This window comes from Castanea sativa, chromosome 1 (assembly GCF_040712315.1).
Source record: "Castanea sativa cultivar Marrone di Chiusa Pesio chromosome 1, ASM4071231v1".
Classification (NCBI taxonomy): Eukaryota; Viridiplantae; Streptophyta; class Magnoliopsida; order Fagales; family Fagaceae; genus Castanea; species Castanea sativa.
In genome coordinates this window covers 91,656,209-91,727,920 of record NC_134013.1, presented here as the reverse complement: position 1 = coordinate 91,727,920, position 71,712 = coordinate 91,656,209, and the positions used below count along the sequence as shown (strand labels likewise).

General features: G+C 34.8%; 6 protein-coding genes and 1 pseudogene across 13 annotated transcripts; 5 read left to right on the top strand and 2 right to left on the bottom strand.

Annotated features, from left to right (window-relative positions):
* Window positions 1-1,328: 1,328 nt before the first annotated feature.
* On the top strand, window positions 1,329-6,224 carry LOC142620802 (glutathione S-transferase zeta class-like). Its single transcript, XM_075794113.1, has 11 exons — window positions 1,329-1,455; window positions 1,570-1,681; window positions 1,798-1,854; window positions 1,977-2,062; window positions 2,181-2,255; window positions 3,480-3,533; window positions 3,658-3,733; window positions 3,920-3,981; window positions 4,685-4,744; window positions 5,188-5,315; window positions 5,914-6,224. The coding sequence occupies exons 1-10, from the start codon at window positions 1,453-1,455 to the stop codon at window positions 5,296-5,298; spliced, it is 696 nt and encodes a 231-aa protein (XP_075650228.1). The 5' UTR covers window positions 1,329-1,452; the 3' UTR covers window positions 5,299-5,315; window positions 5,914-6,224.
* A 6,183-nt stretch (window positions 6,225-12,407) lies between these two features.
* LOC142620812 (glutathione S-transferase zeta class-like) lies at window positions 12,408-18,074 on the top strand. The gene is made up of 11 exons (XM_075794121.1): window positions 12,408-12,600; window positions 12,712-12,817; window positions 12,909-12,965; window positions 13,084-13,169; window positions 14,120-14,194; window positions 15,510-15,563; window positions 15,688-15,763; window positions 15,950-16,011; window positions 16,692-16,751; window positions 17,196-17,323; window positions 17,805-18,074. Exons 1-10 carry the CDS (start codon window positions 12,598-12,600, stop codon window positions 17,304-17,306), a joined length of 690 nt encoding a protein of 229 aa, XP_075650236.1. The 5' UTR covers window positions 12,408-12,597; the 3' UTR covers window positions 17,307-17,323; window positions 17,805-18,074.
* Window positions 18,075-22,302: 4,228 nt separating this feature from the next.
* Window positions 22,303-28,758, top strand: LOC142620772 (glutathione S-transferase zeta class-like). Of its 4 annotated transcripts, none has more exons than XR_012841646.1 (11): window positions 22,341-22,479; window positions 22,586-22,715; window positions 22,798-22,854; window positions 23,002-23,087; window positions 23,182-23,256; window positions 24,633-24,686; window positions 24,803-24,884; window positions 26,050-26,277; window positions 27,197-27,256; window positions 27,879-28,006; window positions 28,482-28,758. XR_012841646.1 is itself a non-coding variant. In XM_075794089.1 (11 exons), the coding sequence occupies exons 1-10, from the start codon at window positions 22,477-22,479 to the stop codon at window positions 27,987-27,989; spliced, it is 720 nt and encodes a 239-aa protein (XP_075650204.1). In that variant the 5' UTR covers window positions 22,341-22,476; the 3' UTR covers window positions 27,990-28,006; window positions 28,501-28,758. The 4 variants fall into 4 exon arrangements, 3 of the variants coding, with proteins under 3 accessions (XP_075650210.1, XP_075650204.1, XP_075650198.1); XM_075794089.1 differs by having other exon boundaries at window positions 26,050-26,111; window positions 28,501-28,758; XM_075794083.1 differs by having other exon boundaries at window positions 26,050-26,111.
* A 399-nt stretch (window positions 28,759-29,157) lies between these two features.
* Window positions 29,158-31,842, bottom strand: LOC142606750 (uncharacterized). Its single transcript, XM_075778087.1, has 4 exons — window positions 31,203-31,842; window positions 30,115-30,766; window positions 29,935-30,026; window positions 29,158-29,692 (listed from the first exon to the last, which is right to left on the bottom strand). The coding sequence occupies exons 1-4, from the start codon at window positions 31,658-31,660 to the stop codon at window positions 29,560-29,562; spliced, it is 1,335 nt and encodes a 444-aa protein (XP_075634202.1). The 5' UTR covers window positions 31,661-31,842; the 3' UTR covers window positions 29,158-29,559.
* A 6,653-nt stretch (window positions 31,843-38,495) lies between these two features.
* Window positions 38,496-47,841, top strand: LOC142620696 (leucine-rich repeat receptor protein kinase HPCA1-like; annotated as a pseudogene).
* Window positions 47,842-53,662: 5,821 nt separating this feature from the next.
* Window positions 53,663-53,980, bottom strand: LOC142637278 (uncharacterized). Its single transcript, XM_075811555.1, has one exon. It carries the CDS (start codon window positions 53,978-53,980, stop codon window positions 53,663-53,665), a length of 318 nt encoding a protein of 105 aa, XP_075667670.1.
* Window positions 53,981-55,450: 1,470 nt separating this feature from the next.
* On the top strand, window positions 55,451-65,766 carry LOC142643058 (leucine-rich repeat receptor protein kinase HPCA1-like). Of its 5 annotated transcripts, none has more exons than XM_075817620.1 (8): window positions 55,453-56,046; window positions 56,140-56,242; window positions 63,929-64,046; window positions 64,152-64,223; window positions 64,622-64,696; window positions 64,793-64,864; window positions 65,086-65,245; window positions 65,473-65,766. In XM_075817620.1, exons 2-8 carry the CDS (start codon window positions 56,161-56,163, stop codon window positions 65,479-65,481), a joined length of 588 nt encoding a protein of 195 aa, XP_075673735.1. In that variant the 5' UTR covers window positions 55,453-56,046; window positions 56,140-56,160; the 3' UTR covers window positions 65,482-65,766. The 5 variants fall into 5 exon arrangements, with proteins under 5 accessions (XP_075673742.1, XP_075673735.1, XP_075673726.1 ...); XM_075817611.1 differs by having other exon boundaries at window positions 65,337-65,766; XM_075817627.1 differs by having other exon boundaries at window positions 55,451-56,046; window positions 63,929-64,019; window positions 65,086-65,766.
* The last annotated feature ends 5,946 nt before the right edge of the window (window positions 65,767-71,712 follow it).

Below are 71,712 nucleotides of genomic sequence, written 5' to 3'. Positions count from 1 at the left end.
AATTATTTTAGTCTACCTCAGAAACAGGTAGATTCCTGCGCATAACACAGGTTAGCGATTAGTTTTTAATATTAATGTAGCGATAATGACAATATTAAATTTATATTAAAAAATATATATTAAATTAAAATAATAAAATTCATTTCAAAAAATAAAAATAAAAATAAAAAATGAAATGAAATAATCAAGTAATAAAACATTGTGATTTGTGATGTGATGTGATGCGATGTGATGCTAGCATATTCCCCTTCCTATTATTATTATTTGGCTATTCCTAGACATGACAAAACGGATCAGAATTTTCTAACTCGACCTGAACCCAATTTTTTTTAACTCGAAGCAAAAACGGGTTGACCTGTGACCTGACCTGATTTTTTTGTAGGTCAACCTGACCTGACTTGGATAACTCTTGACTTGACCGGTTAAAAAAAATTATCTAAAAAGATATTTAGACTACGTCCTGATACTAGGTGCAAAACACCAGAACCAAACTAATAGTCAATAAATTATAGATAAAAACTAAGACAGCATACAAGACATGACAATAGCTTCACATTCAATTTGACTATTTGAGCTTCACAATCAATAAAGTTTCACAGACATAAGAGAATGAGACAAGACAATACAAGACAACCATTAATAAAAAAAAAAAGAGAAAAAATCTCATTCAATTGACTAGCTTCACAATCAATCCGATTGACCCGCCCGTTTTGCCACGTGTACTTATTCCTACGGAGTACAAGAAAGACAAAAGGAATCTTTGTTTCTTAAGTTTTTGTGGGCTGGGCTGGGCCCCGATTTAATTGTAATTATCACACATATATTAATACATATTTCCTTTACTTGTTACTAGTCTCATCACACGCGCTTCACGCGTGCGATGAGACTTTTCTTTTTTAGTAGTCTTATTTTGTAGAAAAAAACTGTATTTAATTATTTTATATACATATATGATTTTTATCTTTTTTAGTGGTCTTATTTTGTAGGAAAAAACTGTATTTAATTATTTTATATACATATATGATTTTTATTTTAAAAAACTAATTTATAAGTGAATAAATCAATTTAAAAATTAATAGGAGAGTGGTCCTATTTTTTAGGCAATATTTTAGTGGGAGTTGGAGTTACATTTTTACCGGATTGTCCTTTAGTTTTGTCTCTACTTAAACATAAAACTGTAGGGGCATCTTTAAACTAAAAAATGAGTTTTTACCGGATTGTCTTTTAGTTTTGTCTCTATTTAAACATAAGACTGTAGGGGCATTTTTGAACTAAAAAAATAGGAATCCAAACAGGGGAAGCCTCTTAAATAGTAGTAAGTATAGATTATTAATAAATAATAGTATATATTAATCAGAATCAATCAGATGACAACAAAATCGCCGGCGGCTTCCCTCGTTAAGAATTAGAAGTGTTTTGTTCTACGAAAACCAAATCGGATCAAATTGAAATATGGTTGGTAGAACTCTATCTATCTATTTATCTGTATGGTTTGTTTGCTAAAATATATAGTATAACAAATGTAGTGTAATATTATTGAATTGAAATTGAAATGATTTTATGGGTTAGGCAAGCGGAAGCGGCGATAAGAAAGAGAGTGAATTGAAGCCGGAGCTGAAACTGTATTCATACTGGAGGAGCAGTTGTTCCTTCCGTGTTCGTATTGCCCTCAACTTGAAAGGTACTTTCTTTCTTTCTTACTTTCTTAGAATTGTATTATTATTTATTAATTCTTCAATCTATCTTAATTTTTTTACATTTATTTTTTTGATGATGATTGATTGATTGATTGATTAGGGCTGAAATATGAGTACAAAGCAGTTAACTTGTTGAAGGGAGAGCAATTCAGCCCCGGTGAGAAAGAGAATAGGATGACCTTTACTTTATTACTTTACTTTCTACTGCTACTAGTCTACTACTGTTGAATAATTATGTATGTATGCATGTATGTATGTATGTATGTATGGCGTAAAAAGAGTTTACGAAGCTCAATCCTATTGGTTATGTCCCTGTGCTTGTCGATGGGGACTTGGTGCTTTCCGACTCTTTGGCCATCTTACTGGTTCGTATCTCTATCTATCTCTTTCTTTTTTTCATCCTACTTTCCCTATTATTCTAATTATTTATCATCAATTCTTCTTACATTTTTAACTAACTAACTAACTAACTAACTTACACAGTATTTAGAAGAAAAGTACCCCCACCACCATCCTTTGTTACCTCAGGATCTTCGCAAAAAAGCCATCAATTTCCAGGTATCAACTGCATCTCATACTGCCTTTGACTTAATTTATTACACTCTTCTCATTTTTTTCCTTCTTTCTCGATTTTACACTTTTCTTCTTAATCATAACTATGTCTGTAATCTACAATTGATGCTCACACCATAAATAGCATCAACAGCCCTCCACAAATCCATCTTTCGATGTTTACCAAGAAGGACCTGCAATGCTGAAAATAGGTCAGTAACACTTTGTGGCATAACCCATAGAAGACCAAACTCAGAAGCAATGGGACAATGAGGAAGAAAATGATTCACTGATTCCCCACTCCTTTTACACATATAGCACCAATCCACAACTCTTACTCCCTTTTTCCGTAGAATATCAAGAATCAGAATCCTTCCTATGGTGGCAGTCCACGAGCAGAAAGCAACCCTGGGAGGGATCTTTGAGCCCCACACAGGTTTCCAAGGAAAAAAAGTATCAGGAGTTGAGTAAAGGGAGAAATAGTACTCACGACACGAGGCTGATGGCATATAATTGCACTTGGAACTACCTCTATCATTTTTTGCCACATTAATAACTTGAAAATTGTTTCTGCTTCAAATTCTATCTTGGTGAAACTTATGCAAATAACCACCTATAATTTACGTTGAAGAATGTATATAAAGCCTACTTCACTTGCTAAGCAAACTGAATTTGAAATAAACTAAATTATTTCTTGTGGATTGGTGCCCAGGATCAGGATCCTCTCCAATTTCTTTGAAAATGAGAGTTTCCATCTCATGTTTAAGATATAGTTTTCATAAATCTAAATATGTATATATATGGTGCAACATCATTTAAAATTCTCTTCCACCAAATAAGGAATGATGACCAATTTTAAATGAGGTGGCATCATGTTCACCCTTAGATTTCTTAAATACTAAATCTTCACTTTGAATTGGACACTCTCTATTTCAAAAGCAAATGGGGAGTATTATTTTCCAAACAACCTTGCAAGCATGCCTACAAGTAATTGTGTCTCACATGGTGAATAACACTAGTATTGTTCTTTTTTACATGTTGGATAATATGTTTGAAAATCCCTCTTTGGCTTTACTTTCGTTTCCAGCCTTGAGGATATGAGCTTCCTGATCTAATCAGGCATAATTCTTTGTTGTACCTTATCCATTTTTGCTAATATTCACACATGTTTTTGCAAGTATGTTTCAGATTCAGAAACTAATGGGGTTGCTTTTATGACTGGATATGTAGGCTGCCAATATTGTTTCCTCAAGCATACAGCCTCTTCAAAATCTAGCTACACTGGTATATATCTGAGTGAGACTGTTGTGGTTATATACCCCTCTGTTAAAATTTAGATGTCACTTTTCATGAAATTGTTAGAACATATATGATATAAAGTTTGTTTTTCTGCTTTTCCTATCTACAGAAATACATTGAGGAAAAAGTTAGTCCTGATAAGCAACTTGCTTTTGCTAAACATCATATTGAAAAAGGCTTTGCAGGTAAGCTTTGACTAATCTGGTTAAAGGATCGTACTCTTCGTTTATTTGGACAATCAGATTAATGTTCATGTCTCCAAATCTCCCTGGCAATTCCTGTCAAATGTGAACTTTATGTGCCACCATGCGATGATTTCTTCTCCTCAATGGGTTTGGGTCTAATTCGATTATTATTTTCATTTGTTTCAGCACTTGAAAGGCTTTTAAAAGACTATGCTGGAAGATTTGCAACTGGAGATGAAGTTTTCCTGGTTTGGTTTCCTGTTTTCATCTGTGTCTGTGCCTGTAAACTTGATTATAGTTTATGCTGCTTCTGTGTTAAGGATTCTTTTCTTCTTTTTCTCTATCCACATTGAATGTACAAAGTACCTAACCTTAAACACAATCATGCACCATAAATCTGTTGAATCTAAATATAAAATTGGCTGCAGCGCAGAGAAAATAGTAAAAGCATCTGCATCGCTCTGAATTTTCATTTTACTACCAAAATATTCCAATATTTCTAGGGATTTGCTACTGAAGTTGCCAAGCATCCTGAAGTTGTTCTAATATCTACAACCAAACAAGGATTTTCTTCTGCTTGCTTGTAATGTTATTTCAACCATAAGTATTGAGATCAACTGCCAACAGAACACAGTATAAAATATTTGAACACACTCCTCAATCTATAAGACTGCAATCGGAACATGGTTCTTCTCCCAAACCCAAACCATGGATTATGAGACATGATGGCACTAAACTCAATTCTAAGCATTACGTTTTTGACATAAGTATATGAATTTATATAATTGTACTAAAGTCAGTCGTATACTCAACATGTCTTAGTTCCACATTGCATGGCACAGTAGAATTTCACTTCCTAAAATGCTTGGAAGAATAGTTTGCATGGAATTAATTCATGAATTAAGGTTTTTTTTCTAAAATGTAATACAATGCATTGACAATTATTTACAGGCAGATTTGTTTCTAGCGCCTCAGATTCGTTCAGCGGTTGAAAGGTTCAAGATGGACATGGTAGTGCTTGCTCTATAATTACTGTGCCAGTACCATTTGTAGAAAAATATATTTAATTTAAATGTAATGTAATTTTTTTCATTATATATACTAATTTAATCTTCAATCTGCTTTAACACCAAATTCTTTTTTCACCTTGGGCCTCAGCAGTTTGTGGAATTACAGTTTTCAAAAGCCTTGTAGCTCAATTGGCATCTTCTTGTGTTTCCAACCATGATTCAAATCCCCTCACCCCTAACTATTGATGCATCAAAAAACGTTTGTGTGATTACAGTAGTAGGAAAAATCAGTATGGTTTTTCTGCTAGTGTAAATCTTGCTTCTGGTTTGAGATGTTTCAATTTCTTCATCCACACCTTTATTCAGTAATCTTGAAATTAGGGTGTGCTTTAAAGTCCATTTCTGTATCTGTATCTACTGACAAATATTTTTTTTCCCATGCAGACTCAATTCCCTGTCTTGTGCAGGTTGAATGAGGCATACAATGAGATACCAGCTTTTCAAGATGCTATGCCAGAAAAGCAGCTTGATTCTCCTCTGACAAGTGCTAGTTAAACCAATGGGTTGAGGAGGTATGGAGAAACATTGTTGAAATCAGAAATTACTAGCCCATTCTTGTCCATTAGATGTGTCTAGAATGTTTGTTATATATATATATATGAGTTAGGTTCAAATGTTGGATTATGTGACCTCCAAATGCCCATGAAGCTTACCCAATTGAGATGATTGGAAATTAAGAACTACCTCATCTAAAATATGGTCAAAATTATGGTAAATAAATGTTTTAGTGTATAGTAAATGATATTAGATTAATATGAAATTTAGCATGCATGATGATAAGCATATGGAGGACATGTAATACAATGATAGACTTGAAAAAATGTGAACCTAATTAAAAGTTATTAAGTGATGCAATATCACAAAAAGATACACCATTTGTAACTAAGACCACAAGAACAAGAACAAGAATAACAACAACAGACACTATGTATATATATATGTGTGTGCGTTGCATAATAGAGGGCTAACATATATTGTTTCAATTGGTCTTTTGCATAATAGTGCTGGTTATAAAAAAGAAAAATATCTGAATTTGATTGACGTTGTCATTCCTGTTGAACTGAAACTTTATTTTCTATTAAAATTATGCTTTCAATCTCAAAATTGCAGCATAAAGTGCCACATGATCAAGCTTTGAGATAGAGCTTTTCGAAGCATATTTGTATGAAGGTGTTGTGATGAAGGTTGTCACCTAATGGAACACAGTCGGATAATGTTAATAATAATGGATGGTGACCTGATACATACAATAAATGGTTTGGTTACCTGTTTGAAGTCCTTGAAGTTCAGTTTGCTTTTGTATCCACTAAAATTATAGTTTTGTTTGCTTTTGTATCATATTTCTAGCAGAAATGTGTTAGGACTTCCTTAGAAACTCTTTTACAATTCATTAATAACCAAATAAAAATCTGCAGTAACAAGTTTAGATGTGGATCTTGTCCTTGGAAAGGATGAGACATACCAGTTGGCTAGAAAGACTGGTAAATTAAGAAAGATTGAGGAGTTTTTTTTTTTTGGGTAATAATTTGTGAGGGGCTTATTTAACTATCTACATTTGTGAAGGAAATTCATCAACTTGCATTTGACAAACAATCTATAGAGAGTAGTGAGTTGAAAGCTTTGCATAAACCCCCTTTTCTTTTTTGGTCTGAAAATGGCTTTATATTAAAATGAAAAGAAGATTTGCAAAACAGAAGCTTGAGTTTACAGAAGATTGTATACAACATTAAGAAGTGAGGTGGCAAAACCCGATGAAAGTATAGGATCATGCACATTGCTTGTGCATGACAAAGGGCATGACTTTCTGATTCAATGCAAGTTTTAATCAGAGTAGTATTTAATTTTCTTCAAATTTTGGTAATAGTGCTTACCGTCAAAGTATTCTATATATGTTAATAGTTTTATCTACTAGGAAAAGGGGTATTACGCGTCCTTGTGATTTGGCACAATTGCAATTTAGTTCACAAACTTTTAATTGCTAAATTTAAATTTTAAGGTTTGAACTAAAATGAAATTGTTTGGGGTTCCACTCAAAGCACTAATCACGATTTCATTTTTGTCCATGCCACCTCAGAGTGTCAAAATCTAATCATTGAAAAGGTTTGTGGGACTAAATTGTAATTATGTCAAACCGCAATGGGATTTGTCCTAGAATGTAAAATTTGGACAAAACCTAAAAGTTTCATTTTAATGTAAACTTTAGAGTCAAGTGTAATGATAATTGAAAATTTTGTGGACTGAGTAAATTATAACATATTCTCTACAATTTGTAGGATGAACTTTAGGATATATATATATATAAAAGAATGTACTACGGATGCTAAAACTCAAAAAAACATTCTTTGCATTAGGCTTTTGACCAAATCTTTGCTTTGGTCCAAATTTGTCTGCAACATGTTTTCCTCTTACCCCAATATTCTCCAAAATAATTATTGTCATCCTAACACTCATTGTCCGGCACAACTAATATATATTACTATTGACCTTTGGCTTTTGAAACATACTTTTCAAAAGAATTTTATTGATACTATTTTCTCTCACTTTTCCAAAAAAATATTATATCATACTATTAACTATGACCAACTGGCTTAACATCCTCTCCCTTACTTAGCAGGACAAAGTAAGATTTAATACTACCACTACTAAGTGGAATATATATATATATATATATATATATATATATATATATATATATATATATATATATATGATTTATACATTCCCTTAAATAAGGCTCCAAGGGAAAGGAAGGCAAGGAAAGGGTGTTAACATTGGCTGACTCCATCCAAGACCAAGACCAAGACCCATACACATGGCAAGTAAAGTTGGAGGTGGCACAATTAGGCATGGCCCATGGGCATAAGATGGTGTGATACTGATGGGCTACTTCAAATGTTTGATAACTTGCCCCAAGGCAAGGCCTGGCCTGGCCTTTGGGGCTGAGCTTCATGCTTAGATTAGATATTATCAAAGATATTATTGAGAGCTCTTCAGTTAAGGAGCGAAGGGGAAGATGAGACGTGTGCGTATCGTATAAATTTTTATAACAGTCAAGTAATTTAAGCGTGGCTGATAAAAAATAATAAGTGAATCAAAGAACAGAATAAAACACAGAAGGAAGATAAATTAGGTTTTAGTGTATTTAAACTCTAGGATTGGGCACTGGGGTCACAGTTTTTTTGCTCTCTTTTATTGCAACAATTGACAGTGGGCAGTAAAATTAGTGTATAATCAGAGCGTGGCAGAGTTGTGTCCTAATCAAAGGAAAGGAAAGGAGATATTAAAGCAGCAAAATCAATTAATTAAAAAAAAAAAGCATATCATAGGCAGGAAACTATGAAAAAGATAATATTTAATAATTATATAGCAGTGAATATACCAAATAACCAGTGCACACATACTAACGTTAGAAAATTTCTTAAGTAGTTTGAGAGTATATTCATTCCTTCTCACATGAGGGTGGGTATTACCCACCATATGAAATAGAGAAAATATATTTTAGAGTACCCAATAATAACCCCTACTATATTTATATATGTTGCCTTCAGCAGCAGTGTACGGCTGGAGCTGCGTGCAAGCATTAAGAAAATTTCAATTTTATATGAAGCTAAATTTAACAGTGTGTATGTGTTGGAATGAGGTGGTAAATTCGCATGGGCCATGGGGAAGAACACATTGGTAGATGTTAAAAGAAAGAATCAATTTCCTTAAACTTATTATTATTATTATTGTCGGTGTTGGATTTGGAAAAGCAAAAGCTTTGGCGCAACTGAAGCAACAGTTGTTGTTGTTGAGCCTTTGGCATCAAATTCAGCACTTAAAACAGTAATATCATCATCAACCTTAATTTCAAGCACACATGCCCCTCTATACAATCTTCCCAGTACATTTACCCACTCAGAATCGGAATCATTGGAGAAGTAAAAATTAAAAACATAAAAGTCCAATTCAATCTCAGACGCCCCCAATTCTTCCCAAAGTTTTTGTCTAACAAAGGTGTTGTAAAGGACATTGGGGAAGAAAAGAATGATAGAAGAAGGTTTCAAAGTTGTTGAAGAGCGGGCTAAAGTAAGGAGTTGTGGAAGTCGAAATTTGAAGCCCTTAGGGGATGAATCCCAAGAAATGTAGGTGGCGTTTCGATCGTATACAATAATCCAAACAGGGTTCCTATTGAGAGTACAAACAATATCAAGATGATGATGATGATGACGGACCGGTAAGGAATTGGTTTGCAAACTAGAGAAACTGCAATTATAAAAGACCGGTGGAGAATATGAACAATAGCCTCAAGGTGCCCAATATTCAAACTGTCAACACACCCACACCCAGATTGAAACAAACATCGTGAATGTAAGTTATTAAAAAAGTTGAAGTTTTTTAAATGGAAATGGACGAACGTGAGAGGAAATTGAGGTTAGAGTGGGCGAGTCTGAGGAGAGTGCGCCTACTGATTGGTTCATGCCCAATCTCTCTATCGTATCTATCAAGCCCTTGCATCTCTCCTTTGCCATACACACACACACACACACACACACACACACACACACACACATATATATATATATATATATATATATATATATATTTTAAATGGATAAAGTAAAAGGTAAGTTGTAAGGGTATTTTGGAATAAACAAAAAAATTCGATCTAAACAAAAAAAGCTCATTAAACAGTAGTATAAACAAAATCGAAGTCTTTAACTTTTAAAACCTCTCCAGAGCTTGCCACATTATTATCATTTTTTAAATAAAATTATTTTGGTTTAATTCAAACTTAACAATGAGTGAAACTTTATTTCTCTAACAAGTCCAACTTAAACTCAAACTAGGGAGCTACAAATTATTTGCACCAATATTACATGACATAAACTTGGCAACCTTCATGATATGTCATCAGCCTACATGCGGTGAAAGAAGATAAATTTCAATATAATAAGCATTGGATTTCAAATAATGACAATGTGGTGAGTGAGGCATTTCCAACGGTAACAAAAATTTAAAAGATAAATATTAACTCTTTACTTATGACCTAATTTAATTTGAAAATTAAGTATCACATTTTACTTTGGTGGAATTATGATATCTCAACTCATTTAATATTTATGGAATTGGCAATCATTTTACGTAGAAGATTTAGAATGATAGACAAGCAAGATTTGTCCAACAAATTAGTTAATTTATTTATTGTTATTTTTAAGAAAAAGATGATTGTCCAAAAAATTAGTTAACTTTGTAGCCTTTACAAGTTTACATCTCTATGTATTTAGTACATGTGGCAATAATTTAAGCTTAAGTCATTGATAGAGATCTCTGTCTAGACTAATAGGATATTAGTCAATTTCTTGTGATCTCAATTGTTCCAATAGTGGAAATCACCCAAATGAAAAAACGTTTTAGGCCCCTTTATATTTTTTCCTGAAAAAAAAAAATTGAACAATCTATATATTTAAAGGATAAAAGACACATTTAGGTATTAATTAATTGGGGTCATTCTAATCCTATGTAGTATGAGAGTAGAATGAGCACTATTGATTCACAGTTTTGTTAGGTAAAAAAGAAAAAGAAAAAAGAAGAAGAAAAAAAGAGAGCTTTGACACGAAAGACTGTTGCATTCTAATCACTATTGATTCCCTATCATGTGGTTTGGGTGGATACATTACCAAATTCTATATCCCAATGGGAAAACAAAATTCTATCTCTTTACTTCACCTCACGATATGGAAGTATGTTAATTTCTTAAGCCAAAAACTTATATATGATATATTAAAAGGAGGTATGGCTTTCATTATTTCAACGTGTGCTCTTGCTCATCTTTTTTTAGCATGGGCCACATGCTGATAAAGTTTGTTTAAAGTTTAGACCCGTTAAAACTTAAAACAAATTACTTTATGGGTTCGTGTACTTTTTTCTTTTTTCTTTTTATATTTCTCTTTTGAATAGTCATATAAATTTTAAATTGTTTCAATAACTTATTGTAGGGTCACAATTTGCACCCAAACCCAATAAGAATAGAGGAATAGGCACAAACAGCCCAATACAATGAAATTTGTAGAGAGTGAGCTTAAAACCTAGGTTTTAGTGGTATTGGATAACAAAAATGATGGGCTAGATCACCACATCACATACAATGAACAATTTATGTAACTGAAATTCTGCTCGGACACAAGCCAAGGAAGATTTGTATTATCTTTCCTTCTTAAGATGGATTACAATTATGGATCTTCGTGTGTCCAGTGTTTCTCTTTCTCTCTCTCTCTCTCTTCGATCCCTCTACCTGAATGCCTTTCTTTTCCTTTTATACTATCCTCCTCCTTCTCTCCAACTTACGTATGGATTAGATCATCGATCTAGATACTTGTCACATCCAACGTCCTCCTGAAGTCTTCAAACAATAGCTGTAAGACTGATCACCATTGTTCAGATGTCATTTCCTCATTAATGTGGCCAGAGAGGTAGGTGTAGAGTCTTTAATGCGGTAGTAGCAGTTTTTTCTAAGATATTTTTCATCCGTTCTTCCTCTCTGTAGCCTTGTGAAACATATCTTCATCCATAAGACCTTCTAGAATGTCCTTTTAATCACCATGGCGTACCATACGACCTTCACTTTACTAAGCCGAGGAGACAACCCTCCTCGGACTATTTTCACTAGCCTCTCTTGCAACAATTTGCTCGTGAGCTTTTAAGTTTGATATCATTATTATCACTAAACCCTCCTCGGACTAGTAAACACCCTCGGATTAGGCCCAAGAACATGCTCTGAATCTTTTGTCCTCACACTTATTCTTTAATTATATATTTTTGTTGGATTTTTGAAAGTTTTAACATCTGAATTTGTGCAGTCACACACACACACACACACACATACATATATTTTATCAAAATTTGTAGGTTTTGAATCTTTTGATTTCTTTCAATAGTTATAGCAATGAATTGTTCTTTTGAATGCCAATTATATTTTTTATATTTCTCTATTATTTAGTCATATATATTTTGTTTTGTTTCAATAATTTCTAAACAGTGAATCATCTGATTCTTTAATATTTTTTGATCTTTCAGAAATTTTAATATCTGAATTTTTGAGTTATTTTTTTACTATATTTGAAATTGTTTGACAAACTTTTTGTAAGTTATTGCACGTTCAAGCAATAATTTCTTCATCAAGTTGTAACACAAATTGAAGTCATACAAGAACAAATTATGCAATTGTGTAATTTCTTAATTAATTTAAGATTTTATAAAATTATTTTAGCCTATTTCACAAATAAGTAGGTTCATGTGAATTGCATGCGTTAACAACTACTTATTAATATTAATATAGCGATAATAATAATATTAAATTTATATAAAAAAATATTACCCTATTTGGTAATGTTGTTCTAGTAACGTTGTTTGTATTTTTTGAAAATACGTGTGAGTAAAAAAGTGTGTTAAAACACGTGTAATCTTGTTTAAATTAAAATAATAAAATTTATTTAAAAAAAATGAAATAAAATAATCAGGAAACAAAACATTGCTATTTGTGATATGATGTTAGCATATTCCCCTTCCCATTATTATTCGGCTATTCCTACGGAACGCAGTAGGAGAAAGGGAAAAGGTAATTTGTTTCTTATTTTTTGTGGGCTGGGCCCCGGTTTAACTGTAATTATCACACATATATATTTCCTTTACTTCTTATTAATAAATAAAATCTATTAATCAGAATCAGATGACGACAAAATCGCCGGCGGCTTTCCCTCGTTAAGTATTAGAAGTCTTTTGTTTTACCAAAACCAAATCGGATCAAATTGAAATATGGTTGGTACTACTGTATCTATCTATCTATCTATCTATCTATATGCTAAAATATAGTATAAAAAGTGTAGTGTGTAATGAATAGTATTGAATTGAAATGATTTTATGGGTTAGGCAAGCGGAAGTGGTGATAAGAAAGAAAGTGAATTGAAGCTGAAGCTGTATTCATTCTGGTGGAGCAGTTGTTCGTTCCGTGTTCGTATTGCCCTCAACTTGAAAGGTACTTTCTTAATTAGGGCTGAATTATTAATTCTTCAATCTATCTTAATTTTTTTTTACATTTATTTTTGATGATGATGATGATTGATTAGGGCTGAATTATGAGTACAAAGCAGTTGACTTGTTGAAGGGAGAGCAGCTCAGTCCCGGTGAGAATAGAATTAGATGACATTTACTTATAAGTATAAAACATTCTACTACTATTGCTGCTGTTGTACTTATTAATAATAATAATAATATTTATGCATGTATGGTGTAACTAAAAAGAGTTTACAAAGCTCAATCCTCTTGGATATGTCCCCGTGCTTGTCGATGGGGACTTGGTGCTTTCCGACTCTTTTGCCATCTTACTGGTTCGTATCTCTATCTATCTATTTCTTTTGCTCATTCTACTTTTCCTATTATTGGTCGCTAATCTGTGCGATACACGGATAGTTAAATAAAAATTAAAAGAACTTATTTTGCAGGTTTATGATTTAGCTTTAAAGATGTATAACTTGAAAATAAATAAAAATAATTATTTTTTTGTTCGATAGAATGGTTTAGAAAAAATCTTTTTCTTTTATATCATTGGTCCATATATGACATTCTGGCGTGGACTATTTTATGATGATGACTTCACATAATACTTAATTACAATTAAATTTATAATTCACCACCAATCTAATTTATGTTATTTTAATAGTAGATCTACAAATTGCATTCTCATATTCTTAGAGTTTGTCATATTATTATTATTATCTATATATAATATAAAATTGAAAATTTTGACTTTTTTTAGATACTTACATTAGAATTAGGAGTAAAAAAATAATTATAATTATTTTTAATTAGACCTCACGTTAGAATATGTGTTTTTCTTTTTTAAATGACTCACTTTAGGTTTCAAAAAAAGAAAAAAGAAAAAAGAAATATTCACCTAAAAAAAACTTTAGATTAAGGAAAAAAGAGAGAGACTCCGACTCTCTCACTGTTTAGCTTAAAATATTTTTAAAAAAATTATAAATTAAAATGATGATGTCATTTTAAAATAATTTTTTTTTAAAAAAGGACTCACTCTAGGTTTCCAAAAAAGAAAAAAAAATATTCACGTAAAAAAAACTTTAGAATTAAGGAAAAAAGAGAGAGACTCTTGTTAGAACTTTCTCATTATTTAGTTTCAAAAATTAATTTTTTTTATAAATTAAAATGATGGAAGTGAAAAATTGTGGGAGTTTCAGAGGTTTCGGTTTTAAATATATAGATTATAATTATTTATTATCATCAATTCTTCATCCAGTTTTTAACTAACTAACTTGCACAGTATTTAGAAGAAAAGTACCCCCACCACCATCCTTTGTTACCTCAGGATCTTCACAAAAAAGCCATCAATTTCCAGGTATCAATTGCATTTCATACTGACTTTAACTTAATTACACTCTTCTCGTTTTTAACTATCTTTTTTCCATTTCTTTCCTTCTTTTTCGATTTTACACTTTTCTTATTCATGACTATGTCTATAATCTACAATTGATGCTCACACCATAAATAGCATCAACAAACCAGACACAATGTGGCACAGCCCTCCACAAATCCATCTTTCGATGTTTACCAAAAAGGACCTTGGAAAGCTGAAAATAGGTCAGTAACACTTTGTGGCATAACCCATAGAAGACCAAACTTAGAAGCAATGGAACAATGAAGAAGAAAATGATTTACTAATTCCTCACTCCTTTTACACATATAGCACCAATCCACAACTGTAACTCCCTTATTCCATAGAATATCAAGAGTCAGAATATTTCGTAAGGCGGAAGTCCATGAGAAGAAAGCAACCCTGGGAGGGATCTTTGAGTGCCACACAGGTTTCCAAGGTAAAAGAGTATCAGGAGTTGAGTAAAGGAGAAATAGTACTCACGACACGAGGCTGCAAGGAGCTGATGGCATATAATTGCACTTTGAACTACCTCTATCATTTTTTGCCACATTAATAACTTGAAAATTTTTTCTGCTTCAAATTCTATCTTGGTGAAACTTATGCAAATAACCACCTATAATTTACATTGAAGAATGTATATAAAGCCTACTTCACTTGCTAAGCAAACTAGGGTACATATTGAAAAGGATGGCTATGCCACCATGCCAGCTATGGCTATTTTAAAATAAGCTAAATTATTTCTTGTGGATTGGTGCCTAGGATCAGGATCCTCTCCAATTTTTTTGAAAATGAGAGTTTCCAACTCATGTTTAAGATATAGTTTTCATGAATCTAAACATGTATATATATGGTGCAACATCATTTAAAATTCTAGTCCACTAAATAATTAATGATTACTTATTTTAAATGAGGTGGCATGATGTTCACCCTTAGATTTGTTAAATACTAGATCTTCACTTTGAATTGGACACTCTTTATTTCAAAAGCAAATGGGGAGTATTATTTTCCAAACAACCTTGCAAGCATGCCTGCAAGTAATTGTGTCTCACATGGTGAATAACACTAGTAATGTTCTTTTTTACATGTTGGATAATATGTTTGAAAATCCCTCTTGGGCTTTACTTTCTTTTCCAGCCTTGAGGATATGAGCTTCCTGATCTAATCAGGCATAATTCTTTGTGTACCTTATCCATTTTTTCTAATATTCACACATGTTTTTGTAAGTATGTTTCAGATTTAGACACTAATGGGGTTGCTTCTATAACTGGATATGTAGGCAGCCAATATTGTTTCCTCAAGCATACAGCCTTTTCAAAATCTAGCTACACTGGTATATATCTGAGTGAGACTGTTGTGGTTATATACCCCTCTGTGAAAATTAAGATGTCATTTTTCATGAAATTGTTAGAACATATATGATATAAAGTTCATTTTTCTGCTTTTCCTATCTACAGAAATACATTGAGGACAAATTTAGTCCTGATGAGCAACTTGCTTTTACTATACATCATATTGAAAAAGGCTTTGTAGGTAAGCTTTTACTAATCTGGTGAAAGGATCGTACTCTTTGTTTATTTGGACAATCAGATTAATGTTCATGTCTCCAAATCTCCCTGGCAATTCCTGTCACATGTGAACTGTATGTCCCACCTTGCGATGAATTCTGCTCCTCAATGGGTTTGAGTCTAATTCGATTATTATTTTCATTTGTTTCAGCACTTGAAAGGTTTTTAAAAGACTATGCTGGAAGATTTGCAACTGGAGATGAAGTTTTCCTGGTTTGGTTTCCTGTTTCATCTGTGTCTGTGCCTGTAAACTTTGATTATAGTATATGCTGCTTCTGTGTTTAGGATTCTTTTCTTCTTTTTCTCTATCCACATTGAATGTACAAAGTACCTAACCTTAAACACAATCATGCACCATAAATCTGTTGAATCTAAATATAAAATTGGCTTCTGCACAGACAAAATACTAAAAGCATCTGCATCACTCTGAATTTTCATTTTACTACCAAAATAATCCAATATTTTGCCAAGCATCCTGAAGTTGTTCTAATATCTACAACCAAACAAGGATTTTCTTCTGCTTGCTTGTGATGTTATTTCAACCATAAGTGTTGAGATCAACTGCCAACTAAACACAGTATAAAATATTTGAACACACTCCTCAATCTATAAGACTGCAATCGGAACATGGTTCTTCTCCCAAACCCAAACCATGGATTATGAGACATGAAAGCACTAAACTCAATTCTAAGCATTAGGTTTTTGACATAAGTATATGAATTTATATAACTGTACTAAAGTCAGTGGTATACTCAACATGTCTTAATTGCACATTGCATGGCATTGTAGAATTTCACTTCCTAAAATGCTCAGAAGAATAGTTTGCATGGAATTAATTCATGAATTAAGCTTTTTTTCTGAATCAAATGCAACGCATTGACAATTATTTGCAGGCAGATTTGTTTCTAGCGCCTCAGATTCATATAGCAATTAAAACATTCAAGATGGACATGGTAGTGCCTGCTTTATAATTATTGTGCCAGTACCATTTGTAGATGAATATATTTAATTTAAATGTAATGTAATTTTTTTCATTATATATACTAATTTTATCTTCAATCTGCTTTAACACCAAATTCTTTTTTCACCTTGGCCCTCAACAGTTTGTGGAATTACAGTTTTCAAAAGCTTTGTAACTCAATTGGCACCTTCTGGTGTTTCCAACCATGATTCAAATCCCCCCACCCCTAACTATTGATGTATCAAAAAATGTTTGTGGGATTGCAGTAATAGGAAAAATCTGTATAGTCTTATTCTGCTAGTGTAAATCTTGCTTCTGGTTTGAGATGTTTCAATTTCTTCATCCACACCTTTATTCAGTAGTCTTGAAATTAGGGTGTGCTTTAAAGTCCATTTCTGTATCTGTATCTGCTGACAAATTTTTTTTTTCTATGCAGACTCAATTCCCTATCTTATCCAGGTTGAATGAGGCATACAATGAGATACCAGCTTTTCAAGATGCTATGCCAGAAAAGCAGCCTGATGCTCCTCTGACAAGTGCTAGTTAAACAAATGGGTTGAGGAGGTACGGAGAAACATTGTTGAAATCAGAAATTACTAGCCGATTCTTATCCATTAGGTGTGTCTAGAATGTTTGTTTTAGTGTATAGTAAATGATATTAGATTAATATGAAATTTAGCATGTATGATGATAAGCATATGGAGGACATGTAATACAATGATAGACTTGAAAAAATGTTAACCTAATTAAAAGTTATTAAGTTATATAATATCACAAAAAGATACACCATTTGTAACTAAGACCACAAGAACAAGAACAAGAACAAGAACAAGAATAACAACAACAACAACAACAACAACAGACACTATATATATCTGTGTGCGTTGCATAATAGAGGGCTAACATATATTGTTTCAATTGGTCTTTTGCATAATAGTGCTGGTTAGAAAAAAGAAAAATATCTGAATTTGATTGACATTGTCATTCCTTTTGAACTGAAACTTTATTTTCTATTAAAATTATGTTTCCAATCTCAAAATGGCAGCACAAAGTGCCACATGATCAAGCTTCGAGATAGAGCTTTTTGAAGCATATTTGTATGAAGGTGTTGTGATGAAGGTTGTCACCTTATGGAACACGGTGGAATAATGTTAATAATAATGGATGGTGAGCTGATACATACAATAAATGGTTTGGTTACCTGTTTGAAGTCCTTGAAGTTCAGTTTACTTTTGTATCCACTAAAATTATAGTTTTGTTTACCTGTGTTTTTTTCCTGTTGTACACCAATAAAATATCATATTTCTAGCAGAAATGTGTTAGGACTTCCTTAGAAACTCTTTTGCAATTCATTAATAACCAAATAAAAATCTGCAGTAACAAGTTTAGATGTGGGTCTTGTCCTTGGAAATGACGAGACATACCAGTTGGCTAGAAAGACCGGTATATTAGGTAAATTAAGAAAGATTGAGGATTTTTTTTTTTTGGTAATAATTAGTGAGCTGAAGTGCCGCATTCAGTGAGTCAAAATCTAACAATTGAAAAAGTTTGTGGGACTAAATTGTAATTGTGTCAAACCTAATGGGGGGTTTGTCCTAAAAATGGAAAATTTGGACAAAGCCTAAAAGTTTCATTTTAATATAAAATTTAGAGGTCAAATGTAACAATAATTGAAAATTTTGTGGACCGAGTAAATTATAACATATTCTCTACGGGGGCAGCTACAATATGTAGGATGAACTTTAGGATATATATATGATTTATATATTCCCTTAAATAAGGCTCCAAGGGAAGGGAAGGGTGTTAATTTTGGCTCACTTTATCCAAGACCAAGACCCATACACATGGCAAGTAAAGTTGGAGGTGGCACAATTGGGCATGCCCACGGGCATGAGATGGTATGATACTGATGGGCTACTTCAAATGTTTGACAACTTCCCCCAAGGCAAGGCCTGACCTGGCCTTTGGGGCTGAGCTTCATGCTTAGATTAGATATTATTGAGAGCTCTTCAGTTAAGGAGCGAAGTGAAAGATGAGGCGTGTGCGTATCGTATAAATTTTTATAACAATCGAGTAATTTAAGTGTGGCTGATAAAAAATAATAGGTCAATCAAAGAACAGAACATAGAAGGAAGATAAATTAGGTTTTAGTGTACTGAAACTCTAGGATTGGGCACTGAGGTCACATTTTTTTTTTTGTTGCTTTCTCTTGTATTGCAACAATTGACAGTGGGCAGTAAAATTAGTGTATAATCAGAGCGTGGCAGAGTTGTGTCCTATTCAAAGGAAAGGAGATATTAAAGCAGCAAAATCAATTAATTAAAAAAAAAAAAGCATATCATAGGAAGGAAACTATGAAGAAGATAATATTTAATAATTATATAGCAGTGAGTATATCAAATAACTAGTGCACATATACTAACCGTAGAAAATTTATTAAGTAGTCCGGGAGGATATTCACTCTCTCTCACATGGGGTAAGTATCACCCACTGTATGAGATAGAGAAAATATATTCTTAGAGTAAATTATAACATATTCTCTACTCACTGGGGGCAGCTACAATATGTAGGATGAACGTTAGGATATATATGATTTATACATTCCCTTAAATAAGGCTCCAAGGGAAGGGAAGGGTGTTAATATTGGCTCACTTCATCCAAGACCAAGAGCCATACACATGGCAAGCAAAGTTGGAGGTGGCACAATTAGGCATGGCCCATGGGCATGAGATGGTGTGATACTGATGGGCTACTTTAAATGTTTGACAACTTCCCCCAAGGCAAGGCCTAGCCTGGCCTGGCCTTTGGGGCTGAGCTTCATGCTTAGATTAGATATTATCAAAGATATTATTGAGAGCTCTTCAGTTAAGGAGCGAAGGGAAAGATGAGGCTTGTGTGTGTCGTATAAATTTTTATAACAGTCAAGTAATTTAAGCGTGGCTGATAAAAAATAATAGGAGAATCAAAGAACAGAGTTGAACACAAAGGGAAGATAAATTAGGTTTTAGCGTATTTAAACTCTAGGATTGGGCACTGGGGTCAGATTTTTTTTTTTTTTTTTTTTTTTTTTTTTTTTTTTTTTTTTTTTTTTTTTTGCTTTCTCTTATATTGCAACAATTGACAATGGGCAGTAAAATTAGTGTATAATTAGAGCGTGGCAGAGTTGTGTCCTAATCAAAGGAAAGGATATATTAAAGCAGCAAAATCAATTAATTAAAAAAAAACATATCATATGAAGGAAACTATGAAGAAGATAATATTTAATAATTATATAGCAGTCTATATACCAAATAACCAGCGCACACATACTAACTGTAGAAAATTTATTAAGTCATCTGGGAGTATGTACACTCCCTCTCACATGAGGTGGGTATCACCCACCATATGAGATAGAGACTATATTCTTAGAGTATCTAATAATAACTCCTACTATATTTATATATGTTGCATTCAGTAGCAGTGTATGACTGGAGCTACGTGCATTAAGAAAACTAGATGATATCCTGCACAATGTGTGGACTACTTTATAATTTCATTTGAAATCATTTTTATGTATATTAAAATCTACATATAATACTTAATACTTATTTTTGTTGTATAATATTTATGTTTGTCCACAATATTGTTAAATACTTTGAAACTTGATTTTTTTTAATTCATAATTTATTTTTAAAAATTGTATAACATTGTAAGATTATAATATATTATAATATTTAATTACCGTTAAAAGTAGATTTTATTTTTCAAACTGATTAAATGATTTTTAAATCTACAAATAAGAATTCAAAATACAAAATACTTTTATATCCTAAAATTACATAAATTTAAGCAACCTACCAAACACTTTCTCAATCACTCTATTCTCACAATCAAATATGGAGATCTTGATCATAAACACTCAATTAATTATTTTAATGAAATTAAGGAAATCATTAGTAAGTATCAACATAAAGAAAATATGATTAAATAAAGAGAAATTTGCTAAAAACACATTCATTTATCAAAAATCAATTGACTTTAGTTGGACATCTATATCCTTTAAAAAAAAGTGAAAAATACTTTCAAGTCACCATCGATTTTTGTTTTTACCACTATGGCTACATACAAAGAAACTTACAAATTATGAATTCTAACACAAAATTAAATAAATAAATAAATAATAAAAAAGCTAACTTCATAAATAATCTATTAGAATGTTTCTTTTTCTTTTTCTTTTTCTTTTTCTTTAGTTCTAAAATAAAATACATTTATAACTTTCCCAAACCAAAATCTCCAACACCCAAAAACTCCAAGCGAGTCACAACCTTCACAAAATCTACAATGTATGATTTCAACATCAAAACCGTAAGCTACCATCATTGAATAAAAAATGCAAGCTCCCTTCCTTGGTCATAGCCTACTCATACTTGTTACAATCAAATGATACTGCAATGTTAGGGTTATATAGGTGTCATTGAAAGGTTGAAGCTAAATGACATCATTTTTTTTAAGTGTATTTGAGATAGGATGATATGAAAGGCTATAGACATGTGTATATGAAAGAGTAAAAGTGAAAATGATGAATGGAAATGCAAAGAGTTTTTTGCGTGTGTGATAGATGGAAGGTCTTGAAACATTGAACCAAATGAAATAAATAGTAGTCTTAAAATATAGAATACAAAATGTAACAAAAATTAGTCTTGAAACATTGAACCAATGGAAATAAAGAGTCTCCACTTTTAAATTTGTTCTTATTTCTAATATGGCTTAAGGATATCTCAATTCTCTTCATAGAGTGCGTCATATGGCAAAATCTCATGTTCTCTCGCATGAGATCTCTGCTTTTATATATATATATATTATATATATAATTGATGATTGATTGATTTAAATTTTATATGAAGCTAAATTTAACAGTGTGTATGTGTTGGAATGATGTGGTAAATTCGCATGGTTAACAAAAAAAAAAAAAGGTGGTAAATTCGCATGGGCAATGGGGAAGAACACATTGGCAGATGTTAAAAGAAAGAATGCATAAATACACTTTTAGTCCCTATATTTTGCACTTTTTTCGTTTTGGTCTCTAAATTTTGATTTTTTCACTTTTAGTCCCTAATCCAATTAACGTCTATCATTTTGGTCTTTTCTGTCACTCCACTAACGGCAGAATCTAACATGGCTGATAGTTCACTTAAAAAACAATATATTAAAGTCCATAATTACACTGTGTCATAGCCCATCCTAGCCACATGGCTTTTCTGCCATAAACACCGTAGCAAACTCCACCACTACTCGCATCCTTTCTTTAGTCTCAGAACATTCAATTTTACTTAAAGACATAAGATTTAGCACATATCTGATACTCTTATCTAAAAGAATGCTACAGTTCTTTGTAGAAACACAACCCCTTGAATTAGGGACTAAAAGTAAAAAAATCAAAATGTAAAGACTAAAATAAAAGAAGTACAAAATGTAAGAATTAAAAGTGCATTTAAAAAAAAAAAAAAAATCAATTTCCTTAAACTTATTATTATTATTATTATTATTATTATTATTGTCGGTGTTGGATTTCGGAAAAGCAAAAGCTTTTTTGTTCGAACAACTTTCCTTTTCCGGTGGGGGGTCAATCCAAACCTTAAAAACGCTGATTTGCAGCTGCTCTGTAATAAAATTGAAAAACTGGAATTCACAAAATCAAATCTCACTCTTTTTAAGTAACTTTGTTGAATTAAATTTAAATGGTATGCTACCACTGCCACTACCAGTTGCTCTTATCTATGAATCGCCTTTTTGTTTTGTAAACTAAATAAATTAAATTGTAATATTATTATTATTATTATGGATTAGGAAGGTGAAAGTGGAAGCGGAATTGGAAGCGGAAGCGGTGAGGTGAAGAAGCAGAAGCAGAAGCTGAAGCTGTATTCATTCTGGTGGAGCACTTGTTCCTTCCGTGTTCGTATTGCCCTCAACTTCAAAGGTAATATCCTTCTTTTTCTCTCTCTTCATTAATGCTTCATTCAATTATTGATGATGATGATTGATGATTGATGATTGATTAGGGCTGAAATATGAGTACAAATCAGTTAACTTGTTGAAAGGAGAGCAATTGAACCCCGGTGAGACCTCCTCTAAATTCTAACTGCTTTTTGCTATTTCCAACTGCTCTGCTTTCCTCAAAGTAAATTAAAATTGCCTTTCTTTCTACTTATTATTATTATTATTTCATGTATGGATGTTTGTTTCTTTTTACATATCTATCCTAGAGTTTATAAAGCTGAATCCTAGCGGTAATGTTCCTGTGCTCGTCGATGGAGACACCGTAGTTGCCGACTCTCTTGCCATCCTCATGGTATAATTAATATTCCTATTTTCTATATCCCTTTCTACCAATTAATTCTTCCTTGTCTTTATCATTCTCATTCATCACTCTTTCCATTTCACAGTATTTAGAAGACAAGTATCCTCACCACTATCCACTGTTGCCCCAAGATATTCACAAAAGAGCCATCAATTACCAGGTACTATCTACTATCTGCTTTCTTTACTCTTCCTATTTTATGCTCTGCTCTGTAATCTCTTTTCTGCTGCCTTCTATTGGTTCATGATTTTCCTAATCTCCTTTACAAGTTGGAACAATTTGGGGATTAACTTGAAAAACTCTTGATAGGGTCAATTGACATGATGTTGCAAGGAGCTGATAACATTTAATTGCACATGGAACTACCTCTGGCATTTTTGCCATATTAATAAGATGAAAATTGTTTCTGTCTCCTATTCTATCCTTCCCACTTCGTGAAACTTATGCAGACAACTACCTATAATTTGCATTAAAGAACGCATTTAAAGCCTACTACACATGCTGAGCGAACTGGGGTACACATTGACAAGGATGGCTGTGTCTGCTATGGTAATTTTGAAATAAAGTAAATTCTGCGTTGTGTATTGATGCCTAGGATCAGGCTCCTATGTTTGCTTTTAAATTAAAATGGTCTATGTCATGGTGAAGATTTGGTTTTCTGAAATCTAAGATGTATTTGGTGCGACATCATTTAAAATTGTATTCCACCAACTAAGGAATGATAATTGATTTAGGTGGCATCACGTTCACCCTTAGATTTTTTAAATACTAAATCTTCACTTTGAGTTGGACACTAGATTTCAAAAGCAAATGGGGAGGGTTCTTTTCCATACAACCTTGCCAACACACCTGCAAGTTATTGTGCCACGTGATAAAGAACGCTAAAAGGACTGATCTAGTAATAGCAAAAAATATTGTTTCATTTGTAAAATTTTCATGAAATTTAGTTTCTGTCCCTTAACTTTAGAAAGATCATTTTTCATCACTAAACTATTGAAAACATTACACTTTTCATTTTTCTGTCCACTGCTTGTAAGTTTTATCCTATGTGTTTAGGTGGCACTATTTTTAGCATTAGAGAATCTGACATGTCTGACATGGACCATTACATTTAAAAAAAAGGACACACATGAGATGAACAAGTGGCAAGAAACTATTGGTCACACAGTTAGTATGGAAGATTTTTTTAAGAGTTTAGGGATGATAAAAGAACTTTTTTCAATAGTTCAGGGACTAAAAGAGAAAATTTTAAAGTTTAATGACTAATGGTGTAATGTTTTCAATAGTTTAGGGAAAAAAAAACTTTTTGAACTTTAGGGATGAAAAAAAAAAATACATGCAAACTTTAGGGATGAAAAAAATATTTTAGTTTAGATAATATTTTTCAAAATTACTCTTTGGATTTACTTTCTTGTCCAGCCTTGAGGAAATGTATACAGATTCCTGATCTAATATGGCATAATTCTTTTCTGTACCTTATCCATTTTTTGCTAATATTCACACAATAATGGAATTGCCTTTATAACTTGATAGTAGGCTGCCAATATTGTTTCCTCAAGCATTCAGCCTCTTCAAAAAGTAGCTACACTGGTATATATCCTTGTGAGACTGTTGTGGTTATATACCGCTATGTTGTTATTTTCATGAAATTGTTAGAACTTATATGATATAAACATTTTTTTTGCTGCTTTTCCTCCTATATACAGAAGTGCATTGACGAAAAAATTAGTTCTGATCCTGATGTGAAACTTGCTTGGGCTCAACATTATATCAAAAAAGGCTTTGTAGGTAAGATTTTACTAAGCTGCACTGTACTCTCCCCTTCCCTGGCAGGTGGGCCCCAAAGCAGGAAAAAAAAAAGATGTAAGATTTGAAAGAATAAGTAGATACCAGATCAGTTCTAGATTGTGCTACACACTATAACATTTAGACTTTGTTAGATTACATGATTAAACTCATAATTTCCTAATAGCTTAAGCGTTTGGGACAATTCGTAATTTATTATGGTATTAAAGTTGGAGGAGCTGGGTTCAAACCATGCCTTCATCTTACCTCCCATTTATAAAATTCCCACATGTTGGGCCCTACTTGATAAGGAAAGTTTAGGCCCACACGTGAAGGGAGAGTGTTATATTAAGATTAAATTTACCATTTTCTATTAGTTTAAGCTTTTGGGACAATTGGTAATTTATCGAAAATAATACCTAGAGTTAAAATTAAGAAGTTTTTGTGGCCCATGAAAGAAGAAAACTCAAAAATATCTTTCTACCATGCCAGTCTCGCATGTTTGAAGGCTGGTTTAATTTAAAAGCTGATAACAAGATCAATCCCTCCAATCTTGTTACACTTTCTATAAAATTGAGAAAACACATACAGAAATTTAGCAAGATGTAAGTGAAGTTATCTGATAAATAGTATTTGCAAACATACGTGCACTATAAAGTTACAAGCTGAGAAATTAGTCCTTCCATGAGCTATTTAGAAGATACAGCTAACTAATGATATTGGATCCTGATTTTAATTATCTGTATCAGTTCCAAACTCCTTTCATGGTCTGTGGTTAACGAGATTAGTAAATAACTTTGGCAATAGACTTGATACTAATTTCTTTTGTAAGTTCAATAGAGCTTACTACACATGGACACTCAACTGGAGTAAGGAAGAAATGTTAAGTGAACTATTGACTCTTGATCTGGTGGAGGGATTATACATGTTTGTTTGTTTGGACAATCAGATTAGTGTTCATATCTCCCCAAAAAAATCATCCTAATAGTTTGGAGGAAAACAAGGGCTTGTATAATTTTATTTTCATGGATTATCTTGATCTTTTTAACACCTGGGTTCCACTCCCTGGAAATTCCAGTCACATGTGAACTTTTTGTGCCACTGTGGGATGGTTTCTGCTCCTTAATGGCTTTAGGCTTATTTTGATTACTATTTGCATTTGTTTCAGCACTCGAGAGGCTTTTAAAAGACTATGCTGGAAGATTTGCTACTGGAGATGAAGTTTACCTGGTTTGGTTTCCTGCATCATCTGAGTCTGTGCCCACAAACTTGTATATACAATTTGCTGCACTGTGTGCAAACATTTGAAGAGTCAGGGTTTTGGAAGTTTCTACCAATGTTTTACAGCTGTTACGAATGCTTTTCCCTTTTTCTCTATCTACATTGAATGCACAAGGTGCCTAACCATAAACACATAATCATGCACCCTAAATCTGTTGAAACTAAATTTAAAATTGATCACTGCATAGAGAAAGACTAAAAGAATGGCCATCACTATGAATTTTCATTTTACTATCAAAATGCTCCAATATTGCTAGGGGTTCCTTTGCTAAGGAAGTCGTCAACCATCCTGAAGTTGGTCTATCTTTTACAACCAAACAAAGATTTTGGTCTATCTTTTACAACCTTAAGTATTGAAACCAACTGACAGCAGAATACAATATAAAATAGAAGAACCCACTTCTCAATCTTTAAGATTGCAATCTGAAGATGGATCTTCTCCCAAACCCAAACCATGGATTATCAGACATGAAGGCACCATACTCAACTCTAAGCACTTAGTTTTTGACTTAAGTATATCAATATACATAATTGTGCTGAAGTCAGTATTTTGATGCAGGGAATGTGATGTGCTGCAGTTTAGGCTAGATCGAATTTGGGAATGCATTCTAATCACATGCTATGTTTAATACAGCACATGGCTTCTACTTCTAAGTTCTAACAACTTCCTAAAATCTAGCTTGTGCATGTGCCTCTAACTAATTTTCCCTCCAACCTGGCACATTTGAATATAGCTACAATAATCAAATGGGACATATGAAATACAGACCTGAAGCTTGCCTGGCCATGTGCCATGTCACTCCCTCGTGCCATGTCACCATACCATGTCAACATCTTCCATGTATTGCATTAGACTCGCATCTTCCATGTATTGGATTAGACTCTTGCCTCAGCCTTATACTATTAGTTTCACAGTGCATGACATGCTAGAATTTCACTTCCTAAAATACTACTTTACAGCAGCTTGCATGGATTTAGTTTATGAGTTAAGGTATTTCTCGTAATGTACTGTAATGCATTGCAATTATTTGCAGGCAGATTTGTTTCTAGCTCCTCAGATTCATGCAGCAGTTAAAAGGTTCAATGTTGACATGGTAGTGCTCATTCTAGAATTAATGTGCCAGTTACATTTGATTTGTAGAAAATATATATATATATATATATATATAATATTTTTATTAATGGGAAAAACTGTTGCAGTCTTGACTCTTGAGTATTGTAACAATTATTTTTCCTTCAGAAAAACCACTAACAAAAGATAAAGATTAGGGGTTGATTTTCAATGTTCTCATTATGTATATTAACTTCATCTTCAAGCTGCTTTAATGCCAAATTGTTGTTTGACCTCAGCCATCAAGAGTTTGTGGAATTACAGTAGTTAAAAAAAAAATTTATGACCTTGTATAGTCTTCTTCTGTCAGTGAAAATCTTGCTTCTGGTCTTAGATGTATGAATTTCTGCATCCTCAAGCTAGAGTTGTTGCTACGGATATTTTTGGATTTATTAGTTATGCATTGGTTGCCCCATTTGTTGCTTCTTCTACCTTGTTTAATAATTATACAGCTACAAAACTCTCTCTCTCTCACACACACACATGCAGAGAAATATGCATGATGACACCTATATTTAGTAATCTTGAAATTTAGGGCTTACTTTAAAATTCATTTCTGTATCTGTATTTGCTGACAGGTTTCTCCCTTTTTTTTTTTTTTGAAGACTCAATTCCCTCTCTTATCCAGATTGAATGAGGCATACAATGAGATACCGGCTTTCCAAGATGCTATGCCAGAAAAGCAGCCAGATACTCCTCTGGCAAGTGCTAGTTAAACCAATGGGTTGAAAAGGTATGTAGAAACATTGTAGAAATCAGAAATTATTAGACATTTCTTATTGATTAGGTGTGTCTAGAATGTTTGTTATATATATAGACACACACACACATGCATATGTGGCCGATCCTAACTAATTTGTTCAAGATGTATAATCAGCCCTAAATTTGGGATTAAGGTTTTATGTTATTGTAGCATATATGAGTTAGGTTCAACATTGGATGATGTGACCTCCACAACCATCGAGCTTGCAAAATATCAAAATTAATTTTTGATAAGCATATGGAGGACATGTAATCCAATGTTAGACTTAAGAAAACGTTAATTAACCTAACTGAAAGTTTTGAAGTGATGTAATATCGCAAAAAGAGACACCATTTGTAACTCGAACCACAATGCTACCACACACATCCAAGAAAAGAGGGCTATATATATATATGAATTTTATTGAAATTGTTTTAAGATTACGCTTCCAATCTCAAAATTACAGCATAAAGTGCCACTGCCAGATGATCAAGTTTCGAGATAGAGCTTTTCAAGGCATATTTGTATAAAGATAAAGGTGCCGTGATGAAGGTTGTCACCTCATGGGACGTTCCATGAATAATAATGGATGGTGAGCTGATACATACAATAAATGGTTTAGTTACCTGTTTGAAGTTCCTTGAAGTTCAGTTTGCTTTTGTATCCACTAAAATTATAATTTTGTTTACCTCTGTTTTCTTCCTATTGGGTACCAATAAAATATCATATTTTTAGCAGAAAAATGTGTTAGGACTTCCTTAGAAACTCTTTTACAATTCGTTTAATAACCAAATAAAAACATGCACTAACAAGTGTAGATGTAGATCTTGTCCTTTGAAAGGATGAGACGTACCAGTTGGCTAGAAAGACCAGTAAATTAAGAAAGATAGTGGAGCTTTTATTTTAATTTTTTATAAATAATTTGTGAGAGGCTTATTTAACTATCCACAATTGGGAAGGAAATTATCAACTTGCATTTGAGAAACGATGGTTACAGAGTAGTGAGCTGAAGTGCCTCATTCATTCAATGGGAGTCTTTCCCTCGGGGAGATGTTTAAAAACTCAAAGCTTGCATGAACCTCTTTTTTCTTTTCTTTTTTTTTGGGGGAGGGGGCGGTGGGGGGGTCTGAAAAAGGATCTATATTAAAATGAAAAAGAGAATTATGAAACAGAAACTTGAGTTTACAGAAAACTGGAAACAACATTAAGTGGTAAAACCCAATGAAAGTACAGGATCATGTACATTGCTTGTGCATGACCAATGGCATGGCTTTCTAATGCCATGCAGGTGCCTACACATGGCAAGCTGGTGGTTGCACTTAGGCATAGTATGGCAAGCTGCCATGGCTGTTACTTCAATGTTGACAACTTTGAGGGGAAGATAGTGCCTATAAACAATTAAACATGCATCAAAAATTGTTGAAATAGTAAGCAATTTCAGCGTGCTTGAAAACAGTGATACATAATAAGCGAACCAACATAGCAGGTTAATTGGCTTTTTGCATATTTTTTGGTCATCCAAGTAATGCTGGGCATGACTTTGCTCAGCATTTTTTCTTCCTCTTTTTTGTACTACTTGTGCTTCCCATATTACTGGCAGTGATTAGTTTATAATCAGAGCATGGCATTTCGCTTAGCTTCCCAAACGTCTTTTCATAGAAGTGCCAGAGTTCAGACCTAATAAAAGGAGATATTAAGTAGCAAAATTAGCTGACGAGAATTACAAAGATGTTAAAAGAAAAATATGAAGAAGATAGTATTTGATACGGAATTATACTATTCGTATAGGAAAATTCTTAGGTATTTTCAAAGCAAAGAAAAATGGTGCTCTCTCTTTTCACATTCACAATGGTAGAGCACCATTCTCGGTACTCGGAATGTACTTAAGAATTACTCATTTGTATGATATATATACACACCAGTAGGCCAAGAACTGAAATGGCGCATACTTCCCATATACACATTCAATATCTCTCTGTACCGTTTGAACGGTGGAATATCTTGCATGGACCTGCATTAAGAAAACGTCAATCATATTCATATGTTTAGTTTTTCAACGGTAGCAATGACAAAAGCATGAGGAAGAACCAAAAGGGTACCTTTCTTAGATGCCGAATAGTTTCAGAATCTGTTGGAATGACATGGTAATATCCCATGCACATAAGCACATTGGCACATGTAAAAGCACCAAATCCATCAATTTCTTTCAACTGTTTAGCCAACTTATCGTAGTTGCTGGATTTGGAAAAGCTTGCTCCTATACTGGCCTCTTCAAGTTGTGTTAGTTGAATCCTGCCTTCAGCAATATCCCGGGCAAGTTTCAAAATGCGACTTGCTCTATACCCAAGATTGCATCTTGAAGCCAGAAAGCCTTCATCAAGGTTTGCTAATTCTGTTGGGCTAGGAAAATTTCCAATGGTATCATTGTCAGAAGCAATGTTGTGTGGTTCGTCCGCAGCCTGACAAGTTTTGCAGTATAGATATGAATAATCATCATCATCGCGTACAATATCAGCTGGAACACAGTCTGCTTTGATAGACCCAGAATTTGTAAAATTCGTTGAAACCTTGGACTCTCGTGGTATGGGTGTGTTGGGAATGAAGTGGTCCTTATCGGGTTTTGGGGTATTAAAGTTGGTACTTGCAGCAGCAGCTGCAGAATCAGCCACAAATAACAGACTGGATGATTGAGGCTGCAGTTCCAACTGAAGCTCACAAAGTGCTCTAGCCATGCTTAAAGTCCTGGACCACCTATTGAAGTCTTAATAGTGTTAGCTTAGCGAATCTAGTGGTCTAGTTACTAAAAAGAAAAAGACCAGTGATTTTGAAGTTTTTACTCTCTTTGTCAAAAGAGTCATATCTATGGTCCAAGATATATAAGAGGAGTGTATAGTATGGTTTCTAAAATTGGGAAAAGTTGTGAGTATATAGTAGTAGTAGTAGCAGATTAGGGGGGGTGAATGTGAATGTGAATCCATACGTACTATGATATCATTTTTGGTAAAGAGTGAGATATGAGTTAGTACTAGTACTTATTAGTACTTACATAGTAGAGGTCATTAATCGACACGAATGGGAAGGCATAATGTCAAACAGTTGGCAGGTATGGGAAATGAAAGCATATGAATATATATACATAGCAAACTGGAAGTAGTAAAGAGAGAGATAGAGAGAGAAAGAGACTGACTGGCAGTTGCAGAGGAGCATGCACTTGACCATGTCTTCAAACAAGGTAGGAGACCTAAACACCCTGCCCACAAAGCTGCTCTCCTTCTTCTTGTCGTACATATTTCGGAACTCTCTCACAGCTCTCTCCTCATCTTCAGACAAACGCCGCATTCGTGACACCTGAGCCAGCACTGATTCTCGATGTTGTCGGGAGAGACTGGGAGAGTTGTGGCAGTAAACGCGGACATGGAGTGAGCGAGGGGCCCACTGGTGTTGAGAAATACGGACCATCACTGATTCTGAATCTGAATCTCCAAGACCAAGACGGAGTGGGCGGAGAAGTGTCTTGGAAACGGGGTCCCACTGATTAGGTGGCATCATGAACAGTCCATGGCTACACACTGCTTCCTCCAGTTCAAAACTCTCCTCCGCTGCCCCCAGTGGCAACTCTAACACCACCACCCCACCACTACTCATCTTTTAGTTTTACCAAACCAAGCAACCAAATGTCTTTCTTTGAAATATGTATATATATTTCTCCTATGGTGGGGAGATTGTTACTTTTTTATGTATGTGTTGCGCAGACAAGACAAGTACATGTACAACTACATTTAAGACCCATGCCATAAAAGTGCAGCAGTAAGTACAAGGAAAATTTGTAGGTAGTTCCAAAAGATGGACAAATTGTGCTCTCTCTCACAATAAAAGCTTTGGGTAGGCAATAGAGAACATGCTAGAACATGTAGGATCCTTATCAATATTACTTATTAGTGGTTGAATTAAGTTCATTAGTTTTAATCAAATAAGTAGACGATAGAGTTGGGTAGACAATAATGCTAAACTAAATTAAGTCTATTATGTGTGCTTTAATTCCTATACTCGTAGATTATCAAAAAATTCCTATCATTGTCTTTTGTGTTAATGAATGCTAGTGTACCCAACTACCTACTTGCCTAAAACATATTGATCTATAGTGCAACAAATCAAATCATTAGACTATTAGTTTTTGAATTTAAAATTAAGTCTGAATACCTTAATATAATATGTTTGAGTTATGGGTCTACTGTGCAACAAAATTATGAATGTATTATTAGTCTTTGAGAGATAATGTTATATTTTAACTTTTCTAATTGCTAGTGTACGTCTACTCTAACAAATAATGTACTTTGAGGGATAATGTTACAGTTTATCTCTCAAAGACATTAATGTACGTGTACTTTGAGAGATAATGTTATAATTTAACACTTTGAATCCCAAACAAAATTAATGTTTATAGTTTAACAGTTTTATTTTTAGCTTAGTTGTAACTCATTGATAATTAGTTAGACTAATAACGTAACTATTTTTTTAGAACATGTGCTCATAATTTTCTACGTTGGACTGATAACGTAACTATTTTTTTTACTTAGATGGATTTAAATGATGAGATAATTAAGACCGTAATTTTTTCGGACTTTATGCGAAAATTGGTCTTGGTTCATGCTATATGCTGTTATTTGTGTTACATTATCCATTAAAGGAAATGACTAAAAAGACGTGTTCCCCACATTTCTACATAATCAACCATAGAAAGACAAAAAGTTCTTGATGAAATAATGTCTTGACTTAAGAATAGTGAAAAATGCTATGATGTAATATGCATGGGTCCACAAGCTTTTCAAGGTTTGTGTGACATTTTGCGGAGAGATGGTGATCTTCAAGACACACAGTGTTCCATAGTTGAAGAGCAAGTTGGCAAGTTTCTTCACATGCTATCACATAATGTGACGACTCGTACAATTTCCTTATTTTTTTGTCGTTCCGATGAAACCATTAGTTGTCATTTTCATAATGTGTTAAGATCAATAATTATGTTAGAGGATCAATTCCTTCGACAACCTGATGGAATCCAAGTGCCACTTGAAATACTACAGAGTAGTTGGTTCAACCCATATTTTAAGGTAAATATATCATGCATATAATTTATATTTGATAGTAGTTTAGTACAAATATATTTTAAGGTAAATGTTTTTGAGAGATAATGTTAATCTCACAATTGTATTGGGGCACTTGATGGAACACATGTTCGTGTCAAAGTGTCTAATGAGGATGCACCAAGATATCAGGGTAGAAAAGGTTACACAGCACAAAATGTGTTGGCGGCATGCTCATTTGATTTAAAATGTACATACGTATTACCAGGTTGGGAAGGAACTACTTCAGATTCGAGAATAATAAAGAGTGCTTTAACTAGAAATGATAACTTGAAAATTTCACAAGGTAAATTTAATTCAAATACGTATTAGGGTGTATTCTTTATAATTAAAAAATTTGTAGTATATAATTAATGATTGTTATTATTTATTAGGTAAATATTATCTTGTTGATGTGGGATACATGAATAGAAGTCGTCTGATTGCACCTTATAAGGGAATGCGTTACCATTTAAAAGAATACTCTATTTGTCCCCCTGAAAATACTAAAGAATTGTTTGATTTGTGACATGTATTAATACGCAATGCCATTAAAAGAGCATTTGATGTACTGAAAAAAAGATTTCCTATCATAGCAAGTACTATAGAGCCTACTTATTATGTTGACACACAAAATGAAATCATTTTATCATGTTGTATATTTCATAACTATTTAATGGGTGTCGATCCTGATGAAAGGCTTATTGTTGAAGTTGATGAAGAGGTTTTACATTCTCATCGTGGACATGTGGCCCCCACTCCAAGAGAAGATGATGAAAATGCTAGGCAAGGAGATATTATAAGAGATTTTATAGCATCAGCCATGTGGCAAAACTATGTCCGAATGTGATAGCTTTTGGGTTTATTGTTATAATGTTGTTTAAGATTGTTATATTTAAATCACTTAGACCTAAATGTTTTGCAAATTTCCCTTTTCAGTTTGATATTACTCTCTATCTCTTGATCATTAATATCAATATCTACACATTATTTTATTTGTGTTTTTTGTCCTATTAATTATAGCATGGGCAAGATATCAAAGAAGAATGGTAGAGACCCAAGCAAAGAAGTACAATGGAATAGTGTTATGGATGATGCTTTAGTGGATGGTTTTTTACATCAAGTGATCATAGGTGGTAGAGTTAATGAAACTTTTACCTCTAAGACATATAATGACATGGTGAAAGAGTTGGTCAAAAAATTTCACATGAAGATTAACAAGGATAAGTTGAAAAATTGACAAAAGACACTGAAAAAGAATTTTCATGAATGCTATAACATATTTAAATATGGATTGAGTGGTTTTGGATGGAATGATTCTTTAAATATACGGACAGTTGAACCAGAAGTTTGGGAACCACTCATAGCGGTAAATTCCCATTTTTTGTTAGTTTAATTTTATAGTACATAATTATATATTTGTTGTATTAACATTTTCCTTTGTTTGTAACAGTCTAAACTTGCAACCAAGAAGTGGATGACAACACCTATGCCCAACTACTCTAAGATGGCACAACTTTGGGCTAAAGATAGAGCAAAAGGTGATTATGCTGAAACTGCAAAAGAGAAACGTGTTAGGTATGCTGCATCGACCATTATTGATGAGATTGATAATTTGGTATCCCAAAATGAAGTTTCTTTGGAGAATTTTGAAGTCGAAGATGACCAGAGGTCACCATAAATTAACATTGTACGTTCTCGAGTGTCATCATAAGATGCAGTGTCTTCTAAAAGCAAGAAAAGAAGACTAGTAGAAGATGATGAACTTAGGAATGTAATTTTCCATTCATTTAATAATGTATCAATGGCAATTGATAGGGCGACTGAGGTTATGACAAAGTGTTTTTCAAAGTCATATGGAGCAGAAATTCATGCAGCTTTGGGCATATTGGACTTGGATCCAATATCAAAGACTGAGGCCTACATATTTTTTATGGAAAATCCAATGTATAAGAAAATGTTTTTTAGTTGCCCAGATCATGAGCGTAAATGTGTCCTATTGACACTGATATCTAGGCCTAAAAATTAAAAAAAGTGTGAGATTTCTTTGCCAATTTTAGATTTGCTTTATTTTGTTATTTGGTCTTGTTTTGACAAGACTCATTACAAGTGTGAGATAATAGTTTGCATTTTTAGACGATGTTTATTTTGTTGAAAATAAATATGTGATGCGTTAATTGCTTTACAACTTAGAAATATACAGAACTTGATTTTTAGCAACAATAAAATTTTCCCCCCTAAACTAGAATAATCTTTTATGTACTTTAAAATGAGGGGTATAATAGTAATGTTATTATAAAATAATTCCATTCCATTCTATTCCTTCCAATGTCACTTCTAAACAATATTACTTACATTCCATTCCATTCCATTCCTTTCCTTTACTTTAAAACATCAAATCAAGATTTTTTAATTCCATTCCATTCCATTTCTTTCCCTACTAAATCCATTCTATTCCATTCCATTTCTTTAATGACCATTCCATTCCATTCCCTTATGAACTCCCGAACGGAGCCTAAGGTAGACTTTATTATGAATTTAATGAGTGAACTCTAATATTACATTACATGTCTTGGACCATTCGGGCTGCTAGTTTTGGCTTCAAAGGGCTTGCAAGAATAAATTGCAACGTTCTATAGAATATTCAAAGGTCAAAACAAATATGTGGTGCTTATGTGCAGTGACCAAAGAAAGTGCTCCTCAATCTCTCTCTTTTTCAAGCCATCATCATCTTACCATTCAAAGATTTGAACAACCTGTTCATGGGGGACTGTCACTTAGAAGCTTGGTAAGTTGCTATGAAATTATGAATTATGTGCAATTTTCTATATGTTAAGTGAAAGTCAACCCATCTAAATGATCATTCTCCCATATATCACATTCTTTGGAGAGCATTCTCGTCAAGGATCTCAAAAAATTAAGCATTTAATATCTCAAAAAGCCACTTTATCAATTTTAACAACTCATTGTACAATATATCTAACATCAAAGATTCTATTTTTATACTATTTCGTTTAAAATAATATAAACTACTTATTAAAATAATAATAAAAAATTACACAAATCACCTTTTCCACCACAAGCATTAAAATAATAATAACTCTTTTTTTAAGATTGGAGCTACAGTTAGCTTTCAAAGATGAAAGCTCATTGTAGCTCAGATTGTATTTTTTTTTAAGTTTAGCATGTTTGTTGTAACCTTTTGTTTTGGTGTTTTTTACAAATTTGATACTAAAATTTAGTAATTATAGCATTTAGCATTCTTAATGAGAATACTCGGAAGCTTGTTAGAATTGCACCATGTGTAAAAGTCTTGCCCACCAAAGCTTTTATCAATCACTTCAAGATATGGCCCTTTTCCTGCAAGTCTTGCCCACCAAAGTGCTTTTTTTAGCATTTAGTCACATAGTGCTGCCTCCATAGTGCCCTTTTTTTTCCCATATATATATATATATATATATATATATATATATATATATATATATATATATATTAATTATGGATCAATTCCAACATTAGAGCAACCACATCAGTGATTGCAAAAAATGTGTAAAATGCAAAAAATGCTCAATTTTGCACATTTTAACCCAAAAAATACCCATATCAGTCTTTATAAAAATGTGCAAATATACACAACAGACTTGCAATGAATAGGAACTGTTTATATATGCATGATTAATGTTTATTGTGCAGATGATTTATTTATTTAATTTTTCTCTCTCCTCTACAATAGTCAGCAGCTTCCCAACGTCTACGACAACCTAGCGCGGCAGAATAGGAAGAAGGAAGCAAAAAATAACCACTAAACACCACAACCTAGCACAGAAAATTAACCCAAAATCAACAGAAAAAGTAATTAGAAAACCCAACTCAAAATCAAGACAAACCCACTAGAAAACCCAACTCAAAATCAATCAAAACTCACCGGGAAACCCAACCCAAAATCATCACGGACACACCACAAAATCATCAAAATCGTTCTAAATCTAGATCCAAATTCATCAAACCCATATACAAATTCATATAAATAATCAAACCGAAATTGAAAAAAGAAGAAGGAGAAGGAGAAGAAGAAGAAAGAAGAAGATGCTGAAGAAGAGGAAGAAAAACCCCCCCTTTGCAGATTCCAGGAACAGACAAAAGAATTCTACAGACAGATGCAAATGATGAGTATTGGGCAGGTGGGGTAGGTGAGAAATAATAGAAAAAGTGAGGAGAATAATTAAAAAAAAAAGATGTATAATAGATAAATTGACGTGGATGTTTTGTAAAAGTAATAGTCTAAAATAAAAAAAAATTTATTTTATTTTATCAAATAGAGGAAATCTTTAAGTATATTGATGTATTACTCTACCTTACATGTCAATAATTATGAAAAATATCGGGATTTGATATGAATAGAAACAGCCATCTGGGAGTGAGACTCCATATTATATTATTACATGGCAGGCAGCCCTCTACTTGTAAAAAATTGTTTAATTACCACAAATGGTTTGTCAAAGGTCAGACCACTAAAATGATTCCCCATTGAGTTTTCCCAACTCAACCACCCTTGACAGTTGACAATTTCACAATTTGGTCAAATCACTAACACCAAGTGTCATTGTCCTCTTGTGCAGGACATGTACTCCCCAGCTCTCCAAGTCCAATGACCCCAACATTTGAAAATTGCGACACAACGTTCACACACAGCTGCTTATCCTGATTTGCAGGCCGGCCATTTCTTGTTCCATTATTATACTATTATGTTTTAATCGTTGGACTCATTTTAAAAAATGCCAAGCCAAGCGCTTAAACATTCAAACGCACCTTAACCACTTCTCTTATACCTGTACGAATCTCTTGTTTTTTTTTTTTTTTTTCAAAATATAAACTAATATTTCATCTGTCACCTCAGGTTTTGCTCTGGCACAACTTTCAATTATTGTTATTATCATCATTCCTCATATTTAACTTCAATCTTTTGCCTTAATCAATAGGACAAGGACAACACCGTACTACTTGCTTTGTTTGAATCTTTCTGCGAAAATGACATTTTGTGGTTTTTTTATACTATTCTTCAAACCCAAATTATCTATTTACTGCCTCTTTCTTCGAACTTGGAAGTGTTCAAAATAGACAGCCTATAGGGGTTCAATAGACTTTACACACTCAGCCCTTTCTTTAAATGAATCTTACCGAACTACTAATTGATTTTTCATCCCGCGAAGGCAAGAAAAGCAATTTCCGAAATATATGATAATGGCAAGTGGTCCTTCATTTAGTATCCAGCTAGAGTTATCTAATCTATATAAAAAATATCAGTAAGCTGGTTGGAAATCTGTGCAAGAGGTTGATAGTTGATACTGTCGTAGGTTTGATTATAGAGCTTTTGCCTTTGTATTGATTTCTTTTTTTAGTTGGTGCTATCAGATGGGCTTCATTTGAAACCCTTCAATCATTTTCTTACCCAGCAAAACTTTCTTCCAAGAATTCTGTGGTTTTGAAGCTTAATGGGTCAAAGCACTCAGCTGTTTCAGCTGCTGCTGCTTTTCATGCAATATTTGGTTATTGCAGTGACAGCCAACGGTGACATAAATGACTGTAAGTCCACTTTAATTACTATGCCGCTTTTCATCGTTTGTTAATCAAGTTTTTCATTAGGTTTCTTGCTTAGCACCTCTTGTTTCTCCTTAGCCATACAAATAAGAGAATAACAATACATTTTGCCTGTTATTTGGCCATTCATAAATCAACATTTCTGGTTTCTGTTCTTCTTCTTCCTCTTTTTTTTTTTTGTTCTGTTTTTTTTTCCAGTATGACCCAAATTTATTTGATTGCTGAGAGAACATGGAATATTTTTTTTTGTAATTTTGAGATTCAAAATTTCTACAATTTAATAATTTGAGCAGACAGAAGAACTCATCCAATAAAGTGACCCTTGGACAATAATTTGATTAACTTGGGCTGAATTTTCTCTTAACAACATAAAAAACAAGCTTTCTTTCGAGTTTTTTGTTTGTTTTTGGGAATTCTTTTTCCATATTTCTCCACAAAACAGGGATGATTGCTGTTTCTGTTAGTGATTATCAATGATCTCCAGACTGAAAATTACAGATCATTGCTTTGGAGAGTTACCCTATGTGCCTTGAAGGCATTAATTGCATATTGTAATATTGTGTATGGAAACCTCATCTTTAGGGGGCACAATTCTTTGTTAGTATTCAGTAGTTTGAATGACATTAGAGCTATCAAGTCAAGTTTGATCCAAGTTACTCAGCCCTTGTTTTTTTTTTTTTTGGTTAATGGTGATATGATGGTGTATTTAATGGCTTTGGTAAGGTTAATTCTCAGCACTTGGAACTGGGAAATACATAGTCAACCCTGACAAGAAAATTAGCTCCTGGACAGTGCTTTCTTTTTTGTTATTGGGTTGCTGAAATTACAGTAGTGTAATTATACCTGAACATTACTTTCCCTTAAAGGAGATAAAGCTAGTCATAATCTTTCTCTTGGTTTATATATATATTCAATATAATACTGGCATATGAGCTTTAGCTCAAATGACAAATCCTCTAGCTATTAGAATGAGATGGAGGATGAGATTATAAGCAAATGACAAATCCTCATCCTATCAGAATGAGATGGAGGATGAGATTATAAGTTCAAGGTTCACTATTTACATGTGTGAGTGCAACTTTATCAATACAAATAATAATATACTTCATCCTTGAATGGTTCTGTCTAAAAATTCTAATTGCTTTTTTTTTTTTTTTTTTTTTTTTTTTTTTTTTTTCTGGTGATTCAATCATTAAAACTATCTAACAATTTCTGGTGCAGATCAAGGTCTACTGTCTTTCAAAAATGATTTGCAGAACACACCAACATCTTGGGTGGGAGCTGATCCTTGTGGTGGCAGTTGGGAATTGATTGATTGCACTAATTTACGTGTGACCTCCATGTAAATTGCACCCTTAAATACTTTTTTTTTTTTTGAAGGTTTCAATTCTGTCCAGTTTTTCATACTAATGTGTGTGTTCTTTCTGTCAGAATATTAATAAGCATGGGTTTGTCAGGGAAGCTAACTAGCGAAATCTCGCAGTTGTCAGAGTTACAGATTTTGTACGTCATCTATTTGCACTTAGCCACTCCTTTTTGTCATGATAATATTAACACATGCAAGTACTGAAAATCTACCATCTATTTTTGTAGATTTTCAGTACTCGCATGTATTAAGATTCAGTGCTCACATCTGAAGCAACAAATTTCTCATGTCGGGGGAGGCGCTCTTTATTTAAGAGAGATGCATCCCAGAGACCAAACATTTCAAGGGATTATCATTATAACAATACTGAATCAGAAGTTTTATTTTGTTTTATTTCATAATTAGATTAATTCAATTTCTCATTATTTGTTGCAGTATTTCATTAGTCGCTTCTTCAGTTAGTCTTCTGTAAATTCATTCCTGATGATCAGCTTTTTTCGTATAGGGATCTATCCTACAACAAAAACATAACAGGACAACTTCCAAATTCAATTGGGAATTTAAGTAAACTTGAAATCCTGTAAGATATTATCAATTTTTGTCAAAGGATTAGCTCATACTCAACTTGTGTTTTAGATCCCTACAATTAACCTGTTGCTTTTTCTGTACACTAGAAACTTGATTGGTTGCAGTTTCTCTGGCTTAATTCCAGACTCAATAGGAAACCTAAAGCTGCTAACAATTCTGTAAGAATTTTGACTTTGTATTCTTATCGTTTAAATGGAATATCAAATGCAATGAAAGTACTTACAGCTCTTTAGTTTTCCTCCATTTAGTAGACAATGATTTTCCGGATAAAGGGTCTATTTTTTCTTCTAAATCACAATTTGAGGCAGTTTCGCTTTTAGGCCAACATACACTGAATTCTGGAACTTTTCATTTGCTATGAATTGCAGATCTCTAAATAATAATAGCTTCAATGGACCAATTCCAGCTTCTATTGGTTCTCTTTCCCAACTTTACTGGCTTGATCTCGCCAATAACCAGCTTGAAGGACACCTACCAGTTTCTAATGCGACTGCACCTGGTCTTGATATGCTACTTAAAGCAAAACACTTGTATGTCATTTCTCTGTTTCAAGCTGTTTACTTTGTGTTTTCCACTTAACGATGATCTAAAATATTTTCATCATCTACAGTCATCTGGAAAATAATAAGCTCTCAGGAAACATTCCACCTGAACTTTTCAACTCATCAATGATTCTAATACATTTGTAAGTTCTATTGGTTTACTTTCAGCTAGGTAGCAAGCTTCAATAAAGACTGCATATTAATGATGTTTGAAATATATGTATAATGGACTCTCTTTGGTTCACGTCTTTGTTTTTAATTTTCTGAATTTTGCCTCTGCATCATTTTTTGCTCTAATGCTGTCAGCTTGAAGGTCTTGGACATGGAATCTAAGAAAAAAGCTTCATTTTGATATTCTCAATTGTATAGCAAAACACAGTCAATTTAGTCATACCTTCCTACTGCCATTGTATATATTTCTTGCAGGATTCTTCGAAGCAATAAACTCACTGGCATGATTCCAAGTACCCTTGGACTTGTGCGGACTTTGGAGGTGATGTGAGTATCTAGCTCACATAATCAAGTGATTTCAGACCAAGATTGTTGCTAGCTGTGAACTTTTTCTAGTTATTGTACTGAATATCTTGTTTTCATTACAGCCGCTTTGATAGGAATTCAATAACAGGACCCATGCCTTCGAACCTCAACAATCTTGTAAATGTTAGCCAACTGTAAGCAAAAAATACTGACACACCAAATGCAGCATTTATACTTGTTTAACGAAATTATTTATATCATCTTATGTGAGAATTTTCACTTTACAAAGAGAGCTTTTGGTGCTCTATTTTCAGGTACTTGTCCAACAATAACCTGTCTGGTCCGATTCCCAACCTTACTGGCATGAATTCCCTCAACTATTTGTAAGCTGCGTTAATATTACTTGAGATTGAATTTAAATTGTGGTGCAGGGGTTAATGAGCATTGTCAGACCATTGTAACTGATGACAAAAATGAATAGTCAAGTTGCACAATCCTCACAATCACTTATACCCAAGATCCATCTAGTAACACCTGATGTGGGACTCAGCACACATCCGCATAACCTACACTCAAAACAATCCAATCCAATCTAATCAAATCCGCACAATTTGGAGTATCACAGTATATATATATACACACACGCGCGCACGCGCACGCGCGCGCACACACACACACATATATATATATATACATATATATGTATGTATGTATGTATAAACACATTTTTGAAATATTTACGGTTGCTCATTCTGCTTTGTCTAATATATCATTGTTTATATTAGACCTTATGATGTCTTCTCTTACAAATTTACCATTCTTTGCTCCCCTTGTTTAAGTACAATGTGTCCTTGCCAGGACAGTCGTTAGTCCTTGCTGTGTGTTTGGATGAACTGAAGACAACTTGGCCTACTTTGTTCTCATGTGTAGCGATTTCTAATTTATGGCAAATTAGTAGATGGCAAATTAGTAGATTTTGATTATATCATATATCATCTACTGCACATATTTCTCAAACAATATCCATTACTATTTTGATGTAGGACAATGAACTTTAAAAATGGGACTTTGTGTTTGAGAAACAAAGAGAAGAATAAAAAAATGGATAGGACCTAGGATTTGGCACCTAGGGTTTACTTGGAATCAACACCAAGTGAGGAAAACTGTGAAATTGAATCCAAGAATCATCACCAAAAGTTGCATGGCATCAACATCAAGCATTCAAGAATGATAGGAGCTTAGGAATCAGCACCTGTGCCTTCTTGGAATCACCTCCAAGCATTGGGGGGGAAAAAAAACCTTCAAATCCAAATTTCATTAATCCATGATCAACTATCTATAATAATGAACTTTGGTCCTTCTAAGTTACATCAAACATGAAAAGAAAATAAACTCATGATGAGATTACATAATAGGGAATTAAAATCAAATAGCAATCAAATGTCTCTAAAAGCAACAATCATTATCAAACATGATCAATCAGGTCCAACAAAATCAATAGCACTATAGAATCAATCTGGTGTCTGCACAACTCATGGACATGATTTTGCTAGTCTATATTGTATAAAGGATGGTTGCTAATGGTCTTCTTCTAAATTTCTTTGGGTTCAATAGTTACCTTTCCAGAAAAAGCTATTGGCTCTGTCAATAGCTTTAAACTCTTTGCGCAAAAGCATCTAGATTCTTTTCAATTGATAGATTATTGAAGTGAAACATTTAGTTGGATTTCTGTTAATACCTTACCATCAATAGTATATATTCTGGTCATTCTTTTTGTGTTGTTTACACTTCTAGTCTTCCATCTCCCTGTAAATTTGACTTAGTAGGTCCCATATCCAGTCTTGTCAATTAAGTTCTCAGGACAGACCATAATGCTTCTTGTGCAAGAATTTGGGTTTGTTAGGGTATATTTAAGAGTTTTCATTGTTCTCTTCTGGTTTGGGGATGGCCGTATGGCCCTGCATGTGAAATTGGTGGTGCTCTTCTCTCTCTCTCTCTCTCTCTTGGGTTTGCATGTGTGTGTGAATATATTCAGGAAACTTTCAAACAGGGAAAAGGTTTAAATTCTTCAGTATTGATTTCAACCTTTAAATCTTTTATTGGCAGAGAGATGGAAAACACGCAACTTCGAGGAGAAGTTCCTGTTTCCTTATTCAGCCTTCGCAATTTACAGACTGTGTGAGTATCAGCTTGATCTCAAGTAGCACTGATTTCAATGTGAATCAAACATATAATTTCCATAGGTTCAAACACAATGAAATCTGTCTAGCTATACACACACATACAACTAAACAAATTGTGTGACTGATCTGACATGTGGGGACAGATTATTAAAGAACAACCAACTCAGTGGTTCCTTAAATATTAGCACCACTTATAGCACGCAATTGCAACTCATTGATCTACAGAACAATTCGATTTCTGAATACACAGAAATCACTGGAGGGTACAATAAGGAATTGAGGTAAGCCATAATCAGTTACTTTGGTTGTTTATTTTTTAAATGCATTGTTGAAGAAATAACTATTTTATCATTTATTGGAAGTCAAATATCCATGATATTTATTTTTAATTGATTTTAAAGGTCTGACATCATTGGGCTAATTGTCCTTTATTATCTGCAGACTTGCGAACAACCCAATATGCGAGAGACTAAAGAGTTACTGCACCCAACCAAATAATGGTTCATCATACTCGACTCCTCCAAATAATTGTCAGCCTATTTCCTGCAGTTCAGGTCAAGTTTCCAGCCCCAACTGTTTATGCGCTTATCCATACAGTGGAATTCTAGTTTTCAGAGCAACTTCCATCTCAAACTTGGGAGACTCAAGTTACTACAGAGATCTTGAGGCGTATCTTATGAAATCTTTTGAAAAACTGCCTGTAAATTCGGTCTCCCTCAGTAACCCATTCAAAGACGATTCTGAGGACTTTAAAATAAGACTACAAATCTTCCCGTCTGGCCAAGGTTCTTTCAATCGAACAGGACTTTCTCAGGTTGGGTTTGTGCTCAGCAATCAGAGTTTTAAGCCCCCAGATGATTTTGGACCTTACTATTTTTTACCTGATCTTGTTCCATATGATTGGTATGCAGGTAACTTCAAATTCACATTTAAATAGAAAGTAGTACTTCCAATATTGGATTTGTCTTATTGTGATGCATCTCTAAAACAAAAATTGTCACAATGTTAGCTTGATATTATTATGACCAATCTCTCTCTCTTGCTCTCCCTCTTTCGTGCCATTTTTTATGTTTCTACAGAAACCAAAAAGTCTTTGAGTATAGGCGTTATAATTGGAGCAACAGTTGGTGGCACTGTCCTGCTTCTATTATTACTCCTTGCAGGGGTCTATGCTTTCCACCAAAAGAGAAGAGCAGAAAGAGCTTCCGAGCAATTGAATCCTTTTTGTAAGATAGCTATGATGTAACTTGGCACTTCAGAGTTGTTAATATTAAATTTTAAGGGTATATTATCACTTTCATTCCATACAAATGCAGCACAGTGGGATTCAAATGGTGGCAGTGGTGGCATTCCTCAATTAAAAGGAGCAAGATGCTTCTCCTTTGAAGAGCTTAAGAAGTACACCAACAAGTTTTCTGAAGAAAATTCTATTGGATCTGGTGGTTATGGGAAGGTTTGATTATGACTACTCTTGTCAGTATATTAATAGTTTGCTTAATTTTTGACAATATATCAGAAGATTCTTCAAGTTCTATAACAAGAAATATTTTATAATCATGCAATTTGTTTTGTTCTTCTGGCACTTCAAATGCTTAATTTCCTTTCCAAAATTTTCCTTGTTCTCCCATTAATTTATTTCTTGTTAATAAAGGTTCTTAAGCTTTTCACAATATTTCTGAACTATGCCTGCCTCAAAATAAAAACAAAATGTCTAATCTGTCAACATTTCTACAGGTTTATTGGGGAACTCTTCCCACTGGTCAACCGATTGCCATCAAATGAGCCCAGAAAGAATCTTTGCAAGGTGGGCATGAGTTCAAAACTGAGATTGAACTTCTATCAAGGGTTCATCATAAGAATCTGGTTAGCCTTGTTGGTTTTTGTTTCGATCAAGGTGAACAAATGCTTGTATATGAGTTTGTTCCAAATGGTACTTTGAAGGATAGCCTCTCAGGTACTTCCATCCAATGCCTCACCTCCTTTATATGAATTCTGGTACTGTTTGACACTTCATGTGCGTTACTTTATTAAAAAAAATAACAACATGGAACTCTTTTGTTTATTAGCGCAATTAAGTTGTAAAAAATGGTCATATTAGAGTGATATGGAACGATTACAAGAATACCCCTACGCTAATATAAACAAGGAAACTCCAACACTCCCTCTCAAGCTAGAGCATACACATCAAACATGCCCAACGTTAGCACATATTAATAGTAGAGTGATATAGCAAGAATACAAGAATACTCTTACATTAATGTAAATAATAGCAAGCTAAAATAAGAAATAACAAGACTAACTCTAACAAGAATTTATACTATACTCACCATTAAAGCACTAGTAGGGAAGCCATATTTCCTGTATCTACTTGCAAAAGAAATAAAGCAAACCACACAATAAGATGAAATTAATAAATCTGTTATATTTCAGTAGTGTTCATCCAGTGACAACCTCGGAGGATTCACCATCATTGTGTTATAATGCTTCCCTCACCTTCTGATTGCTTCTTTCCAGACAATTAATGTAAATTAGCTAGTAGAGAATGCTAATATAATTCTTCATAAAGATTAAATGAGGTAGCTGTTGCTTATGCAGGGAAGTCAGGAATTAAGTTGGATTGGATGAGGAGACTAAAAGTAGCCCTAGGTGCAGCAAGAGGACTGGCCTATCTTCATGAACTTGCCAACCCTCCTATTATACACAGGGACATTAAATCAACCAACATTTTGCTTGATGAGCGCATAAATGCAAAAGTTGCTGATTTTGGTCTCTCTATACCCATGGTTGATGATGAAAGGGATCACGTCACCACTCAAGTGAAGGGCACAATGGTTAGTGGAAAATCCTTTTAACCTCTACTGTAGTAATTAATGCGTTTCTATAAAAATGAACAAGAAAATAAGAATGATGGAGGACAACTGTGGTTTATTATAAACTCAGTCAAAACATTTATTTGTGTTCTCTACCATGTGATTTGTAATGAGAAAATAAGCATTAGGAGCTTATAATCTAATTACATTTGGTAATGGAAGAATTGGATCAAGATGCTTGCAAAAAATTGTCCCGTCACCAAGTCTTTCTTCATAGGTAGCTTCTTACCATATCTTGTTGGACCATATAGTCATATGCATGTGTCTAGAATTTAAATTTTTCTTTACAAACAGCACACATGATTTCCTATGACTAAGGATGTGCATTCAAGCCTTGAGATCATTTTGAATTAAATGGCATTGCATCAAATTCTAGCACTGAGAGTTGATTTTCTATTATGGTTTAGGGCTACTTGGATCCTGAGTATTACATGACCCAACAGTTGACTGAAAAGAGTGATGTATATAGCTATGGAGTGGTAATGTTGGAGCTGGTAACTGCAAGAATGCCAATTGAACGGGGGAAATACATTGTCAGAGTGGTGCAGATGGCAATGGATAAAACAAAAGCATTATACAACCTTCATGAAATTCTTGACCCCGCCATTGGTTTGCAAACATCACTGAAAGGATTAGAGAAGTTCGTGGACTTGGCAATGAGGTGTGTTGAAGAATCAGGAGCTAATAGGCCTGCAATGGGTGATGTGGTCAAAGGGATTGAGAACATAATGCAGATAGCTGGTTTGAACCCCAATGCTGAATCTACATCTACTTCAGACAGTTATGAGGTAAGTAAGGGGAATTCTGGACATCCTTACTACAATGAGACCTTTGAGTTTGAGTACAGTGGGGCTTTTCCAACTTCAAAGATAGAGCCTCATTGAGTGTGTGCTTTTTTACATTTTGAATGTTGAGCTACGTGCTTTATATTGGATAGGAGATGTTGTTTTCACATGGCAAAGAATCAGAATTTGTAATTGAAATTGATGATATAATTTTATTTTTTTATACTGTGGAGAATATTCCTAGCTTGTTAATAATATATATAGCAAAATGATTATGTTTTTGGTTTGTTAAGGAAATTGAATCGTCATTGAAAGGTTGGTTCAAAAAATTGATTAAAAATGGAATAAGATGTATCCACCTTAAAAAATTAGTTTCCACTTTGATTCTTTGAAATATTTAAGCATTTCCTCCAAAATCTAAGCTCTTAATCTCAGAATGAAGTTTCAAACATCTCTATCCTCTTTGAGGATCTTCTTACTTCTAGAGGATTTGAGTGGTACTATACAGTAGGACTATGCATGTATTAGATTGGACAAGTTAAGGGGAAATTTTTTAACCAATTTGCCATTAATAGGTTGTAAATTTTTGAAATAGGCACCAACCCATCAACCTCCAAAAACAGTTGATCGGTTGAAAATTTTGACGGTTTCGACTAGGCAAATTGGGTAAGTTAGCTTTAGTTATATAGAATATACAAACTTTAAAAATTATTTTACTAATTACAGAGAAATTTAAGAAGTTATATTTCATCTTTAAATCATTGGAAAAAATTTAGGATTTGACTCATGTTTCCATATATCAAAATACATAGGTCTTTAACTATGAGAACTTTCTAACTTTTTTCTTTAAAAATATTTTTGGGTACTATATCTATGTCACTATGTATGCTTATAAATATGTTGGGAAAGTATTATTCATTTTTCATATTAAAATGAGATCAAGTGTAAAAAGAGATGAATATATATCTAGGTGGGTTAGGTTGGGTTATGGCTGTTTAAAAAAGACTCAACTTGCCATCCAACTTGATCTGCTACTTTAAAAGTTGAACTTGCGCTAATCTACTTTAAAATTAATACACATCCCTGCTATACGAGAAGCGGGCAGCTGACTAGCATGACATACACTCAGTCATCATCATAAAAAATATATATGTAATTATTTTTATAATTTATTGAAATTTGATTTAAATTATATACATTAAATTATAACTCATAAAACACTTAAAAAATCAGGTTTCAATGTTACAAAAACATCTCAAACCATAAAAATACAATAATTAAAGACCATAAACACTTCAAATCTTAAAATATAAATACTATAAATTCAATAATTCAACAGAAAAAGATATTAAAAACTCAAAGTTTAGAGACAAAAAATCATACTATATATATAATCATGTCAAGGTCCCCAATATACCTAACCTGTCTTAACCTAATTCAAAGCAAATATTTAACCCTCATCCCATCTTTGTCTCATTTGCTTTTGGGAATGAGTTTTAATCATCCCATTCAAAGTTGGGCAAGACTGGTGCCCATGTGATGAACAAAGTCTAGATTTGAAGCTATTTCTTCCGTTCCACTTCATGGCGGTTTATAAGACATATATTATATTTGAAAATTTTACATGATTAATTTAAAAATGAACAAAATTTAATTACAAAATTAGTTGTAGTGCCTAAGAATACAACCTTACTTAATATTGTTAACATTATTACATATTCTGAAAATCTAATTGTTGGATTACACGTTTTTTAGAATCTTTACGCTTTTAATACTCATGTCAAAATTTTTTACCAATCGGATATTATTTACTATATGACCTATAAGCTTATATTTTATGCATAATTTTAAATTACAAAAATTTACAATTTAAATAATTTATTAATAACACAATCATTGATTTTTAATTTTATAAAAATTTTACAATCTTGTAGAATATAAGAAGAATATATAATTTAATGATAAAATTGTCAAACTTCACCTAATGGAGCTAAATTTTGTTATCTAAAAAATCATGTGAGTAAAACACATGAATAATATCTTCAATAAGCATAGAGTGGGTCCAGGACAATAGCTCTATTGTGATTTGGGACAAACTTTTTGGGCGTGAGACGACTTTTAAAAAGTTTCAATGGGCCTACCTTTTTTATGGAATTAGAAAAGTTAGGTATTGGATGGAGACACAAGGTCCCAAACAATTACAATTGGCAGAGAGAGAATGGAGCAATAAAAGAAAGCATTGATTAATTCAGAGTTGAATATTGTGTGGTAACCGTAACCTAAGGGCAGTCATAGTGGACTCAATTTAAAGGAAGTAAGTAGAAGACAACGCGCAATTGGATACGAATGACAATAAACTTATGAATATATCATTGAAATGAACGAAAGACAAACCCCATGCAGTTCCAGTCATTAATTAATTGATTAAAAACGGAAAAAGCTCAAGAGAAGAGGAGAGGCTAAAGCCTAAAGCTAAAGGTGGAAATGGAAATTTGTCATTTAATTTTTAACTTCCCTCCTATTCACGTTATTAGATAATATTAATTTTTTATTAAATGGAAGGTCAAGGTCAAGGTCAAGGTCAAGGTCACGTTATTAGATAAGTTGCAGGCAACCTGTGGTCTCAAGGGGTTATCATTTATGATTAATTTATATATTTAAGTACTTTAGTCAGTCAGTGGACAGTGGTAGTTGTGTCGGAATTATTGTAATCACTACTTTTTTTTTTGAAACATCAACCAACTGGAATATCATAAGCATACTGAAAAGGGAGTACAACAAGCAAAGGAAATAAAATGAAACCAGTACAACCTAACCACAATCAGCCTGGACAACGTGCACTATCATGGGAGGACAAACTCCCTTCCAGACCTGAGACATTTCCCTCTGCCTTGCATACATTGTCAATTCATGAGCTGCCTTGTTGTAGTCTCGTTTCACATGTTTAATTTTCCAGCAATTAAAAGAAGAAAGCAAGCACTGAATACCTTGATACAAGTGACCAAGACAGCCATTAGTATCAGCTGCTATGATTCTATTGACAGTAGTTAAAGCATCAGATTCCAAAATAATTTGAGAAAGTTTCTGCTCCCTAGCTAGAATTAGACCACACTCCACAGCTAGCACTTCAACCTCCTCCACCGAATATTGTCCCTGAAAATATTTACAAGAAGCAGCGAGAACAGAGCCAGCAGCATCTCTTATAACAGCTCTCACACTTGAATTTCTGTCATTTTCAGACGTCGCACCATCAACATTAATCTTGAAAACCCCTGGAGGAGGCACAATCCATTTCTCTTCTGTCAGATTCAATTGTTGAGAGCAAGTTTTCGAGGCAGTCTTGAATTCTAGAATATAACTCCTAGCAGAACTCCAAATAAGCTCCGGTAGCTGACTTGAATACTCATGCACAATTTTGTTCCTGTTATACCAGATTGCCCAAGCAACACCAAAGAAAATCTCCAAATCTCGAGACGTTCCAACCTCATAAATTAACATTGCAATGTCTGTCACATCCATGTTTATATTCAATAAGTTAACAGGACCATCCTCCCAACATCTCCACACTCTCTTAGCCAAATCACACCTAACAAGAGCATGGAAAATTGATTCTGACTCCTTCCCACAAGCCAGGTATATTTCACACAAATTCACTCCTGTTCTTCACAAGTTCTCAAAGGTAGGAAGAGCATTCATACACATTTTCCAAGCAAAGATTTGCATTTTTGAAGGGATGTTTAGGTGCCATAACTTCTTCCAAAGAGGACACCTAGGATTACCCGAAGAGCTCTCACCTACCTCCTTTGTATCTAAAACCCCAACCGCTATATAATAGGCGCTTTTCACAGTGAATTCTCCCTTTTTATTACCAACCCATATGACTTGATCTTCGGGGAGGTTGTAACTAATAGGTATGTTCAGAATAGTTCTTGCCTCAAAAGGCAAAAATAAAGACCTCACTACATCACCTTTCAACCTCCTCGTATCTTTGTCAATCAATGCCGAGACTATGGGAAAATCCTCCATGGGTTTTGGTGGAGATATCACTTTATACGTAGTTGGGGTAGGCAGCCACTTATCCTCCCAAATATGTATCCTCTTCCCATTGCCAACTCGCCACCGGGTTCCTCTCTTCACAACTTCCAACCCGTTAAAAATACTTCTCCAAGCATAGGAAGGCCGTGATCCAAGTTTTGCTCTAAAAATGTCACCATGCGGATAATATCTCGCTTTATATATTTGGGGCGCCAAAGAGTTAGGATTCGAAATTAACCTCCAACCTTGCTTAGCTAGCATAGCAAGGTTGAAAGCCTGCAAATTTCTAAAACCCATTCCTCCATTCAGCTTTGACTTGCTTATACTCTTCTAACCAACCCAAGCCATTTTTGATTCTTGACCCCTTTGACCCCACCAAAATTGTCTCATCATACCTTCAATCTCATCACAAAGACTTCTGGGGATTTGGAAACAGCTCATAGTATATGTTGGAATTACTTGAGCGATAGCTTTAATAAGAGTCTCTCGGCCACCCACCGATAGCATCTTCTCCTTCCGCCCCGATAGTTTTTTCCTTACTCTTTCTTTAATTTCTGCAAATATTTCCACTTTAGACTTGTCGATGATTGAAGGTAGGCCAAGGTATTTTTTATGCCGGGTATCTTGCATTGTGCCCAACATATTCAACATTTCACTTCTTCTATCATCAGGGGTATTAGCACTGAAGAACACTGAAGATTTATCCGCATTAATTTTCTGGCCTAAGGTAGCTTCATACAGCTAGAGAATCTTAATAAGGTTCTGGCACTCTTGTCTGTTTGCTTTACAAAACAGCAGACTGTCGTTTGCAAAAAACAGGTGTGTAATCTTGGAACTTCCTTTACATATTAAAATTCCACTAATTCTTTAGTTCCTGGCGGCATTCTTAATAAGGGAGGAAAAGCCATCTGCACATGATAAAAAGATATATGGTGAAATTGGGTCTCCTTGACGGAGACCCCTAGTAGGAGTTATACTACCATAAGCAGCACCATTAATGAGGATAGAATAAGAAACTGTAGAGATGCAATGCATGATCAAGTTAATCCATTTTTCATGGAATCCCATCTTTACCATCACTTGTTTAATAAAACCCCATTCCACCCTATCAAAAGCTTTGCTCATATCTAATTTTATTGCCACAAAACCATCCTTACCCTTCTTCTTATGTTCTAAATAATGCATAAGTTCAAAAACAACAAGAACATTATCTGTAATTAATCTCCCGGAAAGAAACGCACTTTGATTTTCTGAAATAATTTAGGGAAGGATAGTTTTGAGACGATTGGTTAACACTTTTGATATGAGTTTATAAACAACATTACATAGACTTATAGGTCTAAAATCAGATATTTTTGTGGGGGTTTTTTATTTTAGGCACCAGAGTGATGTTTGTTTTATTAATTTCATCCATAGACATATTTGAGTTTAGAACATTTAAGACCATGCATATAACATCATTACCAACAATACCCCAATATTTTTGAAAGAAAACAGCAGACATACCATCAAGGCCTAGGGCTTTTGTTGGGTGCATCTGTTTTAGCACAGCCTCAATTTCCTCCTTTGTGAACTCTTGGATAAGGAACTAATTCATAGCAGCCGTGACTTTAGTGGGGATTGAATCAAGGACATCCGAAATACGAGATGGATAGGATGTGGTACACAGGTTTTTAAAATATGACACAACCACCTCTGCAATACCTTCCATAGACTCATGCCAATTTCCATTATCATCCATAATACTATTGATGGCATTTATCTTTTTCCTATCTGAGGCCCTAGAGTGGAAGTATTTTGTATTCCAATCCCCAAGGCCTAACCGTTGCACCCTTGATCTCTGATGCCACATAATTTCTTCACTATCCAATAAATCATCAATCTCTTTCCTTAGCATATTGATTTCACTGCCTAGGCTGCCATCCTTATCTCTGAGAACCAGCGAACTAAGGGACTCCCTTTTCTTCTTAATCTGTTTTGGAATTTGCCCAAAAACCATTTTGTTCCATCTAGAGAGATTTTTAGCACAACAATTCAACCTAATTGCTATTCCAATTGGAGAATTTAACCCTTGGTTTCCATCCTAGACTTCTTTGATAATATCTTTGCATTCCTCCCTTTTGGTCCACATAGCTTCAAATTGAAATCTTCGCCCATTTGAAAACTTTTGACTAGTAGCATTGGCTATCAGCGGAGCATAGTGGTCAAACGTGGACTCTACCAAGTGATGAACTTTAACATCCTTATAATACTCAATCCAATCAGGGGTGGCCAAGGCTCGATCCAATCTAAGATAAGTTCTGCGATCACCCTCTTGCATATTACACCATGTAAAATCAGGACCACAATAACCAAGATCCTTGAGCTTACAATGGTGTATTGCTTCTCTAAAACCATCCATCTACCTTTGTGCCCTTAGAGCCCCCTCCCCCCCCCCCCACCCCAATTTCTCCTGAACTGACACAATTTCATTAAAATCACCAAAACATAACTAGGGGAGTTGATACTTTTGACTAAGGCTTTTCAAAAGATTCCATGTTTCTTTCCTACGATGGGTTTCAGAGTTCCCGTAGAAACCAGTGATACGCCATTTAAATTCCGATTCCGAGTCAGTCACAACTGCATCAATAAAATTCCTTGAATAGCCTTGAACTTCCACTTTTATTTCTCGACTCCATAACATAGTTAAACCCCCACTTCTCCCAACACTAGGAACAATTCAGCCATTTAACAGACCTGTTTTAAACTTCACTTTTTCCATCCTCTTCTTCTTCAACTTTGTCTCCAGCAGGAGGACAATTTTGGGCTTCCAACGTTGCATAAGCTCGCACAACACTCGAACTGATCGGGGTTGCCCAAGCCCCCGGCAGTTCCAATCTAGCGCATTCATCGAACTGACCGCCGTTTCAGAAATTAAATTTTCACCATCTTCATCTTTCCCTCCACAAAAAGTTTTATGGGTACTACTATCAGAAATAAAAAACAGTTCCTCAGAACCTTTTCTTTTTTTACTTACCTCCTGGGCTTGTTCATCCTTCTCAGCACCTTGGGCCACACGTTTCTCCCTTGCTATCTTTTTAATTCTGCCCTTTGCTGCATTTTTAACCATTCAGATTGGGTCTTGCTGATACATATTCCCTTCCTCACTTAAGTTCTCGGTCTGTTTTTGCTTTATTGGGCTTGACCCTTTAAACTCACTAATAACCGGCCCAACACTACTATCCACTTCAATTTGAACTACCTGATTTCCTTCCACTTCATTCTTGACCAAGCCGGTTCTGAAACAAACTTGCTCCTCACGTGCCATCTGATCCAGCCCTACTTTCGAAATTTATGCTCCACTGTTACCCCTACTGATTTGCTCTTCCTGCCCCCTCTGATTTGACATGACAAGATCCCTCACTATTCCCATAGGAGCTGCATCCATCATCATCTCAATACCGGATTATTCACCGGCTCCGTCGCTGACCACCATAGATGGCAAGCTCTCCCTTACAGCACCAACCTCTTCACCAGCTCCGCCACCCTCCATCAACGATGACGAACTCCCTTTTTCAGCCACTGGTTTCTCTTTCACCTTTTCCTTTTCACCTCCATTTTAAAAAACCCCTCCTGCCTTTAACCATTCACCATATTGCCTCTCAGCGTATTGCTCCATTGGTTTTAAAAGGCAATGCTTCTCATTATGCCCAAGAACTCCACATATGTAACAAAAAACAGGGAGTCTCTCATATCTAAAATCAACTGAATATCTTCCACCCTCTTCATTCTTAACATACCCCCCCTCTACGGAGAGGTTTATCAATCGGAACCTCCACTCTTATCCTTAAAAATTTGGCTTGACTAGCTTGTTTATCCACTTCTAATACCCTCCCAATCTTGCTACCAATATTCTTTCCAATTTCTTCAGCTATATTCTCAAATGGTAAACCCCAAATCTGTACCCAGAAAGGAGAATGGGAGAAACATATATTTTTAGATGTTAAACCTTTCCTCCACCGACAGAGGAGTAGATTGTTTTCAAAATTCCAAGGACCATTTTTTTCTACCCACTCTAACTGGTAACTTCAATTGAACTTAAATTGTATAACATTAATTCCCACCTCCACAATCCTCAAGTCAGAACCCATCTTCCATGCTGCCTTCAAAGTGTTCTTCAAAGCTCTCAAGTTTTGATGACGATCTGAAAGAAGACGCCCAAATAAACTTAGAGAGCATTCTTCAAAAATCTCAGAGCTACTACTATTAGCAATGACAATATCTTCCTCTTCTTCTTTAGTAAGCTTCAACTTTTCCAAACTACTCACTACTTTGCAATCCATACATTGCTAAACGAAAAAATGGCCTACAACCAATTTTAAAATGGAGTAGACCAAGAGAAAAACCCTTAGAGAGGCCCCCAAGGGAGAGAGTAAGCTCTTACCGAGTGGAGAGAGAAAGAAAGCTCAGAAGAACTAACCAATTTAGGTGTAATCACTACTTCTGCAACTGTCTTTTTTTAGTATCAATCTTACCTCAAATGGATTTACATAATTTATTATCATTTCTTATTCAATTCAGTGACTTTGAACTTTGAAGCCAATGGGTGGAAGAACAGGAACTCTGCTGCTGCTGCTGCTTTTAATGCAATATATGGTTATACCACTCACAGCCAACGACGACTGTAAGTTCACTTCAATTGCTTTCTCCTTTTTCTTTCTTTGTTAATCATTTTTTCCTTGTTATCATATGTGAATGAATTGATGAGACAGAAACATGGCAAAGACTATAAATTGGATTTTTTATTCTTGAAATTTCTTCTACTTAATAATTTAATCATTCTCAACAAAACTGAAAAATACATTCAGTTTGGTGACCTTCGGACAATAATTTGACCCACCTGGGGGATGAATTTTCATTTGTTCTTGTTGTAGTAAGCAGATGGAGAAAGAACAAAATTGTTCTAAATTGTACTGGCAAGGGCTTGGTACTCAGCCTCTGTCTATCTTTTGCAATTTCTGTACAATGAGGTGCTATACAAACTGTGTGTATACACACACACACACATGCAATAGTTTACCTATGAGGATCCCTTGATTTTAGCACAATAAAGGGTTAACATGTTTACAACATGTGGTTCATGCGCGATATGCAATTCCTCCACAGCACACAGAGGGTTACTGTTTTTGTTAGGTGATTATCAATGATCTCCGGTGTGAAGGTTGTGAATCAGTGCCTTGGAGAGTTACTGGTGCGGACACGAGATATAGGCCCCCAATTATACACACATATGGGAGGAAGAACAAAAAGAAGACGGCCCAACCTGTGGCCTTATGGATGGAGCCTATTAGTTATTGGGCTTGAGATTAAGCAAGCCCGAACATTTAATAATTAGGGTTTTGTGTTGTAGCTATTCAAACACTTTTTAATTATTGTAACACAGCTTTTGAGAAATATAAAAAAACGTTTGTTTTCTTTTACACTGGTGCCGACTCTAGTTTGCTTGGTGCTGATTCCAAGCAGCCCTTAGGTGCTGACTCCTAGGGTTTACTCTATCATTTTTCTTCTCTATTATACTATTGTGGTTGTCCTACGTCAGTTTTGGTATCAGAGCCAGGTTTTCGGTCCATTCAACACAACCGTAGACAACCACGCAAAGCCATCAAAAACAAAGGAGTAAGCCAACAATGACAGTACCTTTCAAGTTTTTGCCTCATGAGATTTTAAACAGGCCCAAGCCAGTCCCTGCAATCCGTGTATTCCCCCAAGCCCCACATGAGTTTCTCACCCCCAAACCAACAGAGAAGCCAGCGGCACCTCCCAAGCCGGTGACCACCATCCGCGCCCGCCTCTAATCTCAGAACCCACAGCCCACAAAAAAAAAAAGGAGAAAAGAAGAAGTAGAGACCCATGGACCCAGCCACCACAGCCACCAACCGCCGCGAAGCCCAACCGTCACTAGCCGCCAGCCGCCGCGAAACCTAGCGCTTCACCAACCGCCGCGAAGCCCAACCGTCACCGCTGTTGAGGACTTCGACCACCGCCGATGCCAAGGCCGAGACGAACAGCTTCCAGCTCCCCCGATGACTCCGGCGACTCCAGCTGCTGCCTCTGTCGACGCTCCAGCCGATGACTCCACCGTTTCTTTCTTTCTCTTTTAGTTTCTTTTGTTTCTAATAGCTTCTTTAGTTCAATGTTATGTTTTGGGAGTTGGGTTAGCAGATTTTGTTTTAAGCTGTAGTCTTTTACTGTATTTCACCCAAAAAAAAAAAAAATTTATTGTATTTCAAAAAAAAAAAAAGACACTGTTGCTGTGACAGCCCATTGCTTGTATTGGGCTTTAATTTTTTTCACAGGTTCCTCAGTCCAAGTCAATTCACTACTTGAAGAGTCATGGCTGCCTAATGCAATACGTGGAGCCACTGACTAGGGTACAATTCTGACTCTATATTTTTGGTGGATTCAATTTTATCTCATTAAAAAATATTATCTTTATGTTTTTTTATGTGCATATCCCACCATACTCCATTATCCTATCCAATTTGTGCTCAGATTAATCATTTTACTGTTTGTGTCCTCTTTTAGTACCCACTCTAAAATTCCAAAAAAAAAAAAAAAAAAACCAATTTCTTTGAAATATCTTATTCTTTTTGTGGAGCTTCTTGGAATTTGATGTTTATTTGGGCTATCTCATAATACTGTGAACACTGTCACTATTTGTCTGCAATTCCTTCCTTTGATTCATCGATCTAGTCTCTACATGCACTTTGCTTGACCTTTAATTTTACATTGAGAATTGATTACTTGAATTTTTGGGAATCTCAACTGCATTCATAAATATTGTGTTGCATGCATCTACGTAGTGGTCGCGTCATGTCAAACCCTGAACATTAATCCACGTCCGAATCTAGGCCCTCTTTAGAGCAAACCATATGAGACCTAGCTAAGAGTGTTCGTGATTTGCTGGATAGGGTAGAGCGAATTGAAACATCTCAAAGAGAGACCACTAACCATGAAGGAGATAACATGCATGGGCAAAATAACAATGGTCACTTTAATAGGGCTCCACACTTTGAACATGATCACTATAATCACTATGGTCCTAGGGATTATGATGATAAGATGTCTAAGGAAAGGATAGAAGCACCCACCTTTGATGGCTGCCTAGACCCATGGGTTTTCACTGATTGGTTACGTCAAATGGAGAAATTCTTTGACTATTACCATTGGGCTGAGAATAGGAAGGTAAGGTATGCTAGAATGAAGTTAATTGGGAGAGCTGATCTTTTCTGGGAGGACCTTGAGGAAACCCTTAGGCGACGACGTGAGCCCCCCATTATTGATTGGATGGAGATGAAGGACGCCCTCTCGAGGAATTATCTTCCTCCAACTTATAGGAGCTCCTCCGAGGAATGGGATCGCCTAAGGCAAGGCACTCGCTACGTGACCGAATACATAGAGAAATTCAAGGAATTCCAGAGGCGAATTCGAATAGTTGAGGAAGAAGTTGTCACACTCAATAGGTTCAAGAAAGGTTTAAATGCTAACCTACTAGGCGAGATTATCACCCGAGGAGTCACCACCTTAAGAGAAGCCTATGACCTTGCTAGGAATTGTGAGTTAGCATCCAAATCTATCTTTTGGCGACGTTCTGAGCTTCAAAGCATTCCTCCCAACCCTCACCCTTTTGGTAGCAAACCTAAACTTGCCTTACCCCCTAAGGTCAACCCCAATAACATCCCGATACAAAAAGAGGACAAGGGAAAAGGTGTGATCAATGAGCCCTCAAGATTAGGCTCTCGCCTCCAATGCTTCAAATACAATGGGATTGGACATGTCGCAGCTAGATGTCCCTCTAGGACCCTTGTCATTCAAGAGGATGATGAAAAGGTAGAAAGTGTTGAAGAGCTAGTGTATGACCCAAATGCTGAAGAAGTCCAAGATGTTGAGGCCGAATGGGAAGATGATCCCAGCTACCTCACGTGCATTAGAGCCATCTCCCCTCAGGTTGATGATTCCCAGGCTGTTTTTGGTGTCCCTAGAGTGAATGTGGTAAGGTGTGCTTTGACGTAACAAAGGGAAACCGATGATTGGCGAAGAAGTGCCATCTTCCAGACTTACACTAAGTGTGGAGACAAAACGTGCAAGGTTATTATAGATAGTGGGAGTTGCATTAACGCGGTGTCCTCTAACGTTGTTTCCCGCCTAGGCTTGAAATTGATCCCACACCCTAACCCATATAAAGTTTCTTGGGTGAATACTTCCTCCATAGCCATAAAAGAAAGATGTGTTGTCCCACTTCAATTCCTCACCTACAAGGCAGAAATATGGTGTGACGTAATTCCCATGGATGTAGGGCATATTATCTTAGGTAGACCTTGGCTTTATGATTTGGATGTCACCCTTCATGGGCGATCCAATTCTTGCTCATTTATGTTTGGAGGCAAGAAGATTGTGCTTAATCCTTTGAAACCCAAGCCAATCGACATGAGCAAGAAGCCAGAAGTACCGAAGGCGAAAGGTCTGAACATCATAAGCCCAAAGGCATTTGAGAGGGTAGTAGTTCAGGAATCCATTATGTTTGTCTTGGTTGCTAGGGAACTTCATGGAGAGACCTGTGAGGAGCAACCTGAAGAAGTGAGGTCCGTGTTCCAGGAATTTAAGGATGTTTTCCCTGAGGAAATCCCCGACCAATTACTGCCCATGCGTGATATCCAACACGCCATAGATTTTGTGCCCGGAGCGACCCTACCTAACTTGCCCCATTATAGGATGAGCCCTGCAGAACATGCCGAGTTGCAAAGACAAGTAGAAGAACTACTTAGAAAGGGTTTTGTTCGTGAGAGCATGAGCCCTTATGCAGTCCCTGCACTCTTAACTCCAAAGAAAGATGGGACTTGGAGGATGTGTGTTGATAGTCGTGCCATCAACAAGATCACTGTGAAGTATCGTTTTCCTATCCCTCGGTTGGATGACATGTTGGATATGATGGCTGGAGCAACGATCTTCTCCAAGATAGACTTGAAAAGTGGCTATCATCAAATTAGGGTTCGTCCTGGTGATGAGTGGAAAACTGCCTTCAAGACGAAAGATGGTTTATATGAGTGGATGGTTATGCCTTTTGGATTGTCCAATGCTCCTAGTACCTTTATGAGAGTGATGACTCAAGTGCTCAAGCCTTTTATGGGAAAATTCCCGGTTGTGTACTTTGATGATATCCTCATTTATAGTAAGTCTAGGGAGCTACACTTAGACCACCTAACTCCTGTTTGCACAACCCTTAGGTAGGAGGGTTTATATGGTAAGCTCAAGTAGTGCTCTTTCTTTACGGATAAAGTTGTCTTCCTAGGTTTCATAGTGTCATCGAAGGAGTTTCGCCGACCCCGGAAAGTTCAAGCAATTATGGATTGGTCCGAGCCCAAAACTATACATGAGGTTCGAAGCTTTCATGGGCTCGCTTCCTTTTATCGCCGATTCATCAAAGGATTTAGTACCATTATGTCTCCCATCACCGACTTTGCTTGAAACATGGGGAGTTTACTTGGACAAAGGCTGCTACTAAGGCCTTCAAGGAGGTGAAACAGAAGATGACTGTGGCACCTGTCATGCGTCTCCCTGATTTCACCAAGCCTTTTGAAGTGGAATGTGATGCCTCAGGTATTGGCATAGGGGGAGTACTTAGTCAAGAGCGTCACCCAATTGCCTATTTCAGTGAGAAGTTGAATGATGCTAAGCAGAAGTACTCCACGTATGACAAAGAATTTTATGCCATTGTACGAGCTCTTTGGCATTGGCGTCATTACTTGTTGTCTCGAAAGTTTATTATCTACTCTGATCATGAAGCTTTGCGTTATCTCAATTCCCAAAAGAAGCTAAATTTTAGGCACGGTAGTTGGGTTGAATTTCTGCAACGCTACTACTTTGTGGTGAAACATAGAGCGGGAGTTGAGAATAAGGCTGCTGATGCACTGAGTCGAAGAGTGTCTTTGCTATCAGTCATGAGTGTTAAGGTCACTGGGTTTGAACGACTTAAGGATGACTATCAATCATGCCAAGATTTTGGGGAGCTCTACACTAGCCTAAGTAATGCTTCACATCCCGTCTTGGATGATTATACCCTTAAAGATGGTTACTTGTTCAAAGCCAACAAGTTGTGTATCCCTCGATCGTCAATGAGAGATTTTCTAGTTTGGGAGATACATGCAGGAGGCCTTGCAGGTCATTTTGGCCGAGATAAGACAATTGAGGAAGTGGAACGTCAATTCTATTGGCCTGGTCTTAAGAGGGGCGTTGCTAAGATAGTTGGTCAGTGTCGTACATGTCAACTAGCCAAACATCGCAAGCAAAACACTGGTCTGTACACGCCTTTACCTGTGCCAGATCGACTGTGGCAGGACGTGAGTATGGACTTTGTGCTAGGTTTGCCCCGCACCTTTAGGAAGCATGATTCTATCCTAGTAGTTGTTGATCGCTTCTCTAAGATGGCTCATTTCCTACCATGTTCTAAGACTTCTGACGCTTCTAAAATTGCAAAGCTTTACTTTGATGAGATTGTCAAGCTTTATGGTCTCCCCAAAACCATAGTGTCAGATAGGGATGTTCGCTTCATGAGTTATTTTTGGAAAACCTTGTGGCATTTAGTAGGCACCAAATTGAAATTTTCCACGGCATTTCATCCTCAAACTGATGGTCAAACTGAGGTGGTTAATCGTAGCCTAGGGAACCTCCTTCGGTGTCTAGTGGGTGAAGCCAATCGGAATTGGGATTCAATTCTTCCTATAGCCCAACTTGCATATAATAGGTCTATAGGCGTTAGTCCTTTTGAGGTTGTGCATGATATACACCTAAGAAGCCCTTAGATCTTTTGCCCATGTCCCCACATGTTAGGATTTCTGAATCTGCTGTGGCATTCGCACTTCATGTTCATGATTTGCATACTGAGTTTCACAAAAAAATTCAGGTAATTAATTATCAATATAAAATTCATGCCGATACTCATCGGCGTCATGCGCAGTTTCGGTAGGAGATTATGTCATGATTCGGATCCGACACGAACGGCTTTCCTCTCGGGACCGTTAAGAAATTGAGCTCGTAGTGCCGGTCCGTTCAAGGTATTGAAACGAATGGGCCCAAATGCATATGTCATTGACCTCCCTCATGATTATGGTATTAGCTCCTCCTTTAATATTGAGGATCTAGTTGCTTATAAAAGCCCTACAGCTATTCCTGATACTCCTTTTGATGAGCCTTTACTTAATCCTATTGATGCCCCTATGCCTACCCCTTTACCCTTAAATTTGCCTTATGCACATAAAGAATCTATTGATGCTATTTTAGATGAGCAAATTGTTTCTACCAGGGATGGAGGAGTTCACCGTTTCCTAGTTCGGTGGCGCGGGAGACCAGATTCCGATTGCACATGGATTACTAGAGATGAGCTACAGCGACTGGATCCTGACTTACTGGAGTACTATCAGAGCTCTTCAGCTTTCCACTCGACGGGGTTGAGTTCCTCTCACCCGGGGGGAGTTGGTGCGGACACGAGATATAGGCCCCCAATTATACACACGTATGAGAGGAAGAACAAAAAGAAGACGGCCCAACCTGTGGCCTTATGGATGGAGCCTATTAGTTATTGGGCTTGAGATTAAGCAAGCCCGAACATTTAATAATTAGGGTTTTGTGTTGTTAGGGTTTTGTAATGTAGCTATTTAAACACTTTTTGATTATTGTAACACAGCTTTTGAGAAATATAAAAAAACGTTTGTTTTCTTTTACACTGGTGCTGACTCCAGTTTGCTTGGTGCTGATTCCAAGCAGCCCTTAGGTGCTGACTCCTAGGGTTTACTCTATCATTTTTCTTCTCTATTATACTATTGTGGTTGTCCTACGTCAGTTACCCTTTGTTCCATTATCTGCATATGACAATAGATTGACACACTCCCTCTTCTACAGGCACAGTGCACATTTATCTAGTAGCACTCATAAGTTAAGATTGATAGTGTTGTATAGTTTGATTCAAGTTACATCCCCATGATATAATGGAACAAGAAAATCATCTCTTGGATGGGGCTTTATTTTTGTGCTTTGGGTTGCTGAAATAACAGTAGATTGCGACCATGTCCTGAAAATTGCTTGCCTAAAATGGAATAAGGCTAGTCCTAATCCTCCTCTCAGTTTAGTACATATTCAAATATAATGCTTGCTAATGAACTCCACCTCAAATGGCACTTCCTTCTCCCATAATTACATGTGTAACTTATCATCATATAATCCTTGTATAGTTTTATTTGACTATTCATATTGTTTCTATTCCACCACCATTTTTGGTGATTCAATTATTAATACTGCTTTATAATTTTTGCTGCAGTTAATGGTCTACTGTCTGTCCAGGATGAGTTGAAGAACACACCAAATTGGAAGGGTAGTGCTGATCCTTGTGACAATTGGGAAGGGATTAGGTGCAACAATTTGCGTGTGACCTCCTTGTAATTTCACCCTATAATGATTTTTTAAGGTTTTTATTTCTGTCCATTTATTTATATATATATATATATATATATATATATTTATTTGACTGTTCTTTATTCCAGAATATTGACAAGCATGAATTTGATGGGGACACTATCTAGTGAGATCAGCCAGTTGTCTGAGTTGCAGACTTTGTAGGTCATTTATTTGCTTTTATTTGCACTTGGCTGCTTCTGTTTTTATGGTAATCCAATTTAACTATTGTGTTGAGGAAAAACTTGGCTACCATCTGTTTTCATAGGCTTTCAGTACTCAGATGTCTAAAGATTCAATGCTCAACAACATCTGAGGCAGCTCATACCTCATGCCTGGGAGCCCTTTATCTTTGAGACATGCATCCCATAAATCAACTATTTCAAGGGATTATTATCATAAATATAGTGACTACGAAATTTTATTTTTGGTTTTATTTCACAAATAGATGAAATCAATTACTCCATTATATGATGCAGTATTCACTAGTTGCTTCTTCAGTCAGTCATCTGCAAGTTCATTCCTAATTATCAGTTTTTTTTTTTTTTTTTTCACACAGGGATCTCTCTTACAACAAGAACATAACAGGACAACTTCCAAGTTCAATTGGGAATTTAATGAACCTAATAAACCTGTAAGGAAATATCAATTGCTGTCAGAGGATTAGCTCATACTAAACTTGTGTTTTAGATCCTTGCTGTTAAGCTGTTGCTTTTTGCTTGCACACCAGAAACCTGATCGGTTGCAGTTTCTCTGGCTCTATTCCAGACACAATAGGAAATCTACAGCGGCTAACTATTCTGTAAGGCTTTGACTTGGTTTTCTACTATTGTTTTAATTTTTAATGCATGTCTGCAATTACTTGTGTCTCTCAAGTCATCATCCATTTTGCACACTGTTTTGGATGAAGGATCTATTTTTGCATCTTGTAAATCTCCCGTATGAAGCTATATCTATTACAGTTTCATTTTTGAGCCAATGGACACTGAATTTTCAGGAACTTTTCATTCTCTATCAATGCAGATCTCTGAATAATAATAGCTTCCGTGGACGTATTCCTACTTCTATTGGTCGTCTTTCCAACCTTTATTGGCTAGACCTAGCTGAAAACCAGCTTGATGGACCTCTACCAGTCTCTGATGGCAATACACCTGGTCTTGATATGCTAGTTAAGGCAAACCATGTAAATCTTTGTATTCCTGTGTGATTCTCTTTTCTATTTTTCACAAACCCCTTTTATTTGGTTACACACACAACATTGTTTTCATTTTCAGAGTCTCCACCTCTAGTGCCAAATATGAACTCAAACGTCTTTGATATAGAAGCTAAGAAGTTCACTTTGATATTCTCAATTGTATAGCAAAACACTGTTAATTTAGCAGTTATTTTCTACCCCCACCCCCACTACAGGCTTCTTAGCAGCAATTTTCTCACTGGCAACATTCCTGCAACCCTTGGAACTGTGACACATTCCTGCAACCCTTGCAACCCTCTATTCACATGCTAAAGTGAATCAGTCTAAGATTGTTGGAGCTGTGAACCTCTTTCGAGCTATTGTACTGAGTATCTTGTTTTGGCTACAGACGCTTTGATAGGAATTCATTAGGTGGGCCCGTACCTTCAAACCTCAATAATCTTGTAAATGTTGGCGAGCTATAAGTAAAGATGATAGACATATCAAATACAGCACTTATAATGATTTTTTTTTAAATAATCTTTTGCGGGAAATTTCACTTTACAAATAGAGCTATTGGTGCTCTTTGTTCAGGTACTTGTCCAACAATAAGCTGACTGGTCCTATACCTAACCTTACTGGCATGAACAATCTCCACTATGTGTAAGTTGCAATAATATTACTAAAAGACTATGAATTTCATTTGTGTTGCAGGGGTAAGTGAGTAGTATCAGACCATTATAATTTATGATCAATTAGTTATCCTATTTTTTGGGACTAAGGCCTATGTCGTTGTTGATGTATTTATCCTTTTTTTTGAACTCCAAGTGGATACTATTTCCCATCTTTATTTTTAGGTTAAATTTATTTAATATTACTGCTATCAATATGTTTTTTTTGTTGAGATTGTAAGTGTATTCTCCATGGATTTCATTCTTAGAGTCTTTGACGACATTGTAAGTTTCATTTTCCCTTCTCCATATCCCTACCCCCTTTCTCTATCATCAACACATTGATAGCTTATTTAGTCTTTTCTCACAATTTTGACCTTGCTATGCGCCTATGCTGTAGCTCCTTAAGAGTGATTGGCTTCTAATATGCAGTTGTTGGTATTTTCTGCACATCTGAATGAACTCACACAACTTGGTCTACTTAGTCCTCATTTGTAGCCTGTAGCTATTTCTAATTTCTGGCAGATTTGTAGATATTTGATATATCATATCTCATTCAATGCCCTCTCAACAATACCCACTACTATTTTCATCAGCACAATGCATGGATTTTTTTTGGACTTAAGTATGTAAGTACCCAAAGAAAACATTAGTCGCGTCTATGCTATACCCTAAAAGGACCAGTCTATCACAATTGAGGCTCCTCTTAGTTGTTTATGTTGTGCAACTACAGAAGCTCTAACATTAATTATTGTGATTTGGGACTAGCAGAAGCGTATTCACATGAACAAGAAAATAAAACATTCACAAGAAAATAAAACATTCACAAGAGACACCAATATATAATGTGGTTCTACCTCCAATGGCAACACCAACAAAAATATCCACTATCAATGATATGGATTACAATGGTTATTTATGAATTCAACATGTTCTTCTAGGAGTTTTTCACCTCTCCCCACAAGGAAGAACCTTGGGCAAAAGTCAAAAAACCCTTTACAACAATGCCTATTTATAAAGCTTCAATTATATTCCTTAATGGAAAAGTAATACCCATTACTTCTTCAATAATGAATATTTTTCCTTCTATGACACGGAGAATCCTTGTCTTTCACACCAAGGAAAAACCTTTCCTTCTACGCCAAGGAAACCCAAACCAAAAATAATTAGGAATTTGAGGCAATATTCAACAGTTTATATAGCCCAATTTGACCTAGTAAACACCTAATGTGGGACTCAACAAACACTCATGCAAAACATACTTAACCAATCTACCGCTTAATCTAGGGTATTACATATTACTAGTCGCTAACTCATGCGATGCACGGAAAAAAGAAAAAGAAAAAAAAGATCACCAAGCACTGTCATTTCCACCTTCATGTATGTATATTGAATTAATATTAGTTGCATTGAAAACTATAAATAAAATATAAAATAAAATACTAATTGTACAAATAAAAACCCATAAAAAATTTTCTTTTCTTTCTAAACTAAAAATAGTACCAACCCAAAATAAGGGAATCATTGATTCGATAATATCCAAATTGTGAGCAGCACAGAAACGTTGAATCAAAGAACACTAAGAAAAGTGTCAAGTGGACTTTGCATTAAAATCACAATTACTTGTAGTTACTTTAATAAAAAATTACTTTGAATCATTATCCGAAAGAGGAGAGATATAAAAACTTGATTAGTCTCAAAGATGAAGTTCCTTGGATATATTTCAGCATCAATGTCCAAGTTCAGCACTATGTATAGCAAGCATTAGCAAAGTATCCACGACCTTCCTCCTTCGGAATTCACAAAGCTACTCCAAAGAAAATTTTTTAAACAATGGTATAACACCCTACACACGTATTTACTTTCTTTAAAAAAAAAATAGAGAGAGAGAGAGAAGAAGAAGAAGCATAAGACAACAAAAAGAAATAAAATCTAACTTATATAATTGAATAGTTAAGTCAATAAATTTGTTTGAATCATTAAAATTCACCTTCATATTTACCCTAGAAGACCACATGTGAAGGATCTAACAATATCAAAGATAATTATTCACCAAAAAGAACAATAACTCAAGGAACTATAGATTGGAGAGGGGAAAAAGTAGGAGACTATTATGCTGCAATGAATATGAACAAAAATCATGTACTAAAAACATGCAATTATATAGAACACAACCTCCAATGCATGCTTAAATATTAACAAATGTATCCTATCATCTCATGAGAAAAAGATTAACAAATGTAAATGTAACCAAGCCTAAACCAACAAATTCTAGCCCAATATTAATGATAGGCTATGAACTGAAAAACGCAAGATAAAGATAGGGTGTTTTACATTTTCAAATAGGAGAACATGTATGCACAAAATTCAATGATGCTATTAGTTAAGAATTATGAAAATTCAAATTAAAAATGAAAAAAAAAAATTTAACCAAAGTAAAAGCCTAAATTCCCAAAAGGTGCTCATCAAAATTGTAGAAACCATTGGCAACTTAGGGCCCTACATCATTCAAATTAAAAAACCCAAAATTGTCCCCACATAAAAAGACTAAACACAGTCACAAAATACAAACTCATAAACAATTTCATCTAGAATAAGGAATTTTTTTTTTCAATTTCAACTGACAAATTAAACAACAAAACTATATTAGAGGAAGGAAAAGAATTGAAACAAAAACATGCAAAGAGACTACCTAGATGTTCAAGGCCTTAAACCTGCACAGAGAAGTTTCTAAAATTTTCACACTATTTCATTACCGTGAATTTGCCAAATTCAACACACAATTCTAACTTCAAAATTTATGTATTAAACCCCCAATAACTTGCTCACAATATATCAAAATTCTTTCATTAAACCAAATTATACCTTTTGGTAAAGTACATACATAGTAGTACATTCTTTTGGTGCTAATTAAAAACAACATATAAATAAAAATTAATAAAAACAAAGGAGAAAAAAAAAATTCAAATACAGCAATTAAATTATGCTTATTACAAAAAAAAAAAAAAAATCAATAAAGCAAAAATAGTATGTAACCCTATCTTCATCATGTACAACCACAAACATGAAAAAATAAATATAGCAAGTACATGCAATGAATAGATAGATGGCCTCTATATTTTATTTTTTGTCTAATACATTTATCGCTTTTGTGGTAATTCAATTTTTATATAAAATAAAATGACATTCAAGATGATCAATGTTAGATTGCTAAAACATAAACACAATTTAACATCTACCTCTATAAACTGAATAGTACCGAAAATTGGAATGCTTAACACATCAAAACACACATATACACATAACAAAAAAAAAAAAAAAACAAAAACAAAAACAAAAAACCAATAGATCCTTACTCAAGAACCTCAAAAATGTACAATTTTCCAAAAGCAAAAGCACATAGACATGCATAAGTACACATCTACATAAATATCACAATCAACATGTATATATCTCATAAAGAACAAAGAGCATATTTGTTAATGTTCTAATTGTCAAGCCAAACAATCTCAAGTTTACTACCAAAATACGTGTCATAGGAATAGGAGGAGATTGACATTTTAGAACAAATTCATTGAAATTGTAGCCTCTCTTAATTCAAGCAATTGGCTGCCTATATCTAATAAATTATTTTGTAAATTTTTTGGATGCCTTTGCCAAATTATAACTTTAATATATATATCTATATATGCCTTCATCTTAAAACAAATTAAATTCCCAAAAAAAGAAGAAAGGAAGAAACTTGTTTATCTTAGATTACCTCTATTCACCTTAGGCCTACGATTAAATGGCAAATCACAAAATGCATTGAACACAACCCAATAAGTAGCAACAGTTTATAATTTAAATAAACACAAAGTTGTATTCTTTAATAGATAAACAAAAAGAATATTTTCAAATCTCATCAACAATAACAAAATACATAGATGAAACACACATTAATAAGAAACCCCAAAAATGAGGGAGAGAGATTGCTATGGAGAGGCAGAGGCTACATCTAAACTCGCCAAAAGAGAAAAGATTCTTTTTAGTGTCTGAACTTGTCCAAATAAAAAGACTCTAATAGATTGGAGAAGAATAAATTTGAATAGCAAAAAGTTATTCAAAAAATATATTAAAGAAACATGTAAATTTCTAGCATATGAAAATAAAATTTAAAAAGTGACAAGAACATAATTGCAAACGTAAAGGATGAGGAAAGCAAATTGATTGAAATAAGAGGGGCTAACTGTGTGGGTTTTTTGGCATGGGTTGAGCGAGACCAATAAAAACTGCCTACGTTTCATTCTTTGGTGTTCAAGGCCCTCCAATGGTGCCCTTCTCTTTCTCATCTCTCTAACTCTCTCAAACCAATTCTAAATTTTAAACCTTAATCAAAACCAAATCTAGGCCTGCTACGTAAATCAAAACTAAGTAGTCCATAACAATGAAACTTAAATCATAATAATTGCCAAAATTTGTGTATATAAGAAAATACCTTTATCGATGTGGTGCCGGCGGTGTTACGGTGGTGGGATGCTGTTGAAGGTGGGTGCTAGCTTGACAACATTCTAGCTTTTGGGGCTTTGCTTGAAATAACTTGTATGGAAAAATTGTCTCAAAGTTGTCTTAGGAAATAGAGTGAAGAGAGCAGTGGAGAGAGGGAGAATAACATACAGAGAGAAGAAAGAAGTGGTTTAACATAAACGTGGGGAAGGGGAAGGAATCTGAAACCGTGTAGTAAATGTGAAACCTTAGAATGAAAACGTGGGGAGGAAAAAAATCATGGAGAAAGAAAACGTGGGGAAGGGGAAGGAAAGGGTTTTGCATGAAAAATTTTGTAACCGTGTTTCAAAAAGTTCTCACAAAGGGTCTAAGTTGAAAAGGCTTTAGGTTTGGGCTTTATGGTGGAATTAAATGTATAAGAAGTGGGCTTTTATGGTGGAAATGGCTCTTTATGGTGGAGATTATTAGTATTTTAAAATGTATCAAAACTATTTTAAATTTATGGTGGAGATTATTAGTATTTTAAAAGGTGTAAAAACTTTTTTAATTTGTAGGAAAAATACAAAAAAAGATGATGGAAATGACATGGCTGCTGACATGGCTCAATGTGATAGTAGTAACATTAAATGCTACGCTTCAACTTTTAGTAATATATAGATATAGATGTGTTGATAATGAAACATTCCAGAAAATGCTACTGGCTTTCACTTCATCCATTTAACTATAAACTCTGCTTAACAACCTCTAGAGTCATACCAGCCAATAAATCCTTGAACTGATATATACAACTGGATTTCTATTAAAACCTTCACCATAAATAACATATATTCTGGTAATATGAACATATGCTCACTATCCTCCCCTTAAATAAATAATTAAGTTAAAAAAAAATCTTTCACATCTTTCTAGTGTCGTTTAGATTGCCATGTTGCATCTCTTTGTAATTTAGACCAAGTTGGTCACCTATCAAAAAAGAAAAAAAGAAAATGAAAAAATAAGAGCAAGTGTAATGACCCCACTCCAACTATGTAAACATTGTTTGCTTTGGTTCTCAGATTGTCACGGTTTTGTTCTCCCCCCTCCCATAGCATACAATAGTGGGAGAAAAGACCTTTACACATGAAAGGGAGATTACCCCTTATAAGCACATCCCCAAGTGCTTCTTCTCTAGGAGATGTGTGACTCCAAAATCGCTTCTTCCTTTGGTCCTTCATAATCCACCCCCGTTACGGGCACTAAGTGGATCCCTATTCTGGTCTTTTCTTTTTAAGTTAATGTTGTCAGCAAGACAGACCATGGTCTTGCTTGGGCCCTTGCATG

Coding starts and splice junctions, on each gene's coding strand:
- LOC142620802 (XM_075794113.1), top strand. Junction 3,534..3,657: donor TTCAAAATCTAGCTACACTG/GTATATATCTGA, acceptor TCCTATCTACAG/AAATACATTGAGGAAAAAGT. Junction 3,982..4,684: donor CTGGAGATGAAGTTTTCCTG/GTTTGGTTTCCT, acceptor AATTATTTACAG/GCAGATTTGTTTCTAGCGCC.
- LOC142620812 (XM_075794121.1), top strand. Junction 12,966..13,083: donor GGGAGAGCAGCTCAGTCCCG/GTGAGAATAGAA, acceptor GTAACTAAAAAG/AGTTTACAAAGCTCAATCCT. Junction 13,170..14,119: donor ACTCTTTTGCCATCTTACTG/GTTCGTATCTCT, acceptor TAACTTGCACAG/TATTTAGAAGAAAAGTACCC.
- LOC142620772 (XM_075794089.1), top strand. Junction 24,885..26,049: donor TATCAAAAAAGGCTTTGTAG/GTAAGATTTTAC, acceptor CATTTGTTTCAG/CACTCGAGAGGCTTTTAAAA. Junction 27,257..27,878: donor AAAGGTTCAATGTTGACATG/GTAGTGCTCATT, acceptor TTTTTTTTGAAG/ACTCAATTCCCTCTCTTATC.
- LOC142606750 (XM_075778087.1), bottom strand. CDS start 31,660: ATGAGTAGTGGTGGGGTGGTGGTGTTAGAGTTGCCACTGGGGGCAGCG. Junction 30,767..31,202: donor ATGCTCCTCTGCAACTGCCA/GTCAGTCTCTTT, acceptor AGACTTCAATAG/GTGGTCCAGGACTTTAAGCA. Junction 30,027..30,114: donor CTATTCGGCATCTAAGAAAG/GTACCCTTTTGG, acceptor TTCTTAATGCAG/GTCCATGCAAGATATTCCAC.
- LOC142637278 (XM_075811555.1), bottom strand. CDS start 53,980: ATGGATGGTTTTAGAGAAGCAATACACCATTGTAAGCTCAAGGATCTT.
- LOC142643058 (XM_075817596.1), top strand. CDS start 56,161: ATGGGTGGAAGAACAGGAACTCTGCTGCTGCTGCTGCTTTTAATGCAA. Junction 64,047..64,151: donor AATTTGCGTGTGACCTCCTT/GTAATTTCACCC, acceptor TCTTTATTCCAG/AATATTGACAAGCATGAATT. Junction 64,224..64,621: donor TTGTCTGAGTTGCAGACTTT/GTAGGTCATTTA, acceptor TTTTTCACACAG/GGATCTCTCTTACAACAAGA.